This window comes from Ovis canadensis, chromosome 14 (assembly GCF_042477335.2).
Source record: "Ovis canadensis isolate MfBH-ARS-UI-01 breed Bighorn chromosome 14, ARS-UI_OviCan_v2, whole genome shotgun sequence".
NCBI classification, from domain to species: Eukaryota; Metazoa; Chordata; class Mammalia; order Artiodactyla; family Bovidae; genus Ovis; species Ovis canadensis.
In genome coordinates this window covers 67,917,521-67,978,468 of record NC_091258.1, presented here as the reverse complement: position 1 = coordinate 67,978,468, position 60,948 = coordinate 67,917,521, and the positions used below count along the sequence as shown (strand labels likewise).

Genomic DNA, 60,948 nt, shown 5'->3' with positions numbered 1-60,948 from the left:
GGCCTAACTATCTCATTCTGGGGCTTCTCCTTAGGACTGAGAGAACTTTTAGAAGTCTCCTGCCCTAAGCAGACCCACTGGCCTGGATCAGGCCACACGCCCCATCTTAAACCAATCATTGGCAAGGACTAGTCATTGGACGAAAGCATCCACAGATGTTGGCAAGCTGTCCAGGCAAGGGAGGATGGGGCCTGAGCTGCCATGGAGATGGATTCATTTTGGGCCCCCACATTTCATCAAGCCCCTGTAGGGCCTGTTGATAGAAAAAAAAATGGAGGAACGCTGGACCTTTTCCACTGTCCTCTGGGTCTGGGCCTCCCACCCACCCCCAACAAGCCAAGAACTCAGCACAAAAACCAAAATAGTACTGTTTTATTCCAATCTTGAAGTGCCAGAGTCCAGACGGTTCCCCTCCCCCGCTGGAGAGCCCCCAGCCCATCCCATCAGACCCCCAGGGCCCCCCTGTTATTCTGTCTCTTCCAGGAATGACCAACCAGTAGGCGAAGGCGATCCAAGACTCCTGGCCTCAGAGAAATCCCCAGATCAACGCCCTCCCATTTCTTTTCTCCCCTTCCTTTCTTTTGCGGGTTCCTTTCCCCCTTCCCTCTGCTTCATCCTCACATCCTCCTCCCCTCCCCCACCCTCTCCCTCTCCAACCCTCCTGCTTGTCTCCATTTCTTCGTTGTTTCTGCCTCTTCCCTTGTCCTCTCTCCTCCATGTCTCCTTTGTCCTGCCTCCCCTCCCCTCTCCTTCATCCCCCTTTGCTTTTCTCCCTCCTCCTGCCAGGCTCTCCCCACATCCTGGTGTCCTCCCCTCCCCCAGCTCTATCCCCTTCCTTCTCCTGTCTCGTCCTGACCCTGTCTACACTCTCTCACCCCAACTTTCCTCTCCGAGGGAGAATCCCATGGCCACCACCATCCGCCACGGGACCTCAGAGATCACACTGTCGGCTCCCCCTCGGATCCAGAGAGGCCAGCTGCCAAGATGGGGCCCCTGGGCACCCCAGGAGGTGGCCGGGGACGGAATGGGGTGGCCCTCTCGGCCTCAGCCCTGTTATCTTTGGGATCGCAGCGTGCCCTCCCGCCCCCACCGTGGAGGGTCACGGGCAGGGGCCGGCAGGCTCAGGGCTCGGGGGCCCTCCCCCAGCAATCCCTGAGCAGGTCCATGTGGAATAAGGCTGCCCCGGTGAGGAGGCGCGCGGCGAACACATGGCGGCAGGGCAGGCGGCGCGCCGCGTGGATGGAGCAGGAGCAGCGCGTCAGCGCTCCGTCCAGGAAGAAGTCCGAGGTGCCGTCCTGCAGGGCGAAGCCAGTCCCGGTCCAGTGGAAGCCGCGGGTCCCGTGCTGCCGGGCGAAGGCCAGCTCTTCGGCCACCAGCTCCGCCAGTTCTGGCCCGCAGGCTGCTCGGAACTTGGCCAGCGGCTCCCAGTCCACCTCCTCGTCCCCTGAGGGGCAGCACGGCCTCTTTGGTTCCCTTGGGCCTTCTCCTCCACTTCCTTCCTGCGAGCTCCCCCCGGGGGCCGGGTACCTCCTCCTTCTCGCTGCCCGCTCTGGGTCACCCTCCGACACGGTCCCTCCTGGGGCGCTGCACCGGACTCCATCCCCCAGCCCTAGACAGCCCCCTCCTGGGTCCCCACACTCCCTGCCCTGCCCACCTCTGCTCTTGGGGCTGCCAGCCTGGGCACCCCCTCCGTCTCCATTCTCCAGGCCTGCCCCCCTTGGGTCCCCCAGCTGGATCAGAACTACATCCTCCAGGCCCCTTCTTCTTTTGACACCCAACCTCGCTCCTCCTTCTCTAGTCTCTGGCCCCCTCTGCCTCCCATCTCCCCACTGGGGCCCCCTGGAGTCTCCATTCTCGGGGACCAGTTCCAGGGCCTTCTCCACAGGGACCCCCTTCCAGTTTCTGACCTCCAGCCCCGTCTCCTTCTCGGCTTCCAAATGCAGCCCCTTCCAGTCCCTGGTTTTCAGGCCACTTACCTGCTCATCGTGCAACTTGGGCCCCCTCCAGGAGCTCCCATCATGACTCCTGGCCCTCTCGCAGTCAATCTGGGTCCCCCTCCTGTCTGCTGTCTCCAGTACCCTAACCCTTCGATCCTCCAGCTGCGCCAGCCTCCAGGTACACCCTTCCAGTCCTCTCAACCGCTGGTCCTCCACCTGTGCCCCCCTCCAGATATAACCTTCCAGCCCCCAATCTTTCTCACCCTCCAATGGGCCCCCCCTCCAGTCTCGGATCTCGGGAGCTCTCAAGCGCTCCTTCTCCAACTGGGACCCTCTCCAGACACTCCCCTCTAGCCCTCTCACCTGGTTTTCCAACTGGACCCCTCTCCAGTCTCGAATTTGCAACCCTCTCCCCTTCTCACTTTCCACCTGAGCCCTTCCCCGGTCTCTGGTCTCCAGCCCTCGGGCCCACTCCTTCTCCACCTGGGCTTCTCTCCAAAAACTCCCCTCCTTCCGCACCCCTCCCCAGTCTCCGGTTTCTAGGCCCTTCAACCTCTGGTTCTCCACCTGGGCTCCCCTCCCTGGCTCCCCATCCAGCCAAGGGCCCGCGTCGTCGGAAACGTCAGGCGCCGCCTCCCCAGCAGCGTCGGCCCACTGCATGGCCACCAGATCGCGCAGGCACTGCGCTACGCTGCGCGAGGGGCTCAGGCGGCGCAGTAAACGCCGGCGGTGGCCGCGCACCAAGGCGCACGCGTCCAGGTTGCGGGCCGCTTCGAAGGCGCGGAAGCGCACCCACATGTCCCGGCGTGGCGCCCAGTTGCGCTCAAAGTAATCGACGAAGGCGGCTGGGCCGTGGGCCCGCAGCTCGGCCAGGGCCTCGGCGTAGGCGGCGGGGGACGACGCGCCCGCCAGGCGACACAGGCGGGGCCACAGGCCCGGGTCCTCGCGGCCAGCGCCGCCCAGCTCCTGCGCCTTGCTGAAGAGCGTCTCCAGGCCCTGCGCCCTGCAGATCTGGACGCGCGCGCCGGGCAGGAGCTGGCGCACGGCGGGCAGCTGCGCCGCCACCTCGGGCCCGGCAGTCAGGCAGCGCACGCGGCCCTTGACATCGGGCGCGCTCTGCAGCAACGAGGCCAGCGCGAAGCGCAGCAGGCTCGGCGTGCCCGGGCGCGCGACGCAGCAGGCGGCCTGACGCGCGCGGCCCGCGCCGTCCACGCACAGCACCGCCAGCAGATCCAGAGCGCCCTGCAGGCCCGGCAGCCGGTCCACCAGAAGCATGCGTGGAAAGCGCCGCAGCAGCGCCCGGGTGCGTGACGTCAGGAAGAACACGGTCTCCACCACTGCCTGGTCCTCCACGAACACCAGCTTCACCTGCGGGCGGGGGCGGAGAGGCAGGGAGAGCTGTCAAGAGGGGCAGGGGTCGTCGCCCTGCCCACGATTCCCTCCTCGGCGGGAACTGGGACTCCATTCATTCATTCATTGCTGCTGTTTTTGTTCAGTGGCCAAGTCGTGTCCCATTCTTTGCGACCCCATGGACTGTAGCACTCCAGGCTTCCCTGTCCTTCACTATTTCCCAGAATTTGCTCTAATTCATGTTCATTGAGTCTGTGATGCTATCCAACCATTCATTCATTAATGCCTGCGTTTATCCCTTTGACCAGCAGGAGGCAGTGCAGGGGAATGGTTTAAAACCCAACTCCAGATTGTCTGGGGGCTTCCCAGGTGGAGCCGTGGTAAAGAATCCGCCTGCCAGTGCAGGAAATGCAAGAGATGGGGGTTCGATCCCTGGATGGGGAAGAGCCCCTGGAGTAGGAAATGGCAAACCACTCCAGTATTCTTGCCTGGAAAATTCCATGGTCAGAGGAGCCTGGCGGGCTACAGTCCATGGGGTCACACAGAGCGGGACACGGTTGAGACACTGGGCTCGCAGGCCAGATTGCCTGGATTTGCAATGCTGGCATTGTTATCTAAGAGCTGTGTGGGTTTTGCTAGACAGCGTCTCTGAATGTCAGTTCCCCCTACTAGAAACTGGGTATTCATTCTTTCCTACACTCAAAGGCAGTCTAGGGTAGTGGTTCTCAAAGTGTAAGTCTTGGACCAGCAGCATCAGCATCACCTATTGGTTCCTTGACAGAAATGCATATTCCCAGGCCCTCTGCAGCCCTGCTGAGTCAGAAGTTCAGGGGGAGGGGCCCAGCAACCTGTCTTGACAAGCTCTCCCAGGGTTTCCAAGGCTTCCCTGGTGGCTCAGTGGTATAAGAATCTGCCTGTAATGCAGGACACATGGGTTTGATCCCTGGGTTGGGAAGATCCCCTGGAGGAGGGCATGGCAACCCACTCCAGTATTCTTGCCTGGAGAATCGCATGGACAGAGGAGCCTGGTGGGCTATATAGTCCATGGGGTCACAAAGAGTCGGACACGACTGAAGCGACTGAGCAGGCATGCACGCATCTGGGGTTCCCATGCACGCTCAAGTCTGTGAGCCACTGGTCTAGAACTCAAGGGCATAAACCGTGGAGCCAATTTGCCTGGCTCTGAGTCCCCACACCACCACTTTCTAACCTTGTGACTTGGGCTCTCTGTGCCTCAGCTTCCTCCTTAACCTCCTAGTTTCCCAATTCCCCCTTCTGGGAAATGAGTCATTCCTTCATGCATGGATTGTCAGGTTTAGCATAGCGTCTGGAGCCAGACGGCCTGAGCTGAGACCCTGGAGCCCCCACTTCCTGGCTGTGTGTAGCTTCTGGCCACTTCCCTGACCACTATCATTTGCAAAATGATGATGATGGCGAGAGTGTGATTGGGCAGATGAAATGAATGGAAGTCTTTAGAACATCGCAGGGCACAAACGGCTTTCCCTGGTGGCTCAGTGGTAAAGAATCCACCTGCCCATGCCAAAGATCCAGGTTCAGTCTCTGAGTCAGGAAGATCCACTGGAGAAGGAAATGGCAACTCACTCCAGTATTCTTTCCTGGGAAATCGCATGCACAGAGGAGGCCGGCCAGTAGTCCATGGGGTCGCAAAGACTCGGACATGACTTAGTGACTGACCATGTACGCACGCAGCACTGACAAATAATATCACTGTTATTCAACAATACTCACTCAATAACCAGTAAGTGCTCTTGAAGTGTTTCTTATTATCATAACTATCGTCCATGCTTAAAGACCAGGTGCTCACAAAGGTCTTCTCTGAACACCCCATCTAAGCCAATATCCACCTCTCTCCAGCCGCTTCTGGCCATGGCACTTACCCCCTGAAGCGTGTTACATTTCTATTTGCTGTTTCGCTTATTGCCTGTTTGCCCTCCCAAGGATGTCAGCATCACAAGGATACTGTTTCATTTCACTTTTGGAGCCCTTGGTGCTTTGAGCCACGGCTCAATACACCCCTAGTGAGTGAGCGAATGAATGCGTGAGTGTGTAGCGATTGCCACTGTCTCTGGAGTGGGAGTTCAGAGAATGCTGGTTCTGAATCCCAGTTTCGAATCCACCATCCACTTTATAGCTCAGTCCCCAGCACTCAAGACTGACTCTTAGCGCCTCTGTTTCTTCACCCCACCAGATGCAATTCATCCCCTAGGGACTTCCCTGAGCGCCCAGTGGCTAAGACTCCTCGCTGTCGATGCAGGGGGCACGGGTTCGATCCCTGGTCAGGGAGCTAGACCCCATGTGCTGCAGCTAAGAGTTCACATGCTGCAGCTAAGATCTGGTGCAAGCAAATAGATGTATTTTTAAAAATTCGACCCATCCCCAAATTCCAGCAGCAACCTTCAAAGTAAGTCCAGGATCTGACCCCATCTCCCCAACCTATGGCCACTGGTCAGAACCAGCACCATCTCCCACCTGGATTATTGTAGCCACTTCCACTGGGCTCCCTGTCTCTCCCAGTCCCCCACAGAGCTGCCAGGGAGCATTTTCAAGATCAGATCACCCCCTCCTCTGCTTGAAAACCTTTCCCAGAAATTCCGATCACACTTCAAGTCAGATCCAGAGTTCACCCCACAGCTATCTGGCTGGATGATCGGGCCCTTGGACCTCATCTCCTGTCCCTCTCGTCTGCCTTGGCCTCAGCCACTCTGGCCTCATTATTTTTGCATGAAAGTCACTTAATGGGGTAGGGAGATTAGTGGCAATGAGCTTAAGTCCCTTCTACCAGGCAGGCAGCTAGGCTGTTTCAGCCAGGCCCTGCAGAGCTGACCCATAGCCGAAGAATCAGGGTTGGAATATAATCTAAGCATAGATCTCTCCACAAACTATTCTGCCATAATCTGACCTCATCCCTCAAAATGGGTTAAAAAGCAATGTAAAGTTCTCCATTTTCAAAGTAAAAGAAAAAAACAAAAACACCAAAATAATAACAACAAAAAATTCTATTAAAAAAAAAAAGTCTGCTGCTGCTGCTGCTAAGTCACTTCAGTCATGTCCGACCCTGTGTGACCCCATAGACGGCAGCCCACCAGGCTCCCCGTTCCCTGGGATTCTCCAGGCAAGGATACTAAAGTGGGCTGCCATGCCCTTCTCCAGGGGATCTTCCCAATCCAGGGATCCAACCCACATCTCTTATCTCTCCTACATTGGCAGGCAGGTCCTTTACCACTAGCACCACCTGGGAAGCCCTTAAGAATATTGGGAGGACACAGATGTTCAGCCCACTGAAAGCCTCAAACTGAAAACAACTCAAACATCCACTAACAAGAGAATGCCTAAACACACTGTGCTATGTCCAAGTTGCTTCAGTCGTGGCCGACTCTGTGCGACCCCGTAGACGGCAGTCCACCAGGCTCCCCCATCCCTGGGATTCTCCAGGCAAGAACACTGGAGTGGGTTGCCATTTCCTTCTCCAATGCATGAAAGTGAAAAGTGAAAGGGAAGTCGCTTAGCCGTGTCCGACTCAGCGACCCCATGGACTGCAGGCCACCAGGCTCCTCCGTCCTAGCAGAGTCCAAAAAGAACACAGAAATTGCCTTCCCCACCCTAAAATTATACATTCAGCATCTTAAGGAGTAGAGGCCTTCGATACATTTTATGGAAAAGCCTAGTCGGCTTACCACTGAATCAGTTACAGCACCACAATCACGTTTTTCAACCATCATTAATTTTTATACCTACGATTACCTTATGATTTAATTTATCTCAGCAGATGTTTCCATCTAGGACAGCTCTGTTCAATACAGCAGCAATTTACATTTAAATGAAGACTTAAAAAGATGTAAAAATTAACTTGCTCAGTCACACCGGTCATATTTCACTGCTCAACAGCCACGCAAGGTTAATGTCTACTCTGTGGGTTGGGGCCGATGGGACATTTCCATCAACACAGAAAGTCTTATTCGATGGAGCTGGTGAAGAAACCAATGTAAAGATAGAAGTTGTCGGATGCTAACTAGACTTACTGAGGTGATCATTTCACTATATATACAAGTATCAAAACCATTATGGGGACTTCCCTGGTGGTCCAGGGGTTAAGAACCCACCTTGCAATGCAGGGGATGTGGGTTCGATCCCTGATTGGGGAACTAAGATTCCACATGTTGTGGAGCAACTAAGCCCAGTGCTGCAACTTCTGAGCCCGACACGCTCTGGAGTCTGGGCACCACAACTAGAGAGTCATTGTTCCCAACGGAAGATCTTGCATTTGCCACAGCTAAGATCAGACACAGCCAAGTAAATAAATAAAAATAAGTAAATATTTAAAAAAAACCCTCTTATGTTGTATACCTGAAACTAACAGAATGTTATATGTCAATTACATCTCAAAAAAAGAAAAAAGAAGGATAAATGACAAGGTTCTACTGTATAGCACGGGCTTCCTGGGTGGCTCGGACGGTAAAGAGTCCTCTTCAATGCAGGAGACCTGGGTTAGAGCCCTGGGTTGGGAAGATCCCCTGGAGGAGGGCATGGCAACCCACTCCAGTATTCTTGTCTGGAGAATCCCCATGGACAGAGGAGCCTGGTGGGCTACAGTCCAGGGGATCGCAAAGAGTCAGACACGACTGAGTGACTAAGCACAGCACTGTATCTCACAGGAAACTATATTCAAAATCCTGTGACTAACCATAGTGGAAATAATGGAAAAAAGAACGGATATGTAGGTACAACTGAATCACTTTGCTCTACAGCAGAAAGTAACACAGCACTGCAAATCAACTATACTCCTGTTACAAAATAGAAACGAAAAGAAAATATTAATAGATACAATGGGTTAAAACACCCCAGAACAACCTTGCATGTTTCCATCGTATTAAGTAAGTTCTTATATTTTTCTCCTTGTAAAAAGAATAAGAGAAAAACAAATACAGCAAAGGGCTTCCCAGGTGGTACTACAGGTAAAGAACCCTCTTGCCAATGCTGGAGATGTGAGAGATGTTGGCTCGATACCTGGGTTGAGAGGATCCTCTGGAGGGGGGTACGGCAACCCACTCCAGTATTCTTGCCTGGAGAATCCCATGGATAGGGAAGCCTGGCAGGCTACCAGTCCACGGGGTGGCAAAGAGTCGGACATGACTGACGAGAAGCGACTTAACACACACGTGCAAAGTGCTGGGAAGAACTATCTCCACGGTTCTGTGGCATTAACTCTTTCAACCCCCACAAGAATCCTGAACAACAGGGCCTGTTATTACCATCCCATTTTTCACATGGGGAAACTGAGGCACAGAGCGGTTCAGTTGCTTGTCTGGGGTCACACAGGTAGTAAGCAGCAGAGCTGGGATTTGAACTCAGGCACTCTGGGCCCAGGGTCCATGCTTCTGACCACTAGACCCTTCACAAAAGTGATCGGGCCTGCCTCCCAGGCTTCCAGAGTGAGGTGCACAGTGGATGGTAGGGCACAAGCAGGAATGAGGCAGCCGGGGGAGGAGCAGCTTGGAGGATGCGAATGAGCGTGGGTACCATCTCAGACCCACAGATCGGCGGCCCTGGGATGCACCATCCATAGACCAGATTCCACATCAGGATGTGATGTGAATATTGGAAACCATACCACTTAACACCCCCCACCCACACATCTTCCTATATTCAGGCACACAGCCTCCTTTTTCACATGTACGGAACAACAGAATTACATGCGGACAGTGTCCAGACTGTCCCCACCCCCCAAAAAAATGAAGGAACAAAAATAATAGCTAAATAGCCAAATCATATAGAGCTTCCAACTTTCTGGGCACTGTTCCTTACACACACACACACACACACACACACACACACACACACCCCTACAAAAACAACAACCCTAAACCCTATGAAAGTGTCAGTCGCTCACTCACGTTTGACTCTTTCCAACCCCATGGACTGTAGCCTGCCAGGCTCCTCGATCCATGGGATTCTCCAGGCAAGAATACTGGAGTGGGGAGCCATTTCCTTCTCCAGGGGAATCTTCCTGATCCAGGGATCAAACCCAGGTCTCCCACATTGCAGGCAATTCTTTATGGTCTGAGCCACCAGACCCTAAACCAAGCCCCCAAACCCTATGAAGTAGTATCTTTGATTATCTTCATTCTACAGATGAACAAACCAAGGTCCAAAGAGGTGATGTATAACTCGTGTTCACAACTTACGGGATGTTCCCCAGCCAGAAAATGGTACCGCTAGAATGCATATCACATTTTTAGTGTACGTCCACGTAAAAGCAAATTTCTAGCTGTTACTGTATCACCTCCGAAATGACTAGCCTGATGTAAAACACAGGACACAGAGAAGATTCACTTTGGGAGCCAACAGGAGGCAGGAAGGCTGAGACTGAGCCGTGAGAGACCAGGGTAACCACAGACCAGGGGGTGCATGAGCCCCAGATTCAGACAGGGCTCTGGGATACCCTCGGTGAAACGGCTCTATAAGCCCATGCTTGTCTTTTTTACCCGCCAGCCAGCCAAGTGGTTGGAGTTTTCTCAGGGGGATTTGAGCGGCCCCAGAGGAAGAACAAAAGATGCTAACGTCTGGCAGGTCCCAGCATACAAAGCAAGATGCAGAGGAGTGGCTGTGATGTGCTGCCTTGCTGGGGGAGGGGTGAGGGGAAAGAAGATTAAAAATAAACACATGCAAATGTTATCTGTGCAGAGAGCTGTGCCGTTCTGTACAGAAGCCACTAGCCACATGGGGCTACTGAAATTTCCGTTCGTGTAATTCAGTGAAGAATTCAAGGGACTTCCCTGGCAGCCCAGTGGTTAAGACTGCACACCTCCACTCCAGCAGGGCATGGGTTTATTCCTTGGTGGGGGAACGAAAGTCCTGCAAGTCACAACTTAAAAATCCGGCACAGCACAGCCAAATAAAATAAAATAATTCAGTTCCTCAGTTAGACTGGCCATATTTCCATATTTCAAGCACTCAATAACCACATGAGCTAGCCTACTGAACAGCAAGACACAAATCATTTCTAGCATCACAGAAAGTTCTGCTGGACAGCGCTGGGCTATAAAACAGAAAGATACAAATGATGGATAAGCCACTGAATACTCTAGCAGCCTCTGAGGAGGAGCCCCGAGGGACAGGATATGTCAAGCAGACTTGTCACTACATACTCTTCATGCCTTTTGAATCTAGGACCACGTGACCATCTTACATATTCAAAACACCAGTATTTAAAAAAATTTTTTAAAAGGAAGAGCCCTTTCACTAGTCTGTGTCTTGGTTTTCTGGAACTTCTTCATTTCTTTCAAAAGTATTAAGGCAAGTCGATATATAATCCTGCAATCCCACTCCTGGGCATACATCCAAAGAAAACTCTTAATTTGAAGAGATACATGCACCCTTAAGTTCACAGCAGCACTATTCACAAGAGCCAAGACATGGAAGCAACCTAAATGTCCATGGACAGAAGATGAATTGGCAAAGAAGATGTGTGTATGTGTGTGTGTGTGTGTGTATGTATGTAATGGGTTTCCCAGGTGGCACCAGTGGTAAAGAACCTGCCTGCCAATGCAGGAGACATAATACACCCAGGTTCAATCCCTGGGTTGGGAAGATCCCCTGGAGGAGAGCACAGCAACCCACTCCAGTGTTCTTGCCTGGAGAATTCCATGGACAGAGGAGCCTGATGGGCTACAGTCCATAGAGTGGGAAAGAGTCAGACATGACAAAGTGACTTGGCGTATACACACACACACACACACACACACACACACAACATAGGAACACTACTCAGCCATGAAAAAGAAGGAAGTAACGCCATTTGTGGCATCATAGATGGACCTAGAGATTATCATCCTAAATGAAGTAAGCCAGACAGAGAAAGACAAATATCATATGATAATGCTTATATGCGGAATCTGAAAAAAGTATACAAACGAACTTATTCACAAAACAGACATAAACTCAAAGACTTAGAAACAAGAAGATTTATGGTTACCAAAGGGCAAAGGCAGGGGGAGGGATAAACTAAGAGTTTGGGATGAACATATGCACTCTGTGCTGGGCTGTGCGTAGTCGCTCAGTCGTGTTTGACTCTGCGACACCATGGACTGTAGCCCACCAGGCTCCTCTGTCCATGGGGACTCTCCAGGTGAGAATACTGGAGTGGGCTGCCATGCTGTCCTCCAGGAACATATGCACATTACTATATATAACAGACAAGCACCAAAGTTGAGTATAGCACGGGGAACTAAACTCTACATTTTGTAATAACCTATAAGGAAAAGGAATAGATGTATATATATGCATAACAGAATCACTTTGCTGTATACTTGAAACACAACACTGTAAATCAACTATACTTCCATCGAAAAAATTAAGGTAGGGCAAGTCACAGACCCAGGACCAACCTCAGTTTAGGCTGGATTTCATGACAGCCTCCAAACTGGGAGCTAGAAGGATGATCCACTGACTTTGGAGTCTTTGCAATATGAACATGCTGCTTCTTGCAGGGGTGACCCTACACATAGTGTTTCCAGGGAAGAGCTGGAACTGACAAGGAGGGGCAGGAACCTCATTTTCAAACTGAGGAATATACAGAGTGGTAAAGAACATGTCCTTGGATCCAGACTGTGTGGGTCTGAAGTCCAGCTCTGTTGCTAAGTAGCTGTGTGACTTCCAGCCAGTTTCTTGCCCTCTCTGTGCTTCAGTTTCCTTATTTGCAAAATGAAAATGAGAATGGTGGACTCCTTCCTTGTAGTGTGCTGGTGAGATTTTAAACAAATTACAATTTATAAAGCACTTAGGGTAGTGCCTGGAACATAGTAAGTGCCTGATAAACGTTAGTGAAATTATCAATATTATGTGTGGATAGAGGGCTGGGTGTGAAAAAGGGCTTGTTACTGGGCACGAGGTGGAGATGGGAAGAATGCTTGGACTTGATTCTAGAGTGGGTTTGTTACTGGTAAGGGTTAATTTTGACTCCTTGCTGTTTCTGTGGCTTTAACCCTCGTTTTTTTTTTGTTTTTTTTTTTTGCTGTTTTTGTTGTTATAATCATACATGATGGCCTGCCTCAGAGAACCCTGCCCCCTCTGTCTGACCCTTAAGCTAAAGTGCCTTTGTTTAGCTCACAGGGAGATAATCTGACCCAACCCAGCTATGAATGATTGTAAAGAAAAACTAACACATTCCCCTGCCTGAGACTTGCTATTCTAGGAGGTATTTTCAAGAATTAAATGGTCTTTTTAACTTGTTTTCTTATCTCCCTCCATCTCCTATCCATAAAAGAACCTGGCATCCAGGCCCTGAGAATGTTACTGAGTCCAAGCTCACTCTGCTCGCTGCACAATAGGCCAATGAATCCGAGAGACGAGGTGAGGTGTTGAGGCAAGGAAGAGACTTCAATCGGGGAGCCGGCAGACCAAGAAGATGGCAGGCTAGCACCTCAAAATAAGCATCTTATTGGGATCTGAACGCCAGGCTGTTTTATAGATCAGAAACAAAGAGGCAATGAGGAACTCAAGCCAAAAGGCAGAACAGAGAGGGAGATGCAATGGGGAAGTAAAGTGAAAGCGTCTTCAGTCTTGCAAAACATCTCCAAGGGAATGTCCAGCCTTCAGAAGGGGTGTGTTACTCTCTTCTGTTCACAGGTGGGCAAGGACAAACTATCTCTCCAGGAGTTAAACAAAGGCACTTTAGTTTACAGTCAAGCAGAGGGGCAGGGTCCTCCAGGCAAGCCGCTGAGTATGATTATAGTAATAAATCAAGTCAAAGAAACAGTTTCCAACATGGAGTCAGAATTGGCTTCCTCCCAGCAACAAGGAGGTTATTTTGAGACATTAGTCAGCCATCTTCTGGGTCAGCTGGCTTTCTGCATGAAGTCATATTCCTTCCTTCAACAGCTCGGCCCTTGGGTTTATTGGCCTCTTGTGCAGCGAGCAGAGTGAGCGTGGAGTTGGTAACAGGTTCACACCTCATCTTTATCCTGAGTTGGGACCTCTTCCATGCATGAAACCACAGCCAGGAGAAAGGAGAAACCAATTTTTTCTCCTCCTTCCTTCTCTTCCTCCCTCCCTTCCTTCCTTCTTTCCCTTCAAGCCCTCCCTGGCTCAGAAGTCAGGTCAAACCAGCAGACAGATTCCTCACAGGGGAGCAGTATTCTCACCGTTCTCCCAGCACCTGGGTCTCCCCCTAGCCTCAGAGCCTCTGCAATGACTGTTCCCTCTGCCTGGAATCACTTCCTTTCAAAGACAAAATGATTGGGGCGGGGGGGGGAGGCATCCCCTCTCTTCAGTCTGTCTCCTCAGCTTCACCATCATGCCCTCATAAAGGCCTTCCCTAACCACTCACATTAAAATAGCACGCTCGCAATGGTCCCTGTCCACACTCTTGCCCTATCCTCCTTTAGGATTCTTTCCCTACCCCTCCAACCCCTATTCATCCCATTATGTCATGGCGTACCCTCCCTACTAAGATGTGATCTGGTTGACCGGGGTGTTTTTACTTTGTGAACACGCATCAAATTCTATACTTATCATTTGCACATTTTCTATTTGTGTAGTTCAGTTAAAAAACTTTTTTAAAATAGCACCGTCCATCACTCTGGATACTTTTCTATCTAGCCCCAACTCTGTTGACCTGATATCACATTTGGACACGCCTGTCTGTGGTTTCTCCCGCAACCACTGCACGGTAGTAGTAGCCAGTCGCCACACGTGGCTATTTAAATTTCAATTCATGAAAACGAAGTAATATTTAAAAATTGGGTTCCTCAGTCCGACTGGCTACATGACAAGCACCCAGCAACCACATGTGGCTGTGGGGCTACCATAGTGGGCGGCGTGGGATCACAAGGCATTCCCATCCGGGCAGAAAGTTCTACTGCAGGGCGTGGTCCTAGAGGATGAGTTCTCTGAGGGACTGTGCGTCTTGCTGGCAGCTGCCTCTCACCCCCATCGCATGCCTCCATAAGTGCGGAATGAATGCGGAAAGGAATGAATGAAAGGCGAGAATGAAGGAATGGGAGGATGGATGGACGAATGAATGAAAGACCCGCGAGACTTGCGCACGGCTCTCCCGCGTCCCCCCCGCCTGCCTCTCGCGAGACGCTACCTTGGCCTCGGGGTCGGTGCGGAAGAGCCCTTCGAGCACGTGCAGGGCGTCCAGGACGCCGTGGTCTCGGCCCTTGCAGTAGGAGAGCAGGCGGCGCACGTCGGCTGGGGCCACGAACTGCTTGGAGATCTTGTTGGTGGTGCGCACAGGTAGGCAGGCGTTGGCCAGCAGGTGGCCCGGGCGGAAGTAGTAGGCGAACTCGAGCGGGCAGGCCGGGTGCGAGTGGGTCAGCTGGCACTCCGTCACCACGAGGCGGTCCCGCAGCGGACTCAGCTTGACAATGATGAAAGCTGGGCAGCCAGGCTGGGGGGGCCTGCGGAAGGAAGGATCACGGCCGCCAGTCACATCACCCCACTGCCCGCCCTCTTCTGCCTTCCCTCTCTGTCCTTTATCCTTAGGTTTTAACATTAAGAATTGTTGCAAGGTGGGGGAGGGATCCATTCATTATGAGTTCCGGATTAAAACATACACACTACTAACATAAAATAAACACACTATATATAAACTAGAGAACCAACAAGGCCCTACTGTATAGTGCAGGGACCTATACTCAATACCCTGTCATAACCCACAATGGAAAAGAATCTAAAGAACATGTGTCTTAACCGAATTGCTTTGCTGCACACCTGGAACTGACGCAACATTGTATCAACTCTCTTTCAATAAAATTGTGTTAAAAAGAATTGTTTGGGGCATAGAGAAGAGTAGAGGGCCTTAAGAATATGCTGGCTGTGTGACCTTGGGCAGGTTGCTTCAGGTCTTTGGGCCTCAGTTTCCTCTTAAGAGGGAGGTAACAATCATACATTTCTCATAGGGTTGTTAGGATTAAAAGAGTTGCTACCTGGAAAGTACTGGAAAATAGTGTCTGGAACATGGGGGAGGGCTGTATGTTTGCTAGAATTATATATCCACCACCCCCAGCTCTACTAAAAGTGAAGGCATGGTTTATCACACTTACCTTAATCAATCTGAAGAAATAAAGCGTCTCATATACTCCTGTGTCTGCTTCTGACTTAGCAATAACAACATTGCAAGCTGAGGCCTTCTGTGAACTCTGTCCCAACTAAATCCCCTCCCTCATTCTGTCCCCAGAGGTAGCCACTCCCCAAAGGGGGTACTGAGCATTCCCACATGTGTTTTTATGTATTCATAAGCAATGGAAATGATGTTACAAGGTTTCAAAACTTTGTATACATGAAAAGGTGCTCAAACTGATTAGGTATCAAAGGAACACAAAACCTTACTGTGAGATATCTGTATTATATATAGATGTAGACACAGATACGGTAGAATATTACTCAGCCATAAAAATAGAATAATGCCATTTGCAGCCATATGAGTGTACTTAGAGACTACCATACTAAGTGACGTTAAGTCAAAGACAAATATACGACACTGCTTATACATGGAATGGAAAAAAAATGACATAAATAAACTTACTCACAAAACAGACTCAAAGACATATAAAACAAACTTATGGTTACCAAAGGGGGAAGGGGGTGGGATAAATTAGAAGTTTGGGATTAAAATATACACACTTCTATATATAAAATGGTCTTCCCTGTTGCTCAGTGGTAAAGAATCTGCCTGCAATGCAGGACACATGGGTTTGATCCCTGGCTCGGGAAGATCCCCTGGAGAAGGAAATGGCAACCCATTCCAGTATTCTTGCCTGGGAAATCCCGTGGACAAAGGAGCCTGGTGGGCTATGGTCCATAGGGTCGCAGAGAGTCAGACACGACTGAAGCAACTTTGCACGTACACATGCACACAAGGATATCACATCTTAGTTGAAGGAGCTGTGCAGATGTTATTGTACAGGGCAAACAGACTTTGCAAATATGATTAAATTCGGATTTGAGGTGAGGAGATGATACTAGGTTATCCAGATAGGCCCAGTGGAATCACAAGGGTCCTTAAATAAGGGGAAAAAGGAAAGAGAAGCATCAAAGTCAGAGAAAGACTGAAAGATGCTATGCTGTTGGCTTTGAAAATGGAGGAAGAGGCTGCAAACCAAGGAATGGGGGTGGGCTCTAGAAGCTGGAAAAGGCAACGAAACAGATTCTCCCCTGCAGCCTCCCGAAGAAGCACAACCCTGCAGACAACTTGCTTTAGCCCACTGAGACCCGTGATGGACTTCTGACCTTCAGCAGTGTAAGATCACACACCTGTATGATGTGTGTGGTAAGTCATGATGTTTGTGGTGATTTGTTACAGCAGCAACTAGAAACTAACACAAGCATCACACTCTGTATAACCTTTTGTAGCTTGCTTTTTCACTCCTTAGCTCTCCAAGACTTTGTTTCATTGTTTGCTGCCTAATATTCCACTCCACAACTATGCCAGCTGTTAGGTTGTCTCCAGTTCTCCCTTCTTACAGACAACACGTGAGCTAACACTCCCTTATACATCTCTATGTGCGTGAGCAAAAGCCTGTCTCAGACAGTAGTTTTCAAACTCCAGGGCATGGCCCATCACCTGGCATCAACTTAGGGAATGACATCCAGCACGGTGAAAAAGAGAATAAGGGAAAAGAAAATCAGAGTACAAAAAAGAGAAAAAAATCAGAGTATATATTTCTCTGATAATGTTTAAATGGACATCTGTTGTCCGAAAGGGGGACCATGTTTCTCCATGGGGAGGTGAGATTGGCACTTTTGGTAGATTTCACGTTTATAGAACAGGGGTCAGCAAACTTACAGGTCCTGTTGCTATACCATAGACACAGCCGTGGATGATATGTAACTGAATGGGTGTGTCTGTGTGTCAATAAAACTTTATTTACAAGGATGAGCTGCAGGTTGCATTTGGCCCCAGGGCTCCTAGTCTGCCAACCCTTCTAACATAGACCATCTGGGGTCTGGTAGAGTTAAGAAGGCTCCCGGGTGGTAAATGCCAGTAGCACACCCTGGCCCCTAAAAGTTCCCACATTTTTTCTAAACAGTCCTTGAGGAGGGTGATCCTTCTCAGGATCCAACCGAGAAACCTCCAGTCTAAATACTTGGAATTCTCTGTTAAATCAAAGACAATTCTTTTTTTCCCTCTATGCACAAAGTAAAACCCAAGAGTTTAACAGATTTTAACAATCCACAAAAAGCATTTGAGACTTTTTGCTTAAAGTAACAGAAAGAATGCAAATTTAGAAAAATCTTCAGTGTACAAATTATTCTAAATTAAAAAAAAAAAGTGAAGCCGCTCTGAGGGGCTTCCCTGGTGGGTCAGATGGTGAAGAATCTGCTTGCAATGTGGGAGACCTGAGTTTGATCCCTGGATTGCGAAAATCCTCTGGAGGAGGGCATGGCAACCCATTCCAGTATTCTTGCCTGGAGAATCCCCATGGACAGAGGAGTCTAGTGGGCTACAGTCCATGGGGTGGCAAAGAGTCAGACAGGACTGAGTGACTAAGCATAGCACAGTGGAGCCGCCAGGATGGTATCAGATGAAGCTCAAAAGAATTTCCAACATGCAGCCATTTCTGATCTAACCAAATGACAAGTTCATGGGGTTCTACCCAGTACATTTGTCTAGAAAAAATTCGTGGGCTTTCTCTCTGGTCTGACCTCTTTGGGCCTGGGTGTTTCAGCCCCTAGAACAAGCCCCAACTCCAGGGGAAGCCATGCGTCCAGAAGAATGGACGTACCAGAGAATGGCATGTGCCCTCTATGGGGTCCCAGTATGTCACACAATGGTCCATGGCAGCCTCAATGCCCCTTCTCCCCATCTAACTGGGGGAATATTACCACGAGCCCCTCTCACTGTCGACTCCACATGGGCAGGAATTTTAGTCTGTTTTGTCTACTGCTGGATCCTCAACACCTAGAACAGCTCCAGCCCCTGGGAGGTGCTCAGTAAATACAGGAGTGAATGACTATACGCCACTGTCTGAACCCCAGGTACACCACTTATTACTCATCCCACCAAAATCACCCACCGCCAAGTCCTGCCTATCATGCCTTCTAAACTCTCCAAACCATTCATTCCCCACCCCCACCCCCATTTCCATTGCAACCAACCTACCATAAGTTCTTTCCCTCTTCATGTAACATCCTTCTCCCTTCTTTTCATCTAGATAACTCCTACTCGTCCTTCACAAGGCAGAGCCAGCACCACCTCCTCCAGGAAGCCCTCTCTGACCATTCCTGGGCAGATTCCATCACAATATTGGTGTGATGATTTGATTGATGCACATCTGCAATGAATGCTCCCCACTGAAATCACAGCACCTAAAACACACACACCCTGCATATACTAGATGCTCAATACAACCCTCTTGATGAAATGAACAAATGCATGGTACCTAGGACCAAAATATCCTTAGGGTGTTAGCACACTGAACTCTCACATTAATGATCCATGATTGAAATAAAGATGAGAGGAAAAAGAGGGAGATAGGATGGTAATTAAAAGCCTGGGTTTTGTGGTCAAATTGTGTGGGTCTAAATTCTGGTTTTCCCTCTTAGCAGCTGTGTTATTTTGGGAAAGTCTTTTAACCTCTCTGTGCCTCAGTTCTCATCTGGAAATAGGAACTAATAATAATACTGACCTTGCAGGGTCGTTGAGAGGATTCAGTGAGATGATTAAAATATATGGTGAGAAAGGGGGCTGACATCGAATAAATAGTTAATTAGAAAGTAGCTGCTGTTTTCAAACATCTGTTTTTCTTCTAAAAGTACCCTTCCTAGGACTTCCTGGTGGTCCAGTGATTGGAACTTTGCACTTTTGCTGTCCAGGGTGCAGGTTCCACCCCTGGTTGGGGAACTAAGATCCTGCAAGTCTTGCCGTCAAAAAAACTACTGCTGCTGTGTTCTTCACTCCACTCACACGATTCTTCTGGATCTTTCAGGTTCTCAAGATCTTTGTGTTTTCAAAGGCTGGTGTGTGTTGGGAAAGGTTGGGAGTTCTGTTCTAAAGAGGGGAGTGCTGTGAGAGCTGGGAAAAGTGGGGGAGACACACCAATGGCGATTTGGGGGTCACTGTGCAACCTCCAGGAAAGGATGGGCTAGAGAGATGGCCCTTCTGTATGTTCCCTGGACCCTCAGCCCCAGCCGCCTTTCTGGCCTCTGGTTTCCCACTTCTAGTCCATCCCCTGTCAGGCCCCAGAGGGTCTTCCTACCCCAGAGCTGACCCTACTCACAGCCCTGGGGAGCACCAGGATGAATGAAGTCCCAGCTCTTGGACTCAGCCCTGCAGGTCTAGGCCTGACACCATTCCAGCCATGTCTCCTGGCCTTTCTCATGAACTCATTCCCCAGACTCAGTCCTTGTTCCCTGGACTGTGACACTGGAGAGGCCCTGCCTGAGCAGCTGGAGGGAATACAGGGGCTCAGAAGTGATGGGCCCCCACGTCCTCAGCCACCAGTTCATCAACCACCTCCAGTCCCAGGCTCCGCATCCCGGACCATCCCACTGTCCACCCAGTCATCAGGCCCAGCCCAAGGCACGGTCCTCAGCCCCTTGCTGGCCTGTTACTCCCTCCCATCCCTCCTGCCCCCTGGGTCCCTCTGAAATGTGTAGAGGGACAGTGCCTGCATGTAGTATGTGCCGTGTGTTTGTTAAGTCACATACATACATAACACAAACATACAGAGAAAATACCACCTACTGGTCACCTCTTCCAGGAAGCCTCTGTCTTCCTCCTCTGTCCATGGGATTCTCCAGGCAAGAATATTGGAGTGGGTTGCCCTGCTCTCCTCCAGGGGATCTTCCCGACCCAGGGATTGAACCAGCGTCTCCTGTATCTCTTGCACTGCAGGTGGATTCTTTACCACTGAGCCAGCTGGGAAGCCCATTAATATATTACTTCTCCCATTTTCCCAGGGAGGTAACTGAGGCCCAGAAAGGGGATGTCACGAGCTCAGCGTCATGGGCTGATGAGCAGTGGAGCCATGGTGGGCCCCAGGCTGCCAGCTTCCTGCTCTGTGCACGTGACTCCTGTAACAGTTTTTATGTATTGAGCTGCCCCGTGTTCCAGGCACTGGAAAGCCGCCTTCCTGCTCACAACAGCCCTTTCCATAGATGAGAAAACTGAGGCTTGGAGATGTGAAGTTCGTCGCCCAAAGAGACCCACCCAGGAAGCGGTGGAGCCGGTCTCAAGCAGCCTACAGGCAGAGCCTGTGTTCTTAAGCGAACCCCTCTGTCCCTGGCTCCCCACCCAAGGGTCTCCAACTCATACATGGACAGGGGCCAGACAGACAAAGGAAGTGGCAAAGGAGGAGGTGGCAGAGAGTGGTGGGGTCTGGGGCAAACCTGAGTGCTAAAGCCCCATCTGATTGGGGTGGCTGCCTGCCACACAGGAACAGGGTCTCAGCCTCCTCCTGAGTTGCAAGGGAAGCTGGAAGCCCAACATTGTATGGGGAATGTGCAGGGTTTAAAATTAGGTAAGTTAAAATACCCCTGGCCCCTTGGTTGTGTCTCCTAGCCCTCTTGGATTCCTCAAGCCCTCTGAAGCACTACAGTTAGAGGGAACTATTGTCTGTGAGCTTGTTCATATCATGTCACTCTTCTGTCCCTTTTGAAAGCAGAAGGGCTGGGAATTTGTCTGTCTTGCTGACCCCCCTCCCCTCACCTCCCCCCAAGTGAAATATCCCTAGCTCCTGGCAGGGGACCTGGCCCTGTATTTACTGAATGCATGGATTTTTTTGTTATTGCTGTTGCTGTTTTTGTCCTGTGGCTTTCTCTGCAGCTAGCCTCTTCGTAGGTGTCCTAAATCTGGGCTCTCACCTGTTTTTCTGGCTGGCTGGTGTTTTTGGTGCCATGTCTCTATGTTTTTGGAATTTTCTTTTTTAATGTCTCTTGGGTGTGTGTGTCTGTCTCGCTCTGTGCCTCTCCACGGGTCTCTTATAAAATCTCTAAGTGGAGGCCACACTTTGCAAGTGGCTTTCCATCCCTCCAGCAAACTGCCTCTGTCTCAGGAAACTTCCCTCCTTGACCCTTTTAGTCTCTCTTCAAGGTTTAGCGGTTTCAGTTGCCATCTCTCCCCTCCCGGTCTCGCTGCTTCCCCCTCCCCCGGGACGCACACCCCCCCCTCCCCCCGTCAGCCCCAGCCCGGCTCACGCACCCCACGGCGGGCCGGCTGGGCGCGCGCACGTCCTTGCACACCAGCCGCACGTAGCTGTACTTGAGTACGTCGATGAGCGTGTAGAGCGGGGGCGCGCTGGCCCAGCGGCAGCGCGCCAGGTGCATGGAGCTCTTGACGAAGAAGAGTGCCAGCCGCTGCTGGCACCACGCGTCGAAGAAGCGACTGAACTCGGCCCACGAGAAGAAGGCCCTCTCCCGCAGCTCCTGCTCCTCCTGCCCCGCCGCTGTGCCAGGTGGAGGCTCCATCCTGGGGCGCCTGGGTGGGAGGGGTGGGGAGGACACCTGGATATCAGATCCATCCTCTCCGAGGTCTCCCGCTTGCTCCAGTCTCCGCCTGCCTCCTCAGAGCTGACGCCTCTCTCCAGGTGGGGCCGGGGGCGGGGGCGGGGGCGGGAAGCGGGGTGTACCCGTTAATCTCCAGCTCATCTTTGGCCTCCTCCTACGCCCAGCTATATTCCTGGGACAGTTGGAACCTGCCAGGCTGATCTTTTAACTCCAGTCTGGTCTCCTCCTCCATAGACATACGTGATCCCTAGTACAGTTGCGGTCCCTCTCTTAAAATATGACTCTTAAAACTCAGTCGTGGACCCCTTCCCGAATGTGTTCCCAACTTCCAGGTAGGATTTCCTCCCTTTCCGGATGTACCTTCTGCACTTGGCGGTAACCTCTAGAGCCTCCCTCCGGTCATCTAGAACGCCCTCTTTCATGTGCCCGTAAGCGGGCTGTAACGCACATCCAGCTGCGACCCGCCCCCGCCCCCGACCCCGCGGCCCATCTAAAGATGCTCGATCTCCGGATGTGCTCCGCACCTCCAGGCATGGATCACTCATCCCCAGTCTTATTCTTCATGCACCTGTGGCTTTCTCCTCCCCACATGTCTCAGATACTAGGCGACTGTTGCCCCTCTCCCAGATGGGGCCCCCAGGGGTTGCCACATGCAGCTGTGCCCCTACTTCCAAGAGATGCTCTCGTATCCAGACGTCCTCCCCACATCGAGTATGGCCCCTTCACGTACAGGTGTGTGCCCCATTCACTTATGGCCAATTCTCTAAAGTGTCACCAATATTCATCTGCGGTCGCCAGATGCAGCGCGCGGCCCAGCTGTGGCCCCCTCCTACCACGTCCAGCTATTATCCTCCCCCAGATTCGCGTCCTCGCCCTAGACGTGGCCCGTCGTCGTTAGACGGGCTGCATCGCCCCAGATGCTCCCCCACGTCCAGCTGCGCCTCCCCCACTCTTGGAGCCACTCCCAGCCGGCTCCAGGCTCCACAACCCCTCCCAGCCCTGCCAGCCGCGGCACCTCCCATCCCGGCTGTCCCACCCAGCTGTGCCTCTCCCCTCCCCCAGATGTGCACCCTTCCCGCCCCTCCCCACTCACCTACCCGCCCCGGAGCGGCGTCCACCTCCCACAATGCCCCGCGCCGTGGCCCGGCCCGGCCCTTGCTCCCGGGATGCCCCGCGCGGCCTCCCGCCTCTCTTCCCGCGGTGCCTCGCGCGGCGACTCCCACCGAATCTCCGTTTTCCCGCTGGTCACTCCTCAATCCAGAGCAACAGTGGCTCGGGGCTGTTTCCCAGCGTGCTCTGCGGGAGGGCTCGCCCCACTTCATCCCCTTTCCAGGGAGTCTCACGACCGGGAGACTACAACTCCCAGCGTCCTCCTCGCGACGGCGGCTCGGACGTCGCCCGCCCCCGCCCCTCGACTCGGCCCCGCCCCCGCCCGCCGAAGTCTGCGCGCGAAGTCGGTGGCGCGAATTTGGGACTGCGGGGTTGCTCCGGGCGAGACGTTCAGCACAGCGGCGCGCGGGTCTGGCGCGAGGCAAGTGGCACCCGTCTTGCGGGGCTTCAGGGCTGTTGAACGGCGCGCGTGTCGGCAACTCGGGGCTCCAGCTTTCGCCGAGTAGGTCGGCTGCAAAAGAGAGGACACGGGGGCAGGCTGGTGTGGCCGGGAGCGCGCTGCGGAGGGGAGCGCACGGGCTGCGGGCCGCCGGAGGGGGCGGAACGGCGTCCGTCAGAGGTTCAGGATGAGGTAGAAGGTAGACGAAGACCGAAGACTGCACAGGACAGGATCTGACGAGAGGCCTGGAGAGACGGGACTACCTGAAAGGGGCGTGGTTATATAGGGATGAGGGGGCGGGGAAAGGCTCTAGGTGGGCGGGGTCACCCGGAAGTTGGAAGGGCTGGGGAGGCAGGCCCTCCTGGAAGGGGGTGGTCTAGGGGAAAGTTTAATAGTGGGCGGGGCCGGGGTAAGGTTGAAGGAGAAGGGTCAGCTTTAAAGGGAGAGCCCAGGGAGATGGAGGTGGGGCGGGGGGCGGGGCAAGTCAGTGGTAAGATCTAGGCCTAAAGCAAAGGCTTTTTGAAAGGTCGAGAACCTTCTGAATGGAGAGAGGTCTGGCCTTGTGTATGCCTGATGAGGGGGCGGAGTCAAGGGAAGAGACGTGAAGGTGTCGGGTCCAGGGGAGGGGAGCTGAAAGGTCTGGGCTTATTGTGGGCTCAGGTGGCGCTAGTGGTAAAGAACCTGCCTGCCAATGAAGGGACTTGAAAGACACAGCTTCGATCCATGGGTCTGGAAGATCGATCCTCTGTTGGAGGGCATAGCAACCCACTCCAGTATTCTTGCCAGGAAAATCCCTACAGTCCATAGGGTCGCAAAAACTCTGAAACGACTTAGCACACACAGCACTGCGCTTATTGCCCAAGATGGTGGAGGGAGGGCTAGAAGAGCTTGGGGAGGGAAGAGAGAAGGATCTTGAGCTGGTCTGAGATGTTGGTTAGATATCCAGGTAGAGATATCAGCATAGAAAACTAGCTATATGAGTCCTTGAATTTTTTTTAAAAATATTTATTTACGGACACCAAGATGAGGGTGTGGTGTGAAGAAGGAATTTCAATGGAGCAAGGAGTCAGATGTTTCTAATCCTGCTGATGGGCCAAGATGAGGAACAGGAAGTGACTTCTGAAATTAGCAACCCAGAGTTCCTCTGTCACCTTGATGAGAAGGGCCAGCTGAGGGATGTGGAGAAACTTGAAGGTTCAAGTAGGGATGGGAGGAGAGAGACTGGAGATGATGCCTTGGGACAGTTCTTTCTATGACGTCTCTGAAAAGGGGAGGAGAGATTGAATGATAGCTGCTGGAACCTGTAGGCTCAAGAGAAGGGATTTTGTTTGATTTTTAAGATGGGACAAATCACAGCCGATTTGTAGATCAATAGGCCTGGTCTAGTAGAGAGAGAAAAGCTGATCTAGAGGAGAGAAAGGAGGGGCTTACTGGAGCACGGGGTTTGAGGAGGTCAGAGGGCATGAGATCTGGTGCGCAGGTCAAGGGTCTGATCTCAGATGAGAGTACAGCTGGGTGGTCGAAGTGCCTACAGCTGGGATTCGGAGCGGTGCGCAGGTGCAGCAAGAGGTAGATAAGGCGGTGGGAAATTGCCTTTCTCGCATTTGCTTGCGTTTTCTCGGCGGCGGCGGCGGCGGCGGGTGGAGTCGGTGTTGGCGACTAAAAAAGCCGCTTTGAAGTACAGCCTGAGAGAGCTGGAGAATTGAACGCTCTGGGGAAATGGAGAGGCTTGGACCGCAACCCGAAGGACTCCTGGCGGCCAGTCCCGCTCTACTCTGCGGTTGCAGGAACAGGGTTGGTGGAAAGTTGGCTTCAATCAACAGCTTTGGGGTTTTGCCCAGTGAGACGGAGGACAGGAGGCAGGGCCCAGAGAGCGGTGAAAGGTGTACTGGAGTCTGCCAGAGTTAAGGAAGGAAGGGAGGACGTGATGGGGAAGGACAGTGAAAAGAGGGAGCATTGACTGGTTTGGAGACTTAGGGAAGGACTGGGGAACATTTGAAGCTGGAATAGAAATAATATAGGAATGGAAAAAGAGTTTTATTTGAGCCAAATGGAGGATTCTAGCCCAGGAGAAAGCCTTTCAGTTCTGAGCAACTGCCCCAGTGAAGCCTGGTTTTCAGCAGATTTATATCTTGTTAGAACAAAGAGTGGGCCTCCCTGGTGGCTCCGTGTTAAAGAATCTGCCCGCAGTGCAGGAGGCGCTGGTTGATCCCTGAGCTAGGAAGATCCCCTGGGGAAGGAAATGGCAACCCACTCCAGTATTCTTGCCTGGGAAACCCATGGACAGAGGAGCCTGGCGGGCTGCAGTCCATGGGGTTGCAAAAGAGTCAGACGCATCTTAGTGACTAAACAACAGAGCGAAGAACTTATATCAGATGCGACCAGGGACACATTCTTTCAAGGTTTCCAAAAGAAGAAAAAGATTAGCATGTACACACAGAGTCATTATGGCCTGGGCACCTGGGAAAGGAAACTTGTCTTTGAAGAGCTGCTGGTCTGGGCTCATAGGAAGGAAGGCTTTTAACCCTGTCTTCAGAGTAGACTTTTTCATTTCTGGTAAAGGCATTCTCTTCTTTCGTTGGTTAAAGCAGCTGCCTATTATGTTTGACAGCCCATATGTCAGGCCTGTCAGCGTGAAGTTCAGGCCCAGTGATGTAGATTTCAGGGTGATTTCCCCAAACCTCAATTCGTGAAAGTTTCTCCTTTCCTATCAGAGGTGTATGTGTTCCGATCTCCACACAATCAGTGTGTTTTGTGTGTTGATCTCTGCACAAAAATGAGCATCCTAATCAAGTATTTTTGGATGTTCTTTTCAGAAACTGGTGGCCAGAGAGGAGGAGGAGGGGGGAGAGAATTCTGATACCATCATGCAGCGAAGCATCAGGTAAGGGCCCCCGCCCCACCCACCAGCAGCTCGCGCTTTCCTAATTCTCTGCTCCTCTCGCTACCTCTGCCCTTATCTTAGAAGAACTCGGGTTAGTCTTTACGTAGAATCTCCAGGAATTGAGCAGTATGGAGAGTGGGGAGGGGCACTGGAAAACCAGGTGTGTAGTAACTGAGAATGTTAGTGGCTGCAAGGTTCAGAGACCCTAGCTCCGTGGTTCCCAGTCTGGGGCAGTTTCCAGCTCCCCCCAACCCGCTCCAGCAGGGAATGTCAGACATTCTTGGTTGTCACCACTTGGAGGGAGAGGCGGCTTCCCTTAGCATCTGGTGGGTAAAGGTGGGGCAGGCTGTTAACATCCTACAGTGCCCCAGATAGCCCCCCACAACAAGGTATGATCCAGCCTAAAGGGCCAGTAATACCTGGGTAGAAGGGAGGGCCTATTACTTTACCTTTTCCAGAGCAGATAATGCTTCCGAACATTTCATATTAGCTATTGGCTTCCCTGGTGGCTCAAACAGTAAAGAATCTGCCTGCAATGCAGGAGACCGAGACCCTGGGTTGGGAAGATCCCCTGGAGGAGAGCAGGGCAACCCACTCCAGTATTCTTGCCTGGAGCATCCCCATGGACAAAGGAGCCTGGTGGGCTGCAGTCCATGGGGTTGCAAAGAGCCAGACACAACTAAGCAATGAACACATTGCTTATGCTTCCCCGGTGGCTCAGACGGTAAAGCGTCTGCCTGCAATGCAGGAGACCCAGGTTCCATCCCTGGGTCAGGAAGATCCCCTGGAGAAGGAAATGGCAATCCACTCCAGTACTCTGCTTGGAAAACTCTATGGGCGGAGGAGCCTGGTGGGCTACAGTCCATGGGGTCGCAAAGAGTCAGACACGACTGAGCGATTTCACTTTCACTTAATGTCTGCCTACTCTTGGAGCGTCAGCCCCTTGAGGGCACGGACTTTGTGTCTGGGCCGCTCCTGTGCCCCTGGGTTCCCAGGACAGGCCCTGCCACATAGTAAGTGCACAGTTAATACTTGTAGGAGGGAAACTGGGATGTGTCCTGGCTCTCACGTGAGAGGAGAGCTGAGGCAGAAAAGCACATAGTGCTGCCTCCTCTGTCCGAGCCTCAGTTTCCTCATCCATCTAAGGGGATTATTCAAAGTCTCCTGTGGTGTGCTAGAAATGGGGACGGGCATCGGAAGCTGAGGGATGTGGCGTGTGTTAGAGGGGTTATTGCTACTGTTATCATTCACTTCTTTTCCCCCTCTTCTGCTCCTCCAGGTCATTTTTCCAGCCCAAGAAAGAGGGCAAAGTGAAGAAGCCAGAGAAGGAGACCTCCAACAGCATCAGAGAAACGGAGTCCCCTCCGAAGTACGTCCTGGGGCTGGGAGGTGGTGAATCTGTTCCTTCATCAGTCAGGATTCTTGGCTGCAGGTGTTCACAGACTCGGCTCAGGATGTCTCAGGCCTCCATGGGGAAATTTTTGATTCTTGTAACCTGAAAGGCTAAAAGGTAGTGTCAGCTTCAGGTATTGCTGGATCCAGAACCTCGGAGTGGTCTTCAGGACTCTGGCCCAGTGTCCTGGCTTCATTCTGGAGCAGACTTCCTCCACAAGGCAGGGACCCTGCCACTGGCTGCATCTGAAGAGAACACTGTTCTCTCCACCACCATCCTTGTCATAAGTTCTTGGGAAGACCTTGTCCCTGGACCGTTCAAGGTAGACTCAGCTCACCTTCCCAGTTTGGGGCCTGGGGAGAGTAACGTTACTTCCAGTGCCCGGTTTCCGAGTGGGTAACAGGGTATCATGGTCTGCATCAGGCTTTCAGTGTGGACTTAGTGCGTCAACACCCTAACAACTTACAGAACAGGGCCTGCTTCATAAAAGATGCTCAGTCAGTGACAAAGACCAGGCCATGATTTATCAACACTTCTGACTTTGAGATCCATCCCTTTTGTTTTATGTTGCTGGGAAGTGTAGTCCCTCCCTAGGGGATCAGGGTCTTAACATGACTGACTGAAAGAAAGTCTCCAAAGGAATGTTGGAGGCTGTTGTCTGCCCTCGGTAGGGACTTTGTGTGTTCCTCCAGCATCGCCCAGCACAGGGTGGGCACACAGGAGCCCCCAGAGAAGTGGGACAGGGAGGATGGATGTTTCAGAGTATATGCTGAAGGCTTCCCTGGCGGCTCAGTGGTAAAGAATCTGCCTGCCAATGCAGGAGGCGATGGGTTCTATCCCTGGTTCAGAGAGATCCCACAGGCTGCAGAGCAGCTGAGCCCATGTGCCATAATCACGGAGCCTGAGCACTGTAAAGGCTGGAAGCCATAACTACTGAGTTTGAGTACCCTAGGTCCCATGCTCTGCAACAAGAGAAGCCACTACAGCGAGAAGCCCATGCACCACGAGCAGAGAAAAGTAACAAAGACCCAACATAGCCTAAAAAAATATATGCCAGGGAGGCTTCTGGGAATTGTTGCATGCTTGAAAGTCAAGGAAGGGAATGAAACATAATGAAATTGCTGGAGAGTCTGGGGGCAGCATCTGCACTCTGCCTGCTGGAAAAACCTCCATTTTTTCACCTTCCAGGGTGGCACTGAAGGAGCGGAATCGAGTGGTGTCTGACGGTGACTCTCCAGTGAAGAGGCCGGGGAGGAAGGCAACCAGGGTCCTGGGCAGCGAGGGCGAGGAGGAGGAAGAAGAAGCCCCCACCACCCCCAGAAGCCAGGTGGGGCCCCAGCAGCCTGCCCTCGTTTGCCAGAAGCGTCATTCCCATTGGCCTTGGAGCTGAGTGCAGCAGCTGCTCAGGAGAATTCTGGAGCTGATGCCCCAGGGGGCAGAGGAGTTCAGCAGTTGGGCCTGGTTTCTGTGCGCCTAACCCTGCCTCTGCTCTGGGGATGTCTTGGCAGGCAGCCTCAGGTGGCTCGGGCAGCTTCGGGTAGTCTCCCTCATCATGGGTGGCCGTGAAGGTGCTGTGAGTTGATTTACACAGTGATGGGAGAGAATGCCTGCTGTGGAGGAAGGGCTCAGAACCCATGGAATCGAAGGCTGTCCGTCTTCCCCAAGTCATTGGCTCATTTGCTCTCCTTATTTAAGTCATTTCTTGCCTGTTGGCTGCTCTGAAGGTAACATCCGAAGTGCAGCACTTCTCCGTCTGCCAATGGTGAAGCGACCTCCTGTCTCCCCCGCTGCTCACTCCCTTCCATCTCCAGTTGCCCTTACACTGCATCGTGTAGGCCTGGGGCTTCTGACCTAGCTGCAAGGGAGTCTGGGAAGGGTAGTCCTTAGGCTCCTGACCACACCTGGCTGCAAGGAAGTCTGGGAAGTGTTTGGTTGGGCCGTGTTACGTGCTGTGCTGTGCTTAGTCGCTCAGTTGTGTCTGGCTCTTTGTGACCTTGTGGACGGTAGCCCACCAGGCTCCTCTGTCTGTGGGGATTCTCCAGGCAAGAATACTGGAGTGGGTTGCCATGCCCTCCTCCAGGGGATCTTCCCAACCCAGGGACCTGCAAGGTCTCCTGTATCGCAGGCAAATTCTTAACCATCTGAACCACCACTGGTTGGGCCATATTATGCTTAGCTAAAAATCAAAGATCTTGTCACTTAAGGGAAAAAAAAGAATTGTTACTGTGGTCCATAATAGGGACAGTCTGGGACCGTGAAATGACACAGGGGAGTGGAGTGACGGCCCAGGTAAGAGGCCAGAGCTGGGGCTGAGTCACTCTGTTCTTCCGAGTGTTTGGAAGCTGATATAGCTGGGTGCTCCCTCCGTCTCCCCCAACTCAGGAGTTGCTCTTTCTCTTCCTTTCCAGGAGCCTGCTTCAGACTCTCCACAGCCCTCACCTCCCAGTCTTGTCACACTGCCTGAGAGCAGCCCTTCCCGCTCCAAGCCCTCCCCAGCGGTTGCGTCCCCATCATGGATCCCGAAGCGTCGCACGGGTAAGGACCCCTGGGCCACGCTGTTTCAGCCGCCTGTCTTTGTCCACATGTGGATCTCTCCACCACTGAGCCACCCCCCTGCCAGCTGTGCTCTTAGCATTGTGGTTAAGAGCACGGCTCCACCAGCCCCTGGCTGTGTGACCTTGGGCAAATGACTTCCCTTCTCTGGGCTTTCTCACCGGTAGATTGTATGAAATCTAAACACATCAAGTATTTCTGATGAAAATTCAGTGTGCAGCTGAGATGTGTTTGTAAGTGCATCAGATTTTGAAGACCTAGCATAGGAAAAAGAATGATACTGACTTTAAATATTCAAAACATGGAATCATATTTTGGTTATGTTGGGTCAAGTAAACAAGATTATCCAAACGTAAATGCACCTGGTTCTTTTTCCTTTCCTCGGTATAGCCACTAGAAAGCTTCAGATGACACACGTGGCTCGCTGTATGTTTCCACTGACGGTGCTGCTGTAGGGAATGACATGCAGGCACGGGGGTGGCGCGGATTGAGGCAGGGCCCAGAGGAGCGGCAGTCTGGGCTGAGTCTTGGATCAGGGTCTTGGTCGGGGTCGGCTCTGTTGAGAAAGGGTGACAGGGAAGAGTTGCCGCCAAGCAGAGCGTGTGTGAAGGCCTCGGGGTGGGAACAGCACAGCAGGTGGGGGAGCCCCACACGCCTCGGCGTCTCTGAGGATAAGGTGTGATGTGGGGGCAGCGAGGGCTTGAGGATAGTGTGTGGTGAGAGGTGAGGCAGAGAGGGGGTGGCTGCTGGCTCCCAAGATGAAGGGACCTGCCTGCCGCAGCCACACAGCCAGGAAGCAGAAGCCTGAAGGATGGGGCCCGCACCTGGGTGGTGGCTGGGGGGCAGGCGGAGAAGGGCAGGGCCCCAGAGCCGTCTTGGGGGCCATCACCACGGGGGTCTGAGCCCACTGTGGCGGGTCCAGTGGGCCAGCAAGGAGGCCACCCAGAGCCCTTTGTCTTTCCAGCCCGGAAGCAGCTTCCCAAACGGACATTTCAAGATGTCCTGAAAGAGCAGGGCGAGGACGAGGACCCGGAGACTAAGAAGAAGAAGGAGGAAGGAGGTGAGACCCTGGTCGGGAGGGAGGAAGCGGGGAGAGGCTCATTCTGTGTGTCTGTGGTGGTGGGGGTCTGGAAAGGTGGGGGCCTATCTGGGAGGACAGGGTGTGGGGACCCCACTTGATTTGACACTTCGATCAGGAATCCACGCGTTTCCATCAGAATCCCACACCGCTGCCCAGGGAATTTTGTCATGAACGCGTTCTGGAATATGTTAGTTTGGCCATCTTAATTCATATATAGTTTCCCATTTTTCTCTCTTTTTATTTCTCGTATGGAAAATGTTTTCCTCTAAATGATTTGCTTTTATCGTAAGTTTTGCCAAAAAGCAAAGAAGTGTACAAACTTCCAGGACCCGTAGTATCTTAGTAACTGCCTCATTGCCCCAAGGCCTTTACTGTTCAGTTTGTTGAGTTATGTCCAAACAACTATTTATGTTCTAGCAGCTTGGGCATTTGAGAAAGTAATATACATAGGATTGAAAGGAGAAAAAAATTAATTCTTAAATGTTCAGTTAGTCTCCTGGGCACTGCGCAATTGCTCAGACGTTGGAGTCCAGTTGACAACTGCTGCCCTTGTTTCCTGTTCTTGTTGATTTTCATTTAATACTTGGTTTTCATCACACCACCCATGAGTACCCAGCTTTGCAGAAAGCTGACGTCATGAATTACCAAGAATGTGATCTAATAATGACAAGTGAAATGCTGCAAGCTAGTAGGTCACACAGCCTCCAGCCCGTTTCCCTTGAAAATGTAAAATATCTTACCTGGGAAATGGAGCCATAAACATCTGATCCACAGATCAGTTGGGGCCTTTACACGATTATGATAATCAGGCTTTGTCACCGTCATTTGTTTTAATAAGGGTGTTTAATTGGGTTTGTCCTTTCCAGGGAAGGTCTGAATTTGGTGGAGGTCTGATTTCTGGTTGGCAATTTTTAGTCAGTAACAAATTTTACTGTAAATCATGAAGTTTTAGCCCTTATCTGTGTCCAGGGGTTTTGGGGGGTCAGGGCAGGGGATGACTTCTCTCTACTAAGGCAGATTATTCCTAAGTCAGTTGATGCAGTTATTATTACCCTGGAGGTGGGTTTTTCTTTTTTTTAATTTTTCAATCAGCTTAAAAAAACTTTATTTGTATCTCTAACAAGTTATCGTTGGCATTTTGAAACCTTTCCAGTTCTATTTCACCGTGAATAATTCAAAAATAATGGTTTATAAGAAAAGTCTGGCCCTCTCCATTTCTCAGCTACACAAGCAAGCGTTGGGGTCGGCTTCCGTCAAGGTCCCTGCGTGGCCCAGGGCTGACCCACCCTCACCCCTGCCGTCACTTCACTTCTGTGTGGTCAGCGCAGCAAAGATAAAACGGGCAGAGTGTCTTGAGTATGCAAAAGCCCTTAGGGAGGGGTCCCCAGTGACGCTTCTTCCCATCTGCCTTGTCTGTCTGCAGAAGCAGAGACACCAACAGAAAGCCTCCCAGAGCCTGAAGGGGGCGACAAGGAGGAAGTGGAAGGCGGGGACCAGCCCACGACGCCCCCTGAGCCCCAGACCTCCAGTGAGTGTCTGACCCTCTTTCTCCCTGGGGCCCTCTCTCTGGTTTTGGGGGGGTGGTCCCACGTCTTTAGAGGATAGTTAATGTAAATAAGGCTTAGATAAGATTCTCCAACGTCTTGTCTAAAAGCAAATTCTAGGGGAAACTTTAGGTTTTGTTACTATTGTTATTTTTCTTGTTGTTTTTCCTCCACACATGTGAGGGAAAAAAGAGCCAGTCATCCTCCAACAAGTTATCTTTCAGAAATCATAGGCACCGGGGACTTCCCTGGGGGTCCAGTGGCTGGGACTCTGTGCTCCCAATGCAGGGGGCCCAGGTTCCATCCTTGGTCAGGGAACTAGGTCCCACGTGCCTCGTGGCCAAGAAATACATTCGTTTAAAGTTTGCATCACCATCTGACCTCTCTCACTTTCAGCAGAGTCCCCGACAGAAAGCGTTTCAGAGCCCGGGGTGACAGTGAAGCAGGAACCACAGGAGGATGGCCAGGCTCAACCGCCCCCCAAAGCTCCAAAGACCCTCAGCAGTTTCTTCTGTGAGTGTCTCCCCTTCACCTCTCAGGGCTGCGCAGGGAAGAGGCAGGTGGGTGTTTCTCCAAGGAGCTCGGCCTTCCCGTGGGTGAGAAGGCCTAACTCACCCCTCCTGCTGTGTTCCCGCCCCCAAGCATGGGGCAGTGCTACCTGGAGAGAACTTGGGAGGTGGGGGCTGTGGGAAGGAGAAAGGGTCCACTGTTTCCCTGCTTCATTCCCCAGCCCCCCGGAAGCCAGCTGTCAAAAAAGAAGCGAAAGAAGGAGGACCTGGTGCTCTAAGAAAGGACGAGACCAAGGGGTGAGTCAGGGTCCATTAAGAGAACAGCAGATGAAACAAAGTAAGCCAGTGAGTCCCAGGTTTCACTGATCTGATTGTAGGTGGGCCTCTAAAACGGAGACCGGTAATCACCAAATAGCCTTTCAGCATTAGAATTTTGTGATTCAGGTTTAATTAGTCTAATAAAAAATTTGGGATTCTTAATGACAAGTTTGTACCCCAGTCGCAACCTTATTAGTGAGATTAAATGGCCCCATTTCAGCACATGACTGCAATGTAGGAAAGGTCAGCTCCTTTTCTTGAGCCTCCTTTGTGTCAAGTCACGTCCTAAAGGTTTCTTTTATGCCTTTTTATTTCATCTCTGCAGTAGGCCTGTGCAGGAAGCTGGTGTTTAGCCATTTCCCAGGCATTGAAACCAGTAGCCCAGAGCAGCTAGGCCATCTTCCCTGGGACACACAGGGAGGGTAGGGGTAAGGCCAGGCCCGGAAGCCGAGTTGCCCTAGCTCCTATGCCGGGCCTCTTCTCTGCATCCCTGCCTTGCCCCCTGGGCACACGCCCATACTTATATTACTTGTAAGTCTCTCTCACCATCTTGGTGTCTGACATGAAGTTCTGTGTCCTGATTTTTACTTCTTGGGATACTGCGATCGTTTTTCTTAGACTCTTCTCAACCTGATCACTGATAGCCGCCTCCAGGAGACAGACAAACTGTTAGGACCTCCAATTTCCTCACCTTTAGTATGAGGACTTGTTAATGGTAGAAAGCACACCCTTTTATCCACTGTAAACCATGTGCCCGCACCAGACACTGTGCCCTCCATATCCTGATGCATTGAAGCCTCACAGCAACCCTGTGCGTCGACTCTGTTGGGACTCCCGTTTCACAGGTGGGAAAAGTGAGGCATGGAGGCAGGACAGTGCTCTGGAGTGCTTGGAAGTCCCAGCTCCGCCTTTGTCAGCTGGATGACTTTGGCCAAGCTTCTTAGCCTTTCTGGGCCAGTTTCCCCCTGAGGGTTGCAGACTGGCGTCTGGCCATGCCCACACCCGGCAAGTAGTAGCTGCTATTATTATTATAAATTTTGATTGCCTTGATTAGACCACAGATGAGGAGTGTGGCAGAGTTGGGATTTGAGCCAGGCAGTGTGGCTGCAGAATTTCTTACCCCTCAGCTCTGCCGTTTCTCCTTTTAATAGGAAGAACCAGGTGGCGACCACTTATCAAATACTGAGCTCATACAACTCACTGCGTGTGCTCCATCCGGCTCAGCCATCCTCAGCCCTGTCTGCACAGGATCAGCTGAAGAGCTGTAAACAGTCGGCAGTCTTCTCCCTCACCCCAAATTTGGCAGAGACATAGGTCTGAGGCTGGGGAGTCAGTGTTGTAAAAATGCTCCCCGCAAAGCACGCCAAGGAGTGGGAACTCTCCCCCTAATTTCTTCTTTAACCTCAGGGCGTGTCAGGGCAGGGACTCTGGGTAGCTCCATCATACGGTTGGTTCAGAGGGAAATTGCTTCCTCACCAGGACACAGCTGGTCACTGATGGAGCAGCGATTTTAACCCAAAGGAGTGTGACTGCAGAGTCTGGGCTGCCGAGGCTCTGACAGGGTGGGTGTGAGGCATTTCCCGAGGCACGATGATGTAGAGGCCTAGAACGTAGTCTGAGAACTGTACCGCTTACTAGCTGTGTGGCCTCAGGTGAGCTGCTTAACCACTCTGCCCAGTTTCCTTACGTGACTCGGGGGGCAGGTGAGTCCGTGCCTGCGGGGCTGATTTGCTAGCAGATGGAGTGCCCTTCGCACGGTGCCTGGCTCTTTGGGGCACCCAGGGACTGCAGCTTCCTCCTGCTGTTCCAGCCAGAGTGAGGGCCGGTCTGACCCAGAGGAGTCCTTGCCTCTCGGAGTGGACTCTGATCAACATGGGCGTCCCAGGTGGCTCAGTGGTAAAGAATTCGTCTGCCAGTACAGGAGACGTGGGTTCAATCCCTGGGTTGGGAAGATCCCCTGGAGGAGGAAACGGCAACCCACTCCAGTATTCATGCCTGGGAAACCCCATGGACAGAGGAGCCTGGCGGGCTAGATGTAGTCCATGAGATTGCAAAGAGTCAGACACAACTGGGCGGCTGAACTGAACAATATTCGGATCACATGGCTCCACTTCAGCCACACTGACCCCTTTTCTGTTCCTCCAGCATGCCAGGCGTGTCCCTACCTCAGGGCCTTTGCACTGGCAGCTCCCCTCTGGAACGCTCTTCTCCCTGCTCCCCACTCTGTTAACCCCTTGCATCATTCTGCCCGGATGTCTCCTCTGGCCTTCCCCAACTGTCCTCTGAAGCAGCATCTGCCTTTCTGATTTCTCCCTCTACCTGGTTTTTGTCTTAAAAATGTTTTAATACTGAAAAATGATTTATTCTCTTCTGCTTTTTGGTCTTGTTTGTCCCCCGCTCCTCCGCTGACTTTCACACTGGAACATGAGTTCCAGGTTAGCAAACTCGCTTTCATTCATTTCCATGCCCTTGTACCTGGCACTTAGGACATGCTCAGTAAATGCCAGTCAGCGGAATGGCTTCTCCTCGACCCAGGCATCTACCCTGCAGCCTCCCCTTTCCCTCCACAGACACCTGGACCCACCGAGCTACAATCCTGCCAAGAACAACTACCACCCCATCGAGGATGCCTGCTGGAAGGCAGGCCAGAGGTGAGGTGTGGCCCTCCCCAGAACCCCTCCTCTGGTCCTTGGCACTGTGGGAGGCCCTGTCTCCAGAGGCTTCAGTGAGAGATTTGCCAGTCCTCCCCACCCCCCCCACAACCCTCAATGTTTAGGGGAGACCATTGGGCTCTCTGAAGGGGATGGAGAGAGAACCCCAGGCAGGGGTCAGGATTGCCTGCGAGCACCTGGGGATCAGCAGGTCTTTGACTGGGAGGCGTGTGGGGGCAGGGAGCTGGGGCGGAGGCAGCGTGGGTGTACGCACAGCTCCTGTTTTTCCTTCTCCCCCAGGGTCCCTTATCTGGCTGTGGCCCGGGCGTTCGAGAAGATCGAGGAGGTCTCTGCTCGGTAATTAACCAGGCCGCCTGGCCGGGGCCAGCGGGGGCTCTCACAGTTCTGTCCCACTGGCCCTGGCTGTGCCTCCAGCTGTTTAATCCTCTTAACCCCCTCCTGGCTCAACTGCACCCTCACGCATGAGATCACAGACCACAGGCCTGGCCACAGGAGCGGCCACAGGCCTCTGAAGGCCCACGCCATCGTTTCTGCCTGGTTTGTTGGTCAGAGCAAGACAGGAGGGTGACCCCGTGATCCCTGGTGTGGGGAGAGAGGCTCCACCGCCTGGCGGCAGGAACTGGGTACTAAGCTCAAGTAACCAAGAGTACCTGCCGCCTGGCTGATACTCCCGATCCTCAGTGTTAGAGAAAGCCCATGTCTTGTTTGTGGTGAGAGCCCTGTCTCGGCCCAATACTCACTAGCTCTGTGACCTTGGCAAGTTACATAGTCTTTCGTGCCTCAGTTTCTTCACCTGTAAAATGAAATAACATCTAGCTCAGGGCAGCTGTGAAAATTCAGGGAGTCAGAATGTTTTGAAGGCTTAATACCAATGCCTGGCACCTGGAAAGCAGTCCATACGCATCAGCTGGTTCCCTGTAGATGATCGTCCCCTTCTTCATCAGGTGGAGTTCCTGTCCCACCGGCAGCCTGTAGCGGTGCCTGTGGCTCAGGTCACACACCGGGTGCTGGTCGTGAGCCCCCTCCTCGTCTGTTTTCCTGCGTTTCTTTTATCACCACACTCCCCTACCTCATCTTGACTGAAATGTCAGGTGGTCTCACCCATGTCCCCTTCTCCAGGCTCCGGATGGTGGAGACGCTGAGCAACCTGCTGCGCTCCGTGGTGGCCCTGTCACCTGCTGACCTCCTACCCGTCCTCTACCTCAGCCTCAACCGCCTGGGGCCGCCCCAGCAGGGCCTGGAGCTCGGCATCGGAGAGGGCATCCTCCTCAAGGCAGTGGCCCAGGCCACGGGTGAGGTGGGGGTGGTGGTGGATGCCCCCGGCCGGTTGGTTGGGGGTCTTCCAGGGAGCACGTGGGGAGGCCAGGAGATGATAGGGAGGGACTGGGAAGGTGGAGGGTGGAGAGGGGGGCCACTGATGGGCTGAGAGCGGGGGGAGTCAGGACCAGGTCTGCACCCAGACCAGGTGGGAGAGAGGGATGCCGCAGGTGCAGAGCAAGGCTGAGGGTCGGGGCTCGTGGAGGTCGCAGAGGCCCTTAAGGGCTTTGGCCAACAGCCACGAGGGGAGCTGGGGACAGAGTGGGGTTGTGCCCGGGAGGGGCTGGCTGAGTGGGCGGGACCTGCCCACCTGCCCAGGGCCTGGGGTGCTCCGTGGGGGCGTTGGGGAGCCGTGGAAAGGTCCCAGGCAGGCAAGGGGCAGGGTCAGTCCTGGACCCGCGTGGAGGACGGACAGGAAACCAGGAAGCCAGGGAGGAAGTCGGCCGAGATCCAGGGCTTTAAATCCCACCTCCATACTGATGATGCCGCCCCAGACAACCCCTCTGGTGTAGACGGGCTCATCCTCCCGGCTTCTGGAGAGGGGAGCCCGGCGGCCACACCCCTCCTGGTGCTCAGCCGCTGCCCTCTCTACCCCACAAGGTCGGCAACTGGAGTCCGTCCGGGCCGAGGTGGCTGAGAAGGGTGATGTGGGGCTGGTGGCCGAGAGCAGCCGCAGCACCCAGAGGCTCGTGCTGCCCCCCCCCGCGCTCACCGCCGGTGGCGTCTTCGCCAAGTTCCGGGACATCGCGCAGCTGGCGGGCAGCGCTGTGAGTGGGTGGGCGGCTGGCCCTCTCCAGACCCTCTCCTCCTGGGGACCTGGAAGGCTCTGGTTCCACTGCTCAGGGCGGGGTCACCTCGGTCCTGCTTTTGGGATCAGAGCTTCTCTCCTCCTGCTGCTCTCAGGACTGCGGGACTCTCCTCCTGAGACCCTAGCCCCAGTGTAGTGCGGGCCGTGGGGCTCCGTGCACACCTGCTGAGCAGAGCCGGTGTGGGAGGCCAGAAGGAGGACGAGCGTCTCACTGTTCTCTGCGCTCTGGGCCGTGGGACGGGGGAGCAGGGCTGGGAGGCGGGCGGGTCTCCAAGGGCGGCAGCTCCCCAGGCAGCGAGGATGGCCCCCCTCCCTTCACCCCCGGCACCGACTGCCCTGCCCCCTTCTCTCCAGTCCACCACCAAGAAGATGGATGTCATCAAAGGCCTCTTTGTGGCCTGCCGTCACTCAGAGGCGCGTTTCATTGCCAGGTGAGGGTGTGGGCCTGTGAGGTGGGGAGGGGGCCGGGCAGGCGCATCACTGCTGGTGCCCTGACCGTCCTCGGATGGGAGCACTGTGAACTGGAGCTCCTCTTGTCAGCAGTGCTGCCTGGAGAAGCCTGGGCTCGTGGGTGAAGTGTGCCGCGGTGGATTAGTGATGTCTGCCCTGGCCTGTGTCTCGCGCTTTCTCCCATGAGCTCCTCCCTGCAGCCCTGGGAGGCTGTGAGCCTCACCCCCATTTAGAGAAGGGGAGATGGAGACACAGGGAGGTGCAGCCTCCTGCCCGAGGTCGCTGTCTCAAGCAGGGCCCGTGCGGGCACAGGTTCTTGGCCATCACACCCTGGCACCCTTGGGCAGGTTGTTCCAGGCCTGGCCGTGCCCTGGCCCCACCCCCACCCCCACCCCCACCCCCGCCATCACTGCTTCGTCAGAGGGCAGCTGAGGAGAGACGGAGGCCTTGCCAGACCCCTAGTTCTGCCCGTAGGCACTGCCTGCGGTCGTGATGGTTTGTGGCTGGCCTCTGTCAAGTGGGGCTGTGTGATCGCAGGTCCCTTTCAGCTCTGGAGGCTGCTCTGGTTTAGAGGAGAGGGTCGCGGTGGGGAGACTGGAGGAGGGAGGAGCAAGGGGCTGACGAGGCGCACCCGTCCCCGTTCCCCACTGTCTTCCCAGAGCCCTGAGTGGACGGCTGCGCCTCGGGCTGGCTGAGCAGTCGGTGCTGGCGGCCCTTGCCCAGGCCGTGAGCCTCACGCCCCCCGGTCAAGGTGAGCCCCAGTGACCGGCCCCACGCTGCCACTCGAGTTAACCCGGCCACCCTTCCCTTGACCCCCACCCCTACCTGGTTCCCTCTGCCCGTCTAGGCCCCTCTCCCTGAGGAACGTCTCACCAGCACCCCGTGTGAACCCGGGGCTGGCTGAGGGGGGTCCAGCCCTTCCCAAATCCCCTTCCTCTTGGGTTCATCCTAGAATGCCCCCCCGTCGTGGTGGACGCCGGGAAGGGCAAGACGGCAGAAGCCAGAAAGACGTGGCTGGAGGAGCAAGGCATGATCCTGAAGCAGACCTTCTGGTGAGACCTGGGGGACAGGGCCCTGGGTGGGGATCAGACGAGACGGGCGCTGGGCACCGGGAGGTGACAAAGATCAGGGAGGCGGCTGACAGTGAGGGGTCAGGGACACAGGGATGGGGAGAGGCGGAGACCCTGACAGCCAAGGGGAGAGGCAGGCAGAGGCTTCTGAGTTCCAGGCAGGACTGCATGTGGAAAGGCCATGAGAAACCCAGAGGGGGCCTGGTGACGGGCACACCATGAGGGTCGTACGGTCATGGAGAGGACTGCCCCTGCCTGGAGACCTGGAGACTGTCGCTCTCGGGCCGGCCCCAGACCATTGTTAAACAGGAACATTGGGAGGGGGAGGCCAGCCTGGAAGAAACATGAAGGACCACAACAGTCGGGGTGACGGGGGGAGTCGAGGGAGGCAGGAGCTGACTGTGGGAAGGGGTGACAGGCAGGCAGTGGCGGATCTCACAGCCAGCGAGCAGGGTTCTAGAAGGACACCCCCACCCACCTTGTTCTTGCTCCCTGCCCCAGTGAGGTACCTGACCTGGACCGGATTGTCCCCGTGCTGCTGGAACACGGCCTCGAGCGGCTCCCGGAGCACTGCAGGCTGAGCCCAGGTACTCGCTTCCGTGAGATCCGCCCCCGCCCGCCGCCACCCATCCACAGCCTCGCCCCAGGCTGGCTGCCACCAGGCTCCCCTCCCTCCATCCCCGGGGTGACCAGCACAGGGCCCCCTCCTCAGAGAGCACCCCCCTCTCCCCTGAGCCAACCCTTCCCCTGAGCCGTGCCTCCTCTCCGTGGAGTTTCTGCTTCCATGTTAGAGCTGCTGTCCCCTAGAAACCCCAGAGGCAGTGCAGCAGGCAGACGGCATCTCGTGGCTCTGTCCGTGGAAGGGCCTAGAGGGAGGCGGGCGGCAGGCGAGGGCCCGCGCTGCGCCCCGGGGCTCACCCCGAGTTCCTTCTCTCGTCACCTTGTCATTCCAAGGCTGTCGCTCTAGTTTCTAGACCGCTCACATTTCTGTTTAAGTTTTCGAGAAGGGGGCGGCCAGGCTTTGTGATGACAGACCCAGGTGTTGCACGCATCGCTTCTGAGGGCGATTAGCAGTCTCCACCCTGCCTCCGTGAATTCACCGCCCACCCCTAGGAAATTCTATCTGAATTCACCCTGTCCTCCCCTCCCAGGGGTTCCCCTGAAACCAATGTTGGCCCACCCCACCCGGGGTGTCAGCGAGGTCCTGAAGCGCTTTGAGGAGGCAGCTTTCACCTGCGAATACAAATATGACGGGCAGAGGGCACAGGTAAGGGGGTGGACGCGCCGTCGAGCGGGGGCGGGGGCGTGGGGTCCCCCAGACCCGAGCGTGGGGCCGGCCGGCCTCACCATGACTGCTCATCTGGTCTCGCACGGCCCTGGGGGCTTTAGTTCCCACCTCCAGTGGTGCGGTCACAGCCACCTGACTGGCTCCTCTGAAGACAGATCTTACTGGGTAACATCGTCAAGCCCTGACCCAGGGCAGTGGGAGCTCAGAAAGCGTGGGCTGCACGCGTGCCCTGCTGGTGGGCGTGTTGATGTAGCCGGGGGGTTACCTGGACGTGTGTCCCGGCTCCCAGGGCTGGAGACGGCCTTGGTCTGGGCTGTGAGGATACTTGTGGCTCTTCTGTCCTGGGGGGAGTGGGGCCACGCCCTGGGGACAGGTAAGCGAGCTCAGTGGGCGCCTCCCTGTGGTGCCTTGAGGCAGCTACACACAGTAGACTGGATAGACTCAGCATAGATGGACCTTCGAAATACAGTGCTGAGCAGAAATCACTACGACGTAAGGTAGTGACAGTGACTTAAAACCGTATATGTTTAAAGTCGTATGTTGTACGCACATACACTGCTGTTTCTTGGGGTAATGTGCATGTTAGGTGGCATGTATATGGCTCTGCTCGAAGGCTGTGACCCAGACATATTCAAATGAATACGTTTAAATTGTAAAAACCAGAGTGTTATTTATAGCATCACAACATCCCGACAAATCGGCGCGCGCACACACGGACAGGCCTGGGACACGCCCTCTGAACCCAGGAGAGGATTCGCTCAGGTCTCTGCACCAGTTCCTTCTGCAGAGCTTCTGGAACCTCCTGCCCATGGAAGTGGGGTCAAGAAGAGAAAGTCGGGGCTCCCGGGGGTGGGCCCGGCTCTGAGTCCCTCTCCCCTCCCCCACGGTGGCAGATTCACGTTCTGGAAGGTGGGGAGGTGAAGATCTTCAGCAGGAATCAGGAGGACAATACTGGAAGGTACCCTGACATCATCAGCCGCATCCCCAAGGTGAGCGCCTGCCGCCGGCTCCACCTGGGGGGTCGGGGAGGGGTGCTGGTAGGGGAGCGGGGAACGGAGGGCCAGCCAGGCCGGCCGGGTGTAGCGGGAGTGAGTGCAAGGAGATTGGAGTGTGTTGGGTTATAGATAATAGAACGCTTGCAGATTTTTTTTTCCCCTTTAAATCTGAAGGCGGGTGGCCGTGGCCTGGCTCAGCTGAGGTCTCTCCAAACCCAGCTGGGTCTGCTGTCCTTGGCTCGTTGCCTTTCATCCCAGTGCCTGGCCCCTTGGTCTCCAGGTAGCCGCCACACTTCCAGACAGAAGACGGGTGGGAAAGGGATTCCAGCTGCTGTCTGCACCCATGAGGAAAGTTAGCTCTTTTCCAGGCACTTCCCATCACCCCCGGCTGACTCCAGCTTGGGGGTCCCCTGTGCAGCACCGGGTCACAGGCTCTCTGGTGCAGCGGAGGCCGGGAAAGGCAGAATCACACTCTGTCGGGGAGAGGGTTTGGAATGAAGGTGGGAGGGGAAAGAAGCCTGCACGCTGGCCCACAGTCTGTAAATAGGGCTGGATCTCTAGGGCCCTGGAGCCAGGCTGTCTCTGCTCCCAACGGCCATGTGGACCTACTTTAGGAGCTCTCAGTCCAAGAGGACTTTGTTGTTGTTCGGTTGCTAAGTCATGTCTGACTCTTTGTGACCCCATAGACTGTAGCCTGCCAGGCCCTTCCGTCCGTGGGATTTCCCAGACAAAAAGACTGGAGTGGGTTGGCATTTCCTTCTCCAGGAGATCTTCTGAGTCGGGGCTCAAACCCAAGTCCAGGCAGATCCTTTACCACTGAGCCACCAGGGAAGCCCACAGAGAGGACTAGTCTTCTGTAATTAATGGGGGCGTTTGCTCTTTCCTAGAGCAGCGAGGACAGAGGAACAGTGCAACGCAGGCATTCATTGAGCTCCTGTGATGTGCCAAGTGCTGTTTGTTTTTAAAACCAACTTAAGGCGTAGTTTCCATAAAAGGTTCTGACCTTAGAGTTTGAAGATTTTTGACAAGGTCACCCAGCCACGTAATCAACATATAAAACATTTGTGTGTTTATCACTCCAGAGTGTTTGCTCATGCCCCGTGCCAGGCAGGCCCCTCTCCCCACCCCCACCGTCCACCTCCTTCGGCAACAATCACTGATGTAAGTTCATCTTGCCTGTGCTAGAGCTTCATGCAGGCAGTCACAGTACAGGGTCGGTGGGATCTGGCTTATTTCACCCGTTCATTCAAGTATTTACTGGGCGTCTGCTCTGTGCTGAGCCCTGTGCTGAAGGCTGCGACTTTAACCCAGACGGCAGAGCAGGCAGGGCTTCATCAGAGCCCTGCTGTTACCTCTGAGTGTACTCAGAGATTGGGCTCTGAAGAAAAGGTCCAGCATCCTGTGAGCCTTAAGCAGAGTAAGACCTAGCCTTGGTGTCAGGAAGACAGGGCCATCACCAAGCACAGCCCAGGATACAGTGTGGATGGCCCCGGGAGCCATACAGATTCTCAAGTCCAGAGCGTGTGCAAAGGCCCTGTGGTCGGAGGGGCACAGTCCGTTCAAGAACCAGAAAGGCTTGTGTGGGGGGGTGCAGAGAGTGAGTCTGAGGGGCTAGGTGAGGTGAAGGGGTGCGGGGGCTGGCCAAGGAGAGGTTCCAAGGGTTTGGGGAGCCGTGTGTTTTCAGCAGGGATGAGCACTGAGCAGATGTGGGGTTTGCTGAGAGCAGCCTGGCTGCGGTGAGGAGAGTGTATTGGGCAGAGTCAGTGCAGGAGCAGGGAGACTGGTGGGATGCTGTGGCTTAGGCTGGACTGGGCTCGGCGAGGTGGTGGCAAGTGGAAGGCTTAGAGACTTCCGAGAGAGAACAGACAAGTTCACGGCTGAATTGAATGTAAAATGAGCAGAAAAGGAAGATGACAAAGGCTCCTGGGTTTCCAGCTTGTGGGACCACATAGTAAGTCCTCAGAAAACTTAGTTTTTCGCCTCTCAGTGGGGACCAGAAGGCGTCTGTGTTCACGCGTGTCTCTAAGGCTGGCATCCGTTTGTCACTGGGTCTTCTCCATGTAGACGGGAAATAAACTGGTTTCTCTCCATCTGTCTTTTGGCCTCATCTACCACCTCTCATGATGCTCTGGGTTTTCCCCTTTCAGATTAAACTCCCATCAGTCACATCCTTCATCCTAGACACAGAAGCTGTAGCTTGGGACCGGGAAAAGAAGCAGATCCAGCCATTCCAAGTGCTCACCACCCGCAAACGCAAGGTAGCCTCTGCCCCACTCCAGCACCAGCCATCGTCTTCCACCCAATCCTGCCCTGTCCCAGAGAGACAGAGTTGTCAGTTGGAATGTAGTTCTCTCAGCCTTTTACAACATGGCTGCCACAGCCCTGGCCATCACGTTCTCATCCCAGCATGCCAAATAGGAAGGAGGGAAGGGGTCTTTTCCTATTATGAAAGATCTGTTCCAGGAGCCCCCTCATTCTGCACCCCAGAAAACTTCTTTGCTCTCATTGGCCAGAATTGTCATGTCACCCTCACGAGTTGCGAGGGAGGCCAGGCAAGCGAATAAGTAGCAGAGGGGAATGAGATGGTTGCTACCGTAATTCAGTGCCAGCGGCCGGCATCACTGCTGTGCTTATAGGCGTGCAGCCTTTTGGCTGGGGAGAGGGGAGAGTGGCAGGTGACTTGGGTATCTGCCTTGGGCGTGAGGGGAGGGGCCCCACCCAGCCCCATCTCACCCCCATCTCACCTTTTCCCACCCCCATCTCACCTTTTCCCACCCCCATCTCACCTTTTCCCACCCCCACTCCGGGTCTCCATCCCTCCTGACCCAGGAGGTGGACGCGGCAGAGATCCAGGTGCAGGTGTGTCTGTATGCCTTCGATCTCATCTACCTCAACGGAGAGGTGAGTTCCAGCATTGTGTCTTAGGTGGTCGGGGGATGAAGTGGGTGTGTAAACTTGGGAACCAGTGGGCTGAGCTGGGAGGCCACGCTCGGGCAGCGGCTCTCAAAGTATGGCCCCTGAGGCGTCCCCTTTCCAACTCCCCATCTGTATGCCTGTCCTGCAATGAGAACAACCTACTGCGGCCTGAGGGCGGGAGCAGACGTGAGAATCCAGCCTCTATGAAGCCAGACACTAGAGAATTGCTTAAAGTGAAAACTGATGCCCCTCTTCATACTCATCTCCATCAGCCACAGGGTGACCTGTGACCCGCCCGCTTTCCCCGATGTCGGGCTTTTCCTCTTTATTTCCACGGTGACGTCTGTCTCTCATCCCGCCCCGCAGTCCCTGGTACGTGAGCCCCTCTCCCGACGCCGGCAGCTGCTCCGGGAGAACTTCGTGGAGACGGAGGGCGAGTTCGTCTTTGCCACCTCCCTGGACACCAAGGACACGGAGCAGATCGCCGAGTTCCTGGAGCAGTCAGTGAAAGGTGAGGGCGTCCCACAAGGTCTGTGCCCCCCCGCACTGTCCCTCCCCGCTCCGTGATCTGCACCCACCCCGGCCCCACCCTAGACGATGGGACCAGTCCCGCCCACAACTGTTGCGAGGCTGTGAGCCGGGGCTTCACGTGCCTCTCCTGTGTTCCCTAGACTCCTGCGAGGGGCTGATGGTGAAGACCCTGGACGTGGACGCCACCTACGAGATCGCCAAGAGGTCACACAACTGGCTCAAGGTGCCGCCCACCCTCTCACCCCGCCTGCTCTCTGGGCTCAGGGACCAGAAGTCTGTCCCTGCTGGGTGGTCCACTCTCCATCCCCAGCTCACCCCATTTGAGCTCTGGGGCCCTTTGCTCCTTCCCTCCCGCCTCCCACAGCAGCCGCCTCGGCCTTGCTGCCTGCACTGCTCCCCGTGAACAAATTCACCGAGGACTGGTGGAGAACCGCCTGTCTGGGCGCCCCAGGTGGCAAGATGAGGGAGCCTGGGGAGCTCTCTGTTGCCCTCCACCAGGAGGTCAGCCAGGACGCAGATGGGGAGTAACGAGCAGGGTAAAGCCAGGGGCAGGGCCACAGCAAGTGCAGAGGCCCTGGGGTAGGAACAGGCTCCTGCCTGGCACACAGTTGGCACTTAATTTAGTTTCTGGAATGAGTGGATAGATGTTCTCCCTGTGAAGGAGTGGAATGTCCCTCCGTACTAAAGGAAGGGGGATCTGGGGTGACCCCCAAAGTCTCCCCACCTGACCCGTCCCCTCCTTCCCACCTTCTCCTCCCATCAGAGTGGCCCCTTTCTCATCAGCCCTTTCAGCTGAGAAACCTGTCCGTTGTCCGCTCTCCTCTCAGCGTCTGTCCTGGGTCTTCTCACCCAGCCCCCCCACACCAGCAGGGGGGTTCACACCTGAGCTCCTCACCCTTATCTCCGGCCTTCCCTCCCCCCAGCTGAAGAAGGACTACCTCGAGGGTGTGGGCGACACCCTGGACCTCGTAGTGATTGGTGCCTACCTGGGCAAGGGGAAACGGGCCGGCCGGTACGGAGGCTTCCTGCTGGCCTCGTACGATGAGGAGAGCGAGGAGTTCCAGGCCATCTGCAAGGTACCGGGTGGACCCCGGAGGCGGGGGCCGGGGAGGGGCAGACCCGGCTCATCCTGGGCCCACGGGAGCTGGGGGGAGCAGAGCTACTGACCCCTGTCCTCCTCGCAGCTCGGAACTGGCTTCAGTGACGAGGAGCTGGAAGAGCATCACCAGAGGCTCCAGGTGAGCCCTCCCCACCCACTCGGGGCTCTCGCCGTGCGGGAGGCTTGGCCAGGGGAGCCCAGCACGTCCAAGTTCAAGTCCCAGCCCCGCCAGCTCTGGGCCAGAGACGCCTCAGGGAGCCCTGTCTGCTGCGCTCGGGGCCAGGCTCAGGGCAGGGCGTGTTGCTGGCTCCCCAAGTTCACCCTCAGGATGCCAGCGGAGCCTCTGGTCGCTGGCGTGGCTGCTCGCCCGGCGCTGGGTGTCTGGGGTGCGCTCTGGTTTCCTGCGTGTTTGTGTCTCTGGTCTGTGTGTCCCCGTCTGGGTTCTGTCTCTCTTGGTCTCTGACTCCCGTCTCTGGGTTTCTGCTCCTCTCTGTCTCTGCCTTTAATTTCTTGTCTTGGCTCCCAGGGTCTCCATTTCTTCCTTCTCCTGTTTCTTTCATCACCCCTCGCCCCTGCCAGCATTTTACTTTGAGGGGTGTCTGTGTCTCCCCTTCCCCCCCTTCCTCCCTCTTTCCTCGCTGCCCTCCCTCCCCCAGCCCTCGGCCTTGACTTAGATCCAAGACCCTCTCCCCCTTCTCGCACGGCTGCAGGCCTTAGTGCTGCCCACCCCGCGCTCCTATGTCCGGGCTGACGGCGCGGTGGCCCCCGACCACTGGCTGGACCCCAGCGACGTGTGGGAGGTGAAGTGCGCGGACCTCTCCCTGTCCCCCATCTACCCTGCGGCCCGGGGCCTGGTGAGTAACTGGGGGACCCCGAGGAGACCCTCCGAAAGAATCCTAGCTGAGTGGCTGGAGAGCAGCAGGGAGGGGATTCTGGGGCCCATGTCTGTGCTTCCGGGGCGATGCTTCGGAAGACCGGAGCTGGCGTTTTATTTGGGTTTCAGACAATGAGATCAAAGTCTCCTTTTAAAAAAAAAAGGAAAAATTCCCCAGGAGTAGAAAACAATGAAATTGATTTCTTTGACTGTCAAATTTTTAAATTTTCTGTCTTTAATGGTATGTTCTTACTGAAGTATAGTTGGTTTACAAAGTTAGTTTCAGACGTGCAGCAACGCGATTCGGTTAATTGTGTTTAGTCACTAATCATAGCCGACTCTGCGGTGTGCCAGGCTCCTGTCCATGGGATGGGACCTGTGTCTCCTGCACTGCAGGTGGATTCTTTACCTGCTGAGCCGTCAGGGAACCCCACATTTGTATCCTTTTGTTTTTTTTTGAAAATCACTTTCTTAAATGAAAATCACTTTCTTACAGTCTCACAGTCAGCTCTTCAGTAATTTTTGAAAGCAGTTCCTTTCAGTAAAAACTTAGGATACTTCATGCTGACCATTTACGAGAAAAAGAAACTCCTGCGTTTCTTTATCAACTGTAGTTCATTTTCGCGTTCCAAGTTTTAAGGCTCCTTGCCTAATTTCTCTCACTAGTGGTTCCATTCTCCACACCTGCCAAAGGGTCCCTGTCCCGGGGGACCCTCACCCCCTGCCACTGACCGGCACTAGGGCAGCTCTTAGCATCCTCCTTCCAAAGAACAGGAAATATAATTTTTTAAAATTGAAGTCTAGTTAACTGAAGAACAGGAAACCTTAAAAATATACTCCCTTTGGGATTTCTTCTGATCCCTCAAAATCTGGCATGCGCATTTCTGCTTAGCAGCAGACTTCTATGAAAAGGCAAAGCTCATACTTGTTATCTTGTTTCCTTCTTGAAATTTCTCACTCCTGCTCCCCCTGGGGCAGTCAGGGTTCCCTGGTAACAAGCAATGGGAGCAGTATTTATCACATACTTAGGTGAAGCAGGCACGGCACTTGTTCGCACTCATCCTCAAAAACACTGACCTTCCCATTTCACAGATGGGAAAATAGAGGCCCAGGGCACATAATGGGCCCACGTTCACTTGGCTTCTGAGTCGGGAGCTGGGCTTTGAACCCCGGAGTCTGGTTTTAGAGTCCACCTCTGGCTCTGTGCCCTCTGCCTTTCAGCCCTCTTAACAGTGGCAACAGAAGCCCCAGCAGCCCCCTGTTCTTACAACACTCGGTACAGCCGATTTACCTGATGTGATTTTCACACTAACCCAGCTCTTAGTCCCATTGTATGGATCAGGAGACTGAGGCCAGAGGCACAGGAGCAGGGAGGAGACCTTGGGTGGGGAATGCTGCCTGTTCTTACCGCTTCCCCTGCACCTTCCCCAGGTGGACAGTGAGAAGGGGATCTCCCTCCGCTTCCCCCGGTTTATTCGTGTCCGTGAGGACAAGAAGCCGGAGCAGGCCACTACTAGTGCCCAGGTAAGGCCTGTGGTGGAGGGATGGGTGGTTGGCCCAGGGGTGGGCTCACCTCACCAGGCCAGCCTCTCAGAGAACATGGGCTCTGGCCCGATTTGGCTGGGAAGAAAATGAGGCTGCCCTGGGGCTTCTGACTCGCCTACCACCCACCCTCTCACCTCAGGTGGCCGGTCTGTACAAGAAGCAGAGTCAGATTCAGAACCAGCAGGGTGCTGAGCCGGACTCCGAGCAGGAAGAGTTCTATTAGAGTGCTCGCCCCGGAGGCTGGGGGCACCGGGGTCGGGGGTGTGGCTGCCAGTGCTCAGCACGGCTGGTGTTGCCTTGTGCACGTGGGCTTTGAAAGTCAGGTGTGTGTGAGGGGATGGTTTCAATGGGGGTCTGGGGTTCGGTCATTTTTTCAATAAATAATTATTGAACACCTGCTCTGTGTCCTTGCTGGGCCCTGGGGGTGTGGCCTTCACAGGTCACATTCTGGTAGTGTGTAACAGTGTGGCTCCCCTGGCGGCTTAACAGTAGAGAGTCCACCTGCCAGTGCAGGAGAACTTGGGTTTGATCCCTGAATCAGGAAGGTCACCTGGAGAAGAAAATGGCAACCCACTCCAATAGTCTTGCCTGGAGAGTCCCATGGACAGAGGAGCCTGGCAGGCTACAGTCCATAGGGTTGCAAAGTGTCGGACACGACTCAGCAACTGAACCCACATGCACGTGCAACTGTGGGTATGATGGCTGCAGCTGGGGCTGCCACCTTGTGACCATGAGGAACAAGCCAGGAGAGTCACAGAGTCTCCCTGACAACCCTTAACCAATGAACCAAGGGCGGCAGCTGCCTGACTGGACTTCTTGTTATGGGGGTGGGGTGGGGGTGGAAGAAAAAAATAACTAAATTCCATGTGATCACACCATTGTACAAATGGGGTTTGTTTCTCATCGTTGAGAGTTCCACCTTAAAGCACTGGCAAATTAATGTGCCTCTATATTTATCATGTTCAAGTAAAATCCCAAGTGTTAAATATTGTATGTCTGGGGATCCCAGTGGCCATCTCTGCGTGGAGTCCTGAGGTTCCCTTAGGCATGGAACCAGGTCTTCCTGAGGAAGCTGGGACCAAGGACACTCCCCCCACACACCCCTGCGGGGCCCCCGTGAACACACTCCTCAGGCACCCATGACTGTCCGTGTCCCTCTGCCAGGTCTGGGCAGGGATCTTCTCACTCACTAGTGACCCTCATGACACCCCTGCTAGGGAGATGCTTTCATTATCCCCATTAAGCAGATGAGAACACTGAGGCACAGGATGAGTTATTTCCCCAGGTCTACCACTGAGGGAATGGAGGGCCAGGGTTTGGCCTGGGCAGTCTGCACTCAGCCCCCAACTGTAGCGCCTGATGAGGAACCTTATCTCACAGGCAGAGAAGGGACCTGGTAAGGTCTAGGGGTGAAAGGATCACGTTGGAGTACACGGACCCTGAAGAGATGACCCCGGAGCTGAGGGGAGTGGTGGAGACCATGTTCTGGTGACATCCAATTCCTCCTAAAAATCGCTGGAACCCATCAGGAGAAGATGCTTAGTGCTGGGCTCTGGGAAGAGTAGGCGGGAGGGCAGTCAGGGAGGTTTGAAGGAACAAAAGCTCATCATCATCGCATATAAGTTGGAATGCATCATTTTGACTTGCTACATTACTGATAACCTTCATCTTATTTAAGAAGGTATCTACGGGGTTTCTCCATTATAAAGTGACCCTTTTGAAATTAGTATTTTGTACGTGTATGTGTGGTAAGTCGCTTCAGTCACATCTGACTCTCTGCTACCCTAATGGACTGTAGCCCGCCAGGCTCCTCTGTCCATGGGGATTCTCCAGGCAAGAATACTGGAGTGGGTTGCCATGCCCTCCTCCAGGGGATCTTCCCAACCCAGGGATCAAACCCGTGTCTCTGTCTCCTGCATCGGCAGGAGGGTTCTTTACCCCTAGTGCCACCTGGGAAGCCCAGTATTTTGAGTGGAGGTGCTTTAAGCTATCTATGTATTATCAAACTTTTGATATTTGTACCGACTCCCGGTTCCCTATTTATCTGACATTGTTTGTTATTATTTTGATTTTCAAATTGCCCATCAAATGGCCAGTGGAGCTTCTTCAAGCTTTTGTTGTTGTTTAGTTGCCAAGTCGTGTCCAGCTCTTTTGAGACCCCATGGACTGTAGTCCACCAAGCTTGTCTGTCCATGGGATTCTCCAGGCAAGGATACTGGAGTAGACTGCCGTTTCCTTCTCCAGTCGGGATGGAACCTGGGTCTCCTGCGTTGGCAGGCAGTTTCTTTACCAGTGAGCCACCAGGGAAGCTCTTGTGTTCTTTTGGCATGACCCATAACTCTCTGAGCACATTCCTGCTTTATGGCACGAGAAGACATACATTTTGGGCTCATCTTATACTACTTGTCTTGCTCCAGACCTGAAATCAGCCATTGCTTCCAGGAGTCTTGGTTGCTATTTGGTGAAGATTGGTCAGAATCTGGAAGCTAGAGGTGTTCGTTAATACTAGGGTGCGTCCTCTTAGCTAGAGAATCTATGTTCCCGAGTCCCTACACACACAGTGACGTCTCTGTTTATTTGTAAGCGTGCGTGCGTGCTGAGTTGCTTCAGTTGTATGTGACTCTCTGCGACCCCATAGACTGTAGCCCACCAGGCTCCCCTGTCTGTGGGGATTCTCCAGGCAAGATTACTGGAGTGAGTTGCGGTGCCCTCCTCCAGGGGGATCTTCCCAACCCAGGGATTGTAACGGAGTCTCTTACATCTGCTTTGGAACGCAGGCACTTTTTACCACTAGCATGCCACCTTCCCTCCCTATATATTGAAGTCCATGAGTGCATAACAGTGCCTCCAGTTCCAGTCCAACACCACAGAGCTTGTTCTAACTTTTCCCCTTTCTGTATTAAAAACTCCCTTTTCCAGCAGCGAGAACCCCGATTCCCTTTATCCCTAGTATAATCCCATGTGTAACCAATCTCCCTTCTCCTTTGCTGTCTGCTCCTGTGGGGACGCCTTTCTCGCCATGATCTGGCTTCAACACCCTGCACCACGCCACCTCCATGAGTGGATATCTTCACTCTGCTCACAGTGCAAACCCTTACCCTAAATGAGGTGATACCTGCGTGTAGATAACCCTCGTCACCCAGTTCATGCTCCATATCCCGTACCAGGCTGCTCTTCCGTGGGTTCATCCTCAACTTCCCAGGCGCCAACGCTCTGGGCCACGCAACCCTTATTGCCTCCAAACCCACCCACTTTTTTTTTTTTTGGTCTACACCACATGGCACTTGGGATCTTAGTTCCCCAACCAAGGATTGAACCTGCACCCCCTGCAGTGGAAGCACAGTCTTAAATTCCCCCACCAGGGAAGTCTCTCTATCGCTTCACTGTGGCCTCTGACTACCCACATCAGTGTGGATGCCTACCTTGCCCCTCCTGCCCTGAAATGTTCAGGAAAAAAAGAAGGGAAGGGAAGAAATGAGCAGAGGAAGGGCAAACACCACCCTCCTGGCTCACTGGAAAACACCCTGGTGCTGGGAAAGGTTGAGGGCAGAAGGTGAAGAGGGCAACAGAGGATGAGATGATTGGATGGCATCACCGATTCAACAGACGTGAACTTGGGCAAACTCTGGGAGATGGTGAGGGACAGGGAAGCCTGGTGTGCTGCAGTCCATGGGGGTCTCGAAGAGTCGGACATGACTTGGCGGCTGAACCAGCCACTATACTTGCCTATTCCGAAAGTCAGGTTGTCACGTGATGTTCGCATTCTGCTCGTGTACTCACGTTCCTGGCTTACTCCAGAGCTCCTGGAAGCCAGGGGCTGTGTGCTCTCCGTCTTCACTTGCACAAAGGCCAGCAGAGGCCAGGCTTAGGCCGATCACGCCACGTGCCTGTTGGAACGTTGTATGAATGGATGCCCTCCGCTCTAATCCTCGTTTTTGCAACTATCCTTCCAATTCTATTCTGGGGATAAAAGGTCAGAGCCTGACACTGGCTCCCCCCCTCCACCCTCCAGTCTCCCTCAAGCCAGATGGGGAGGCAGGAACAGCTGTGATCCCTCCCCAACTTGAGAAGAGATTTCCCACCCAGCTGTCACAGCCCAAAGGGAGCCAGGGCGACCGGGGGAGAGGCAGGCAGAGTTGGCCGAGGACTGGCGGAGAAGCAAAGGAGGCTGAGCCACCAAAGGGGGACCTGAAGTCGAGGGGGGGTGCGGCCTCTTGAGATCGGAGCCTGATGAGCTCCACCATGACACCCTCCATGCAGTTTCCCATGGGTCCTGCCTGCATCTTCCTAAGAAAAGGCATCGCGGAGAAACAGCGGGTGAGGCTGGGGGCGATGGGGAAGGACGGTGGGAAGCTGGGATGCGGGGAAGAGAAGGGCTGTGACCGGCAGGTGGAAGAGGGGAGCAGGGGGTAGAGCATGACCTGAGAAGGTTAAAGAATCCCAGGGAGCACGGTGGGGACACGTGGGTCAGGGAGGGGAGGGTGAACTCAGAAGTCAGGACCGGAAGGCAGAAGATGAAAGAGGAGACAAAGGGGAACTGGGGTGACGTCACTGTTGACCAACATCATTGTTTTCTACAGACACCCATAGTGATGCCAGCGACGGTGGTGGTGGTGGGGATAATAGTAGCTGTCGATTATTATTTTTTAATTGGTGCTGGGTCTTAGTTGTAGCATGTGGGATCTAGTTCCCTGACCAGGAATTGAATCTGGCCCCCATGCACCGATAGCACGGAGTCTTGGCCGCTGGATCACCAGGGAAGTCTGTAGTTGCCACTTAAGTCATTGCTGTGTGCCCAGACTTGTGCAAAGGGTTTTTCATTCTTGATATTATTTAATCCTTACAATCAATGACTCATGAGGTCCGTAATGCCTTCATTCCCATTTTATAGATGTGGAAGGTAAGGCTGTGAGTCATGAAGTCCATTGCTTTAAGCTTTGACAATTAGTAAATGGCAGGGCCAGAACCGTTTGATTCCAATGGGCATGCTTTTCACTGTTAGTCTTTAAGCCTAACTAACTGGGGGGAAAGTGAAAGTATTAGTCGCTTTGTCATGTCTGACTCTTTGTGACCCATGAACTGTAGCCCACCAGGCTCCTCTGTCCATGGAATTCTCCAGACAGGAATACTGGAGTGGGTTGCCATTCTCTTCTCCAGGGGATCTTCCTGACCCAGGGATTGAACCTGGGTCTCCTGCATTGTGGGCAGATTACCTTCTGAGCTGCCAGGGAAGCCCCAGCTGGAGCGGGGAAGGGGATACTAAAAAAGAGAAGGTGGGAAAAAGTCTCCAAGGGTAAAGGGAGGTATGGGGGCTGAAAGAGGCCAGGGGTTGATGGAATTTTCCTGGGGAGGTGCTACGTGCTCAAGCCTGACCCTTCAGGTATGTCCTGGCGTGGCTAGTGGCAATATGAAAGGGTTTCAGAAATTGGTCATGCTGGCTGTGTTCATCCTGCCTGGGAGCCACTGAACACAGCTCTTACACCAAGGGATTCTCACCCAGCCACTTATGAGCTGTGTGACCTCAGACAGGTTCCTTAACCTCTCTGTTCCTCAGCTTTCTCTTAAGTAAGATGGGAATGGTATTTGGCTCGACCTCCAGGGTGGTTCTGAAGTTGAAATGAAATGATTGTGGAAGCCCGGCACAGTTAGCACTCTGAGTATGTTAACTGATTCTAAGTCTGACTCTTCCTCATCTGGAGGAGACTGGATTTCATGGCCCCCAGGATCTGTTCTGGCACAATGGGATGGATGTCCACTGGGGAAAGGCAGGAGAAGAGAGACCAAGGGAGAGAGGAAATGAGAAGGGGGTGAGGAGGAGTGGGAGGAGCAAATAGCCAGGGACGGGGAGTCAGGAGGTGGGAGAAGGAAGGTGAGAAGGGTGGAGGGGAGGGAGAAGGGGAAAGGACCAGGAAAGGATGAGGATGAGACGTGTTTGGAGAAGTGAATGTGGGTCTCTTGATTCTCTTTCCAAATCCTGCCCCCACCCCCCGCATTCCTTTCTAGGAAAGACCACTGGGACCAGATGAGATTGAAGGTAACACTTCTCCCCCAGACATCCCCGTATCACCATCCACCCATTCACCTGCCCTCTGTTCCTTTGTACATTTCAGCATAAATCCCTCGACACAAAAATTTTACATCACTCTCTCTTCCCACTCAACTGTGATTTGTGGCAGTTTAAGTACTTCCCAAAGTGTTCAGAAGCCATCCTGACCCCCAAGTGTCTCAGAGACCCATGAATGATGCCTGAGTTTTAAGGATAAGTCCAAAATTATTCTTTTTTTTTTCTTGGTGGTTTTGAAGTTTCTCATTACTTCACCCAACAATGTGAAGGACTTCAGTGCTATCATTTGGTGGTCTCAAGAATTATGCCTCTTGCTAACACACTTCATATATCTCTCCTTTTGGACATTTTTATAATATTTTTTTTTTTGAGGAGTCTTGAGTTGGTGCCTCATTGACAGTTTCAAGGGATGCTCCTTTTCCCCCAGTGACTGTTTCAAGTTGCCCCAAAGTTCTTGTCTCTTAACTTTCAGAGCTCCGGGAAGCATTTCTTGAGTTTGACAAGGACCGAGATGGGTTCATCTCTTGTAAGGATTTGGGGAATCTCATGAGGACAATGGGTTACATGCCCACGGAGATGGAACTGATTGAACTGGGCCAGCAGATCCGGATGAACTGTGAGGCTTGGGGGTGGGAGGAATGACCCGGCCTTAGGGGAGGGTTAAGAGTGAAGTCAGGAAGCATATGGAGGTTGAGAGTAGAGCTGGAGATGGGGAGGAGGAAAGCAGGGCTAGACGTCTGGAAGAAAACTGCTCAGACTGTACTTAGGGAGGCAGCATTTGAAGTGGTTAAAAGGGTGATTTTAAAGATAGATTTGGGTTCAAGTTCCATTCTGTTGTTTACTAGTTGTAGTCATTATGAGAAGCAGAGTTAGCCCCCACTCTTGAATCTCAGTTTCCCCATCCATGCAGTGAAGATGTTATCACTCCTTACCTAGTGAGACTGTAGAAAGGAAGGGATAAAGATGTTAAAACAGGTAAATGCTTATTAAATATAGGTCTTTGCTGTCTCCACTAAGGTTCATCAGTGGAGTGCAGGATTGGACCTGTATTTGATGCTGAAAACACGCTCGGAGTTGGAGCCTAATGTTGCTGAATAATGTAACAAAAAAGATGGGTGTTTAGATGGAGACCAGAGTTGATTTTGTGACTGATAAGATTGCTCCTAGGTTTGCATCTGAGCATGTTCCTGAGTAAACAACACTGAATTCAAGGAGATTCACCTCTGGAAGGGATTTGGTGCTCATTTAATTCATACTGTCTCTTCTCCAGATCTGCAGATGAGGGAGCGTAGATCTGAACCGATTAAGAGATTTTTCCTAAGGTCACATCAACAGTTAGTTCCTTCCACTGTACGTCCCGCTCCTGTTCAGATGAGAAGAACAAGAGGGCTTGAGCTGGCTGAAAGAGGGAGCTCTTAGAAGGCAGAGAGATTGGAGCAGATCTATTGAACAGAGTCGAACGGCAAAGTGAGGGAATGGAAGGTTAGGGGCGTATGAAGTCTCACCAGACCTGCCTCTTCTGTCCCCAGTGGGTGGCCGTGTAGATTTTGACGACTTTGTGGAGCTGATGACCCCCAAATTGCTTGCAGAAACGGCTGGGATGATTGGTGTCCAGGAGATGCGAGATGCCTTCAAGGAAGTGAGTTTCCTAATGTTGGAGGTAGTGGGAGGAGACCCCAGGGATCTATGATTAATCATTAATGGGGGACAAAACCCTAGTGGCTCAGTGGTAAAGAGCCCCCCTGTCAATGAATGAGACTTGCAATATGTCCATATACATATATATAATTGTCTTTACTTTTGGTTAATTTCATTTCTATTTTTATTCAATGGAATATAATTTCAGTTCATTTAAATCTGAAAATGAATTCTCATAGCAATTATTGGAAAACTTCAATTTGGAACAACTGGGTATGCCAGTCTACCTTCTCAACTATTAATTTTACCAAACTTAAACACAAATCAGGTATTTCTTGCAACATTTAGTGTCTGAATTGAGGTGTGCTCTGAATGTAAGATACATGCTGGATTAAGGTTTAGTGTTTTAGCTTAAGTGTCCTTGGGGGCTGGGTGTGTTAACTAGCCATGCTAAGGACATAGTATTCAGTATGGTATTATACTAAGTCTTATGAAATATAACACTGAAAGAATATAACAGCTTTTCAGCAACTATGAAGCTGGGGAGATTCCAAATGGGAGAAAAACGTCTGATTTCATTGTCCTCCCAGCCCTTCGATCCTCCTCTGAAGCCCATCAATAAAATGGTTTAATCCCAGAAAAAAAAAAACCAGAATGTAAAATAGCTCATTAATAAATTTTAAAAGATGTTTTATTTATTTATTTGGCCATTCTATGGGGCAAGTGGGATCTTAAGTTTCCAGCCAGGGCTCAAACCCAGGCCCCCTGCAGTAGGAGCTCAGTGTCTTAACCACTGGACCACCCAGGAAGGCCCTGTTAATATTTTTAAAGTTGATTACATGCTGAAATGTTATTTTAAAGTAAAATCAATTATAAAAAATTAATTCCACTTGTTCCCTTAAAATGTGTGTGGTGAGGGAATGGCTGCTCAGAAGAATTTGAAATTACCGGCAAGGTTCCCATATTTCGTCCGGACAGTGCACTACTCTAGGGGAAATCGGATCTCAGGATTAGGAAGCAGCAGGTAGGGGCGCTGGAAGGCAGGAGGGCGTGTTTGAGGACGAGCAAGAAGCCTGTCCTATTTGGAGAGGCATGAGCCGGAGAGAGAGGAGGCTGAGATAAACAAAGTTTCAGAGGTGCTGAAGGCAGGTCCCCACCCCATAGGGGCGTGCCTGTTGTGGAGCGGTGGCAGGATTTTCTTCTGAGTGGGATAGGAAGCCACTGGAGGACTTTAAGCTAGGGAGGGACTAGACCAGTTGGTGTTTCTTGTTTTTAATAATTTTTATTATTTTTTTGGCCACACCACGTGGCACCTGGGCTCTTGGTGCCTGACTGGGGATCGAACCCACACCCCCCCTGCAGTGGAAGAGTGGCATCCTAACCATGGGATCGCCAAGGAAGTCCCTGACTGGTGTTTTAAATGAACTCGAATGTCAAATTCTGAGTGGTAGAGAACAGATTATGTAGGACCACAGCGGCAGCTGGAACCAGCCAGGACGCTGTTGGCCATGATCCAGGCAGGGGAGCGTTGTGGTTTGAACCCCATTAGCATCGGTGTAGCCGGAGGACAGTTGGCTCCCAGACCTGTTTGGACATAGAGCTGACATGCTAAGACTTTCTAGTGGGTTAAAGGTGTGCAGGGACTTCGCTGGTGGTCCGGTGGTTATTACTCTGCGCTTCCACTGCCGGCAGCGCAGGTTCGATCTCCGGTCGGGGAACCCAAGTCCTGCAGGCCGTGCGGTGTAGCCAAATTTATTTTTTTTAAAGATGTGCAGCATCTCAAGGGGTAAGCATGGAACAGGGAACAGGAGTCCTTGAACCTGCCTTTAAGGAGCTGGCATTTAGCAGATACCAAACCTCTTAACTGAGTATTTTTTTTTTGGCCACAAGTTGAGGGATCTTAGTTCCTCCAGCAGGGATTGAGCCCCAAGCACCAAGTCCTAACCCCTGGAACCACCAGGAAATGCCTATCTCTCTCTCTTTTAAAAAACTTTTATTGCAGTATCATTAATTTACAATGTTGTGTTAGTTTCTGTGAACAGTCAAGTCATTCAGTTAGAGTGCGTTTGTTGCTCAGTGAGGTCTGACTCTTTGCGACCCCAGGGACTGTAGCCTGCCAGGCTCCTCTGTCCATGGGATTTCCCAGACAAGAATACTGGAGTGGGTAGCCATGCCCTTCTCCAGGGGATCTTCCCGCCCCAGGGATCGAACCCGGGTCTCCTGAACCTCAGGTGGATTCTTTACCATCTGAGCCACCTTATACAAATATATATATATATATATATATTCATATATATATATATATTCATATATATATATATATTCTTTTTAAAAACATTCTCTTCCATTATAGGTTATTACAAGATATTGAGTATAGTTCCTTGTGCTGTACAGTAGATCCTTGCTGTTTATCTTCAGCTGAGTTCTTGACTCGCAGGAAGTGATGAATAAACACTGTCTTATTATTGTGGTTGTTGTGGTTAATATTGTTCCCTGTGCTCCGCTTCAGTTTGATGCCAACGGGGACGGGGAGATCACACTGGTGGAGCTGCAGCAGGCCATGCAGAGGCTCCTGGGAGACAAGCTCACGTCCCAGGAGATCTCCGAGGTGGTCCAGGAAGCTGACATTAATGGAGACGGCACTGTCGACTTTGAAGGTGACGCTGTGTAGGGACAGACACCCCCATCTCCACAGGGTGATTTTTTTTTCCAAGTTGGCCATTCCTTCTCATTCTCCCTCAGTTTGAAGTTGGAGGAGGCAGGGTTAGATTTTGGAACTGTTTGTTGTCTCACTTTCTGCCCATGTCATTTCCAAAAGCTTATGCCTGTCACCTCTCCTTGTTTTAATATCTGCACTTGGCCACTCCTTGGAACACCCTGTCCAGAAGCTGATTCTGACTCCACCTTTCCCATCCCTTCCTTGTTCCCTGGGCACCTTTGTCCTAGGAACAGAAACTCCCATCCAAAGGAGAGTGGGCTAGTTAGTTGCTGGGACGCTGGGGTCAGATTCATGGGGTTCAAGCTCAGGATCATCTTTTACTAATGATGTGGTCTTATCCCAGTCACTTTCTCTCTTTCAGTGTCAGATTTCACATCTGCAAAATGGGGGTAAGGATGGCACTTTTCGCCCAAAGTTTTAGCAAAAAGCTAAAAGAAATTGTGCACTACAGACACCTCTGCTTGTGTGCTGTCTGGAGCAGCCTTCATCTTTTCACTGGTTAAACCTCAGTTATGCCCCTGGATGGTGCCCCCCTCCCCATCTTTCTTGCCAGGCTCAGCATCCCTGAGCTCCCATAACACCCACAGTCGCCTCTGCGGTGATGCTGACACATGACATCATGATAGCTTCCAATCGTTGATTACCTGTTTCCTTCTGAGGCCACAGACGAAATGGTTCATCATTATACCCCCAGTTCCTGGCACAGAGTTCAACATGTGTATTGAGTGATTGGGCTTTTCAGGTGGCCCTAGTGGTAAAGAACCCGCCTGCCAACGCAGCAGATGCAGGTTTTATCCCTGGGTCAGGAAGACTCCTGAAGGAGGAGATGGCACGCCGCTCCAGTATACTTGCCTGGAAAATTCTTGCCCGAGGAGCCTGCTGGGCTACAGTCCATGGGGTTGTGAAAGAGCCAGGCACAACTGAGTGACTGAGGACATACACACGTTGAGTGATTGAATAAATGAGAAAGATTGGCGTCTTGAGAGGAAGGGATGGGGGCCATTTCTGTGGGAGATGCAAATAGGGCATGCCAGGGTCTCACTGTGACATTCTCTGGTGCAAAAATTTCAGCATCTGACTGCTGTCTATAAGGCAAAAGTCTAAAATTCTTAGTTTGATATTCAAATGCATCCATGATGCCCCATAGTAGACATCAATGAAAAATCTGGAAGAGGTAGAATTCTTGAGGAACCTGACCCTCGGGTCAACTACAGGCAAGAGAAGGACAGATGTGCCTTGAGACCTGGGTGGGAGCAATAAGTTCACCTGACATTGAGTCACAGCAAAGTCAGGTACAACCTGGGTCCCTTCCAGGGTTCTCCATTCACCACCTACACGATCTCAGGCACACTGGCCAACCTCACCAGCCTCAGCTT

General features: G+C 53.0%; 3 protein-coding genes across 14 annotated transcripts in view; 2 read left to right on the top strand and 1 right to left on the bottom strand.

Annotated features, from left to right (window-relative positions):
- Positions 1-355: 355 nt before the first annotated feature.
- On the bottom strand, positions 356-23,055 carry ZSWIM9 (zinc finger SWIM-type containing 9). 4 transcript variants are annotated; one of them, XM_069549313.1, is made up of 4 exons: positions 22,849-23,055; positions 21,451-21,726; positions 14,395-14,707; positions 356-3,335 (listed from the first exon to the last, which is right to left on the bottom strand). In XM_069549313.1, exons 2-4 carry the CDS (start codon positions 21,714-21,716, stop codon positions 1,122-1,124), a joined length of 2,793 nt encoding a protein of 930 aa, XP_069405414.1. In that variant the 5' UTR covers positions 21,717-21,726; positions 22,849-23,055; the 3' UTR covers positions 356-1,121. The 4 variants fall into 4 exon arrangements, with proteins under 4 accessions (XP_069405414.1, XP_069405416.1, XP_069405413.1 ...); XM_069549315.1 differs by having other exon boundaries at positions 356-3,305; XM_069549312.1 differs by having other exon boundaries at positions 22,853-23,043.
- LIG1 (DNA ligase 1) lies at positions 21,469-49,547 on the top strand. 9 transcript variants are annotated; one of them, XM_069549305.1, is made up of 30 exons: positions 21,538-21,835; positions 22,354-22,487; positions 23,089-23,286; positions 26,121-26,188; positions 27,468-27,557; positions 28,770-28,908; positions 29,990-30,116; positions 31,099-31,194; positions 32,639-32,743; positions 33,156-33,272; positions 33,490-33,565; positions 36,157-36,237; positions 36,538-36,594; positions 37,378-37,550; positions 38,176-38,342; positions 38,738-38,814; positions 39,493-39,584; positions 39,786-39,885; positions 40,405-40,490; positions 41,055-41,170; positions 42,085-42,180; positions 44,334-44,444; positions 45,016-45,087; positions 45,469-45,613; positions 45,774-45,856; positions 46,557-46,709; positions 46,818-46,871; positions 47,443-47,586; positions 49,038-49,130; positions 49,291-49,547. In XM_069549305.1, the coding sequence occupies exons 2-30, from the start codon at positions 22,383-22,385 to the stop codon at positions 49,372-49,374; spliced, it is 3,105 nt and encodes a 1,034-aa protein (XP_069405406.1). In that variant the 5' UTR covers positions 21,538-21,835; positions 22,354-22,382; the 3' UTR covers positions 49,375-49,547. The 9 variants fall into 9 exon arrangements, with proteins under 9 accessions (XP_069405412.1, XP_069405409.1, XP_069405406.1 ...); XM_069549311.1 differs by lacking the exons at positions 22,354-22,487; positions 23,089-23,286 and having other exon boundaries at positions 21,469-21,703; positions 33,159-33,272; XM_069549308.1 differs by lacking the exons at positions 22,354-22,487; positions 23,089-23,286 and having other exon boundaries at positions 21,533-21,703.
- A 3,739-nt stretch (positions 49,548-53,286) lies between these two features.
- The window catches only part of CABP5 (calcium binding protein 5), a 9,384-nt gene continuing 1,722 nt past the window's right edge, over positions 53,287-60,948 (top strand). The window contains exons 1-5 of the mRNA XM_069549302.1: positions 53,287-53,468; positions 55,155-55,185; positions 55,688-55,831; positions 56,745-56,854; positions 59,363-59,510. Coding sequence (XP_069405403.1) covers positions 53,382-53,468; positions 55,155-55,185; positions 55,688-55,831; positions 56,745-56,854; positions 59,363-59,510 — 520 coding nt within the window. The 5' untranslated portion in view covers positions 53,287-53,381. The remainder of the gene's footprint in view (positions 53,469-55,154; positions 55,186-55,687; positions 55,832-56,744; positions 56,855-59,362; positions 59,511-60,948) is intronic.

What these genes read in the sequence shown, in the direction of transcription:
- ZSWIM9 (XM_069549313.1), bottom strand. Translation starts at nt 21,716, where the DNA reads ATGGAGCCTCCACCTGGCACAGCGGCGGGGCAGGAGGAGCAGGAGCTG. An exon ending in CCCAGCCGGCCCGCCGTGGG is followed by an intron (nt 14,708 to 21,450) that starts GTGCGTGAGCCG and finishes TTCCTTCCGCAG; the next exon opens with GCCCCCCCAGCCTGGCTGCC. An exon ending in GCACCGACCCCGAGGCCAAG is followed by an intron (nt 3,336 to 14,394) that starts GTAGCGTCTCGC and finishes CCCTCTTGACAG; the next exon opens with CTCTCCCTGCCTCTCCGCCC.
- LIG1 (XM_069549303.1), top strand. Translation starts at nt 22,882, where the DNA reads ATGCCCCGCGCCGTGGCCCGGCCCGGCCCTTGCTCCCGGGATGCCCCG. An exon ending in CCACCACCCCCAGAAGCCAG is followed by an intron (nt 28,909 to 29,989) that starts GTGGGGCCCCAG and finishes CTTCCTTTCCAG; the next exon opens with GAGCCTGCTTCAGACTCTCC. An exon ending in GAGGCGCGTTTCATTGCCAG is followed by an intron (nt 38,815 to 39,492) that starts GTGAGGGTGTGG and finishes CTGTCTTCCCAG; the next exon opens with AGCCCTGAGTGGACGGCTGC.